At 41.7% G+C, this 72,089-nt stretch overlaps 1 protein-coding gene across 6 annotated transcripts; it reads right to left on the bottom strand.

Annotated features, from left to right (window-relative positions):
- Window positions 1–39,891: 39,891 nt before the first annotated feature.
- On the bottom strand, window positions 39,892–69,220 carry wu:fa11c10 (protein FAM110A). 6 transcript variants are annotated; one of them, XM_030734407.1, is made up of 5 exons: window positions 68,965–69,220; window positions 55,409–55,563; window positions 55,208–55,322; window positions 43,123–43,531; window positions 39,892–42,823 (listed from the first exon to the last, which is right to left on the bottom strand). In XM_030734407.1, exon 5 carries the CDS (start codon window positions 42,811–42,813, stop codon window positions 41,416–41,418), a length of 1,398 nt encoding a protein of 465 aa, XP_030590267.1. In that variant the 5' UTR covers window positions 42,814–42,823; window positions 43,123–43,531; window positions 55,208–55,322; window positions 55,409–55,563; window positions 68,965–69,220; the 3' UTR covers window positions 39,892–41,415. The 6 variants fall into 6 exon arrangements, with proteins under 6 accessions (XP_030590267.1, XP_030590269.1, XP_030590268.1 ...); XM_030734409.1 differs by lacking the exon at window positions 55,409–55,563; XM_030734408.1 differs by lacking the exons at window positions 55,208–55,322; window positions 55,409–55,563.
- Between the last annotated feature and the right edge of the window lie 2,869 nt (window positions 69,221–72,089).

Genomic DNA, 72,089 nt, shown 5'->3' with positions numbered 1-72,089 from the left:
AGACTAAACATGCAGAGAAACATAAGAAGTTGACTGATGTAGAGCAGGAGCAGATATCTGAACCTTTGCTAGCAAAGCTGCAAAACCAACAAGGACTTTTTACCAAGCTTTACACATCCAGGGGTGGAGCAGTGAAGACCAGCTTTGTGGTTTCCCACAAAATTGCAACAAAAAAAAAAACAGTAAGTTATTCAGTGATGAGAAGTTCATCAGAGTTTGGTAGACTCTACTATGCTTATAAACCCTGAGGGAAAACATAAACCATTTGAGAACGTGCCCCTCTCCAGGCAAAGCATGACAAGACTGATGGAGGACACTGTGGGAAATCTGAAGCTTCCATTGAAAAGAAAAAAAAAGGCCAATTTTGACTTTTCCTTGGCTCCGGAGAGAGCTGTGATGTCTGCCACACAGCCCAAGGATAACAAAAGAGTTTGAGATTGCAGAGGAGCTGGCAGCAATGTGCTGTATGAAAGGGAGTGATTTGTTGATGGAGGTAACTGCATGCTTGGATAGGCTCAGGCTGAAATGGGACAAACTGGCAGGTGTTACAACTGATGGTTGTTCAAATCTGACAAGCCAAAAATGTTAAACTTTTGGTGGATGCGAGATGAAGTGATGGAAATGAACCCAGAAGTGAAATAGGTATTTTTGCAGCAGCTGTTGTGTAAGTTAGCGCTAAAAATGAACCATGTGGTTGATGTTGTGACTAACTGGTTAACGCCATCAGGGCAAGAGCACTGATTCACAGTCAGTTTGTTGCACTTCTGATTGACTGCTGGCAGAGCTCCTGAAGTCACTATCAGTGCTTTCTACACAGAAGGAGACACACTCAGAAGATACTGATTCTCCTTGGCTCTGCCTTCATACGTGACCAAACATTCTCAGTGCTGAAGTTTAACAAATCCAGATTGTCTCTCAGTGACATCCTCCACGTTTCCACCTCAGACACTGAAACTGATTTTAATGCACTTGTTTTAGCCCAAAACAGACTGAACAAGAAAAATAACTGAAAACTGTAGATGAAATCATTAAAGTATAAGTAAAGTAACAATAGCGTTTTTATAGAGTTAAAAGTCTTTGAAATTGAGCTAAAACATGCACATTTTTTGATACAAGTTTGGCATTTTTACTATGGCAATTTTGTAAATTGTAACAGCTATTCTTACAATTGGCAATTAGTAAAGAGATAAAATAAATACTAAGCAGAATTGAGTTCAGCTTATTGGTGCAGCCCTCCGCTGCTTTACAGGGTGTGAGAGGCAGAGACACCACCAACCTGTCAAAGGGCTAAACAGACCTTTTTTTTTTTAACCTTTATTTTACCGGGTAAAATGTTTGAGAACCATTTCTCATTTGCAAACATGACCTGGCCGAGAGGCCCCAATAAAAATAGATACACATAAACATACCAAAAATACAAATCACAGATTAACATGGAGCAAACATGTAAATCATGAGAACTGAACAAGAAGCAGGAGTAAGAAGAAGAATAGGTGAGTTAGCATTGTCTTATAGACGAAGTGAAACCAGTGATGGAGCTGCCGGGTATAAAGGGAGGGCTGGCCCACCAGTTAATAGAGGTCACAGTGATGAGTGTGGACAGGCGCATTAGTGGCAAATCGGATGGCTGAGTGATGAAGAGTGTCTAGTTTTCTGAGAGCAGTGCTTTATGCCATTATGTAGATGATGTCACCATAGTCCAGAATTGGGAGTATTGTCATCTTGACGAGAGTGTGCTTGGCAGCATGAGTGAAGGAGGCTTTATTGCAGAAGAGGAAAGCTAGTCTGACTTTGACTTTCGTCTGAAGATTATTGATGTGTGTGTGTGGTGAAAGACGGGGATGAATCCAACCAGATGCCTAGGTATTTGTAAAATTTAACATATTCCAAAGCCCTGCCACTGGCAGAGCTGATGGGGGGGGGTCTTATTGGTTTTAAGGCAGAGATGGAGGTTGTGAACGGACTGCTACAGAGGTGAGGCTAAGTTGAAATGTAGATGCTGCAGAATGGAGTGAAGTGCCAGCTGAATATAGAAGGATTTGGGAACTGCCAGCAGCTTTGGCTACATCATTAATGTAGGTGGAGAACAATGTTGGTCCCAAGATGGAGCCCTGAGGCACACCTTCAGAGATGGTTATATGACAATGTTTCTGTTTTGGACACAATCAGCTAGATAGCTGGAAAACCAGTCACAGCAGATGGTGGACAGACCGATGCTGGAAGAGGATCCTATGATCAACTGAATCAAAGTCTTTGGCTGGGTCAGTGAAGGCAGCTATGCAGATCTTCTTGCTGTCTAATGCTGTAATAATGTCATCAAGACATCCATGTCCAGCACGAAAACCAGATTGAAGGTCAGACAGGATATTGTTTGAAACAAGGAAGTGGCTCAGCTGTTTATAAACCAGCCTCTCCAGGACTTTGGATAGGCATGGTAAAATGGAAACGGGTTGATAGCAGTTGGGGTCTGAGCCAGAGCCACCTTTGAAGAGGGGAAAGATCATGACCGATTTCCAGTCCGAAAGAAAGACAGAAAGCTGTAGAGAGGTTAAACATTCTCGTGATGGGAGCAGCAATGATGTGAGCAGATGCTTTAAAGAACATGTGATCAAGTCCGTCAAAGCCAGCAGATTTGCTTGGGTAGTGAGTTTATCCAGCACTTCTGAGATAGAGAGGGATTCGAAGGAGAAACCAGTATTGCTGGAAGGGGAAGGCTGAGAAGTAGACAAGGCAGTGACTGGGTCTGGAATAGTAAAAGCTTTGGTTGAATTAACAAATCAATCAGAAAAAATTAGTCACACTCACATCCACAGCTACAGCCAGTCATGCCTTTGTTTGGACTGTGGGAGGGAAAAAATGGACAGTGCAGCCAACATCAACCAGTGGTACAACCACTGTCTTTATTACTATTTACTAAAATGGAAACAATGGACTTAACTAAAGTAGTTCCTTTGCAGTGAATATCTGTTACTAACACCAGATAGCTCAGCATAATTAAAATTCATATTTGAAGTCTTTACAGTAAACATATAGCTAAACATAGCAAGTGTAGTGCTTTTGCATTGAAGTCAGTTTGAGAGTTGCAGCTGTAAAGCAGCCTGGAGCTGTCATAGGGTGAGAGACAGGCTAAACCCTGGACAGGCTGCCTGTCACTCATGTGGACTGGGAGGTCAGAGTACCCAGAGGGAACCCACGCAGCGGGGACTTTACTGTGTATTCTTTCATAATTTGATTTAGATATTTAAAGAAAGCAAATATGAAATTGGCCAGCGACTTTTGGAGGCAGCATCTTGTGGCTGTAATAGTTGTACTTTGTCACTTTGTTGTGGACAAATATCTCAAGACTGTATTTTTCAGTTGTCTTTTTCCAGCTGTCTACACAGCTGGTGTAACAGCCTGCATTTCACACAGTATCTATGCCTATATGCAGTGTATTTTTTTAACCCTTTAAGTTAATCTTCCTGCATTTTAGGTGTCTTAGTTCAGTGGTTTTGCACTGGGCTCTGAGTGTTCCCACAATGCTGATCACATACAACCCACTGCAGACAAAGATGGTGCACTGGTGTTAACAGTACGCTGGCCACTCTGGCAAGAAGTTGGTGCACCCCAACCCAGATACTCCAATGATATACTTGCAAAAACAGATTCAGACCTGCTCCCCTGCCAAGCAGCTCAATATGCTAAAAAAAAAAACAAACAAACCTATTTAGACCACAAACACACAGAAGAACTCAGAGCACCGATGGTGAGACCGAATGACCTGCGTGTTAATCAGAGTGAATGACATTTAAAAATAGAAGTAAAAGAGCAAACAGAGGGAAAAAAGCAGGGAGGAACATCTGTGTGAAAAAACAGGAAGTTTAAAGGGTTTTCAGAAGTTGCACAAGTGTTGTCTGTTGTGTGTTTTCTGTCTGGCAGTGGAGATGCTGAGTGATTTAGAGCTGATAAGACACTCTCAGGTACACTCCCTGTTAGCTGGAGGGTCTGTTTTTCTCTGTGGCTGCATATGTGAGTGTGTAGGCCGGAGCATGCGCACTCGTGTTCGGTGTGTGATGTGTGCACTCGGTTCCCACTCCCTTCAGCTGACGTCTAAGTGGTTGCAACAGGTGATTCAGACTCAAAGTCATTTGTGGGAATGTACGTGTGTGTAAGTGTGTTGGAGCGTAAAGTGTTTTTTGATAGAACCTTTTAGAGGGGGAGAGGTGGAAGAGAGAGGATTGAAAGTAGTTGACAGCACAGTTAGGATGAAAAGATGAAAAGCGAAAGCTTAGAGGAACATCTATAACAAGAGCCATTTAGCCTCATCTTCTGCATTACACTCTGAGCTTTTCTGGAGCCACTTTGACTTATTTTTATAGGTCAGATTGTGGACTCAAAGCCTGTGCTCACTACTCACTTGTTTAAAGAATATTCCTCCAGCGCACAATGCTGCCTTGAAGACGACACTTCACGTCTACGTCATCCCAGTTGTGTGATTAAAAATGACTTGCCCGTTCTTATCCCCGGCGTGTTAATTGATGTTGTTTTCTCGAACTGTTGGCGTGGCCATTTACACACAAAGCACCACAAAGTATCTGAGTTACATCATTAGTGAGACAGGTCAGTCACTCCCAGCTCGTCATTTTTAAATGATCTGGGTTACTGGTGTAACCCTAACCCCTAAACCCCCACCCCCACCCACCCCCCCAACATCACCCCCGCCACCCCCCAACTTCAACCTGCCCCTGAACATGACAGGGGCAGATCTTGTGCTTAAATCTTAAAAAGTACTTTTTAGTACTGGAATCTAAAATAATACTGCTTAGTGCCTAATCCTAACCAAGGATTATGCGGGAACCAAAGTACTGTGCAAAATACATGAGCCACCCATCATTTATTTATATTTTGCTTCCAAGGATATTATTATTATTGCTTCCTTATAAACTATTTCAATGTTTGTTTGCACGTTTCCTTAACCTGTTTCCTATTTTCCCTTCAAAATACAAAGAAATTCATGGCCTAAGACTTTTGCACAGTACTATGATTTTTGCTGCCTAAAAACAGCCAAGTAGTTTTCAGTGGCAACACCTAGCCTGCAAGTGAAAGTGGAAGTAAAGAGTAAGGGGAAAAAATCAAACAAATCTGCACATGGAACCAAAAAAGCCAAAACAAAAAGTCCCAACAGGACACAAATCGTAGTTTTTATGCCACTGCTTCCCCTCCACCTACCTCATGTAGATTACATAAGCCTTGAAAATGAGACCGTTATCTCTTAGCGGCTGATACAGCTAGTGTGTCAGAGTGTCAACACCAAAGGGTACTTTGTGCAGAATGGGGAGATGCAGGAGGCCTCTAACAAAACTGGGATGAAAAAATGTTGAGTTAAGAGTTTGTCTTGCAGTCCTGAGGCTGAACCAGACCTCTGACCTCAATGTGGAGGTCAGTTTTCTTATGACAATCCTCTGAGCAGCTTCAGAGACAACAGTGAGACAAAAAGACACAGCAGAAAACAGATGTTTAGCTCCAAAGCAGACAGCTGCTGGTCCTTCAAGGTTTCAGTGACATGGGAACACGACAGAGGGAGCAGAAAGAAGAAGGCCTCGCAGTGTGGAGATGATGACAACATGGCTGTAAAAACATGCATTTAGTCCTGAGCAGGAATAGAAAGCTGCATACTGTGATACCAGCTCTCCTTAGCCTGGAGGTGACCAGAAGAGAAGCCTGACTCCAGCTCAGACACACACACACACACACACACACACACACACACACACACACACACACACATATACACAGAGAGCTTCAGCAGTCAGCCAGTGAAATTCCACACTAGGCCCGTGTTCTGCCTCGGGTTACACTGCGGTGAACGAACAGCAGCTATTCCACTGATAAGGTGTCTTAGAAAAACAAGTGAATTGTATGAACGTTCCTGCTGGAATGTTTTGACAAGCAGAGAAAAGAAAAAAAATCATTTTAATACATTCAGTTTCAAACTAATGCTTCAGCTGTTTTCATCTCTGGATTCATGGTTTCAGTATCCACGTGGCTGTGAGGAAAATATTTCCACAACTACACGTGTGGGCACATGTGGACATCCAGCTGCTTTCACTTTAGTCCCCGTCATGTTTTGGTTCCATTTTTTTTTTTCTTTTTTGTGCTTTTCACATCATTCAGCCAAATATCACAAACAGGTTTTTTAAAAGATGGATTTTGCCACTGTGAGGTCACTCATTGATGCCAAAACTTAACATTTTGAGCACTGCCATCTTGGTGCTCTGGAGCCAGAAGTGACCATATTTGAATAAGAGTTTACTTAGTTATCAGTTAACACTAACAAACTTTTTAGCACGCCTTTTGGCACTTCTGCACCAGCTTCATTTTCCAGACCTGGAGGTTGCGTCCGCTCTTCCCTGGCTGTGAAATATCTTGAAGCGTGTCGTCTGTGGTTCACATGCAGTGGCGGTTTCTGATATGGGCGACATGGGCAGCCGCCCAGGGCGGCATTTCATCTAGGGCGGCATGACCGCCCCCTCCCCCCAACGCATTGCGATCGCCGCAGCAACGCCTACCGCATTACTCCACTTGTGGGGTAATGGGCGCCCTCTGCTTGCTGTGTATTGCATGTAGCTTTCTGCCATGGTCTGACAGGTTGTAACAGAAGGAAAGGGGCAGGCGGGGGATTCTCTCTCTGTCTCGCTGTCACTGCTTCACTCGATCGTCACACACACACAGCGCTGCCCCGCCCCCTTCTCCTCTCAGCCTGGGGTGCGAGTCAGTGAAGCAGTGATGGCGTGAGAGTGAGACAGTCAGCCGGGTTCATTCATTCATGCCTTTACAGTTTGGGCCTGGTTACAGCCAACATTAACCGCTGAATTATAAATAAAGGCGACTTTTGCTGGCAATCTCTCGCCAAACCTTTGATCCTCACTGACACTGCCATATCAAGATTAACACGAAGTGTATGTCCTAATATTGAAAAGTTTTGCGAGATCTCGCAAAAGTAACTCGGGATCTCGCAAAACTTTTGCGAGATATGCATATGCAGATATTTTTTTTTGTCCTCCCATGTTTTTTTTCCCCCATGTTCCACAGAATGAATCTGTGCATCTAATAAAATTAGATGCACACAAATGATAGAGCACAAAGTCCATTTCATTTATAATACTGTAAATATGGTCATTAATTCACAGTATTTGTGTGAACCCGAATCCTGATAAAAAATATAACACAAATACGAATCTAGACAAATGTTCGGACACACAGCAGTCGCTCATTACCCCCCAAGTGTAGTAGTGCCGCGATCGCTATTGTGGGGGGAAGGGGGGGGGGGGGGGGGCGCTGGCGGGGATGCTCGCCCAGGGCGCCAAACAGGCTAGGACCGCCACTGTTCACATGCAAAGTGGCAGCTGCCCATGAGTGCAATCAGGGCTTTAGTCTTCTAATGATATTTCAACTATTTTCATCTCTTACTGTTCATCATAATCTGGCTTACAAGTGTGTGACAAAAGAGGGAGATTACACAGAATTACCCTTCAGCTTCCACATGGAGTTACACAGTGTGTGGGAGCATGTTGGGACCTGTCACATCTTAAACTATGTTTTCATCTCCTTACAACTGAGATGTCAGCTGCTTTCATTTTAAAGTGGCATTTCAACTGTTATTATTTTTACAACTCCTTTTTTAAACGTTTACATGTCAAATAATCTGCTTTCAGTGGTTACATGTCAGCTGATGTTCCAGCCACATTCATTTTCATCTTTAGCTGATAGTTGCTTTCATTGCTTTATTCTGACAATTCAACTGCTTTTAGCTGTTATGTGTCAACTGAAACTTCAGCTATTTCAATCTAACGGTTTAACTGACATTTTTACTGCTTAATAAGTAGTAATAATGTCACCCCACCTGGTCTGCATGTTTCTGCCTCTGCTAAATTATTTTTTATCCTCTGTAGGGCTAAAAATTAATTCCCTGTTATAAATTTGATCCCTGCATCTTCCATCAACTTACGGTACAAATGACTGGGCCAAAATTCCTCCACAGTGATGCCGAAGACTCATTGCCAGTTATCGCAAACTCTGTGCAACAAAGGGTGGCGCAACCAGTTATCAGGGTTAGGGGGCAATTACTGGTATACTGGTATAAGAACCAGTCCTTTTAATATCTCTGCTGCTACCCAGGACCATACCCAGCACTGGCCAAGGATACCACAGTCTGTCCTGCACTTATTGTCCAGTACAAACCGTCAATAACACGGAATCTTTTTTTAAAAGAATCACTCAGAATTTGAAATATCCAGATAACTCAGGCCACACACCATACACAACATCTGATTAAAAAAAGTCAAATGAATTTGGACATTACAGCCTCAGCCGCAGGTCACTGATATCCTGGTTAGGATTTGGTTATGTTTTTAACCATAAGAACATTTTGAAAAACTATTTATGTTAACTATTTATTTATTTATGTATTACTTTTTAAAATAAATAAAATTCTATTCTCATGACCTTTACCCATTTAGGTGTGCCAAATAGTCCAAATAGCCTGCTGGATGTCATGCTCTAGTCATACTACCAGTGAAGAATGAAGTGGCTGCAAACTAACAAACCAGCTAAAACCTGCTATCTGTTGCTGCTGCTCAGACATCACATGCTAAATAACACAGCTGAGCTGGCCTCAGCGTTTTTCCCCAACCCAGTGACGCAGTGAAGCATAAAACCATCATATGCTTCCATGTTTTCAAACACAACCAAGCCCAACAAGGCGCGCTTGGGCAACCCTTCAGCAGCGACTCAGCAACAATGAGTCATGACTGGCTGCTTTGTAACTTTGACACAGTGAACGCAGCATTAGAGTTCCTTTCTGTCTTTCAGCCAGTGCTTACCAGTCTGATCTGACCTTTCACAAGCTTCCTGATTCAACAGCAGTATAATTGGACATATATGGGATAATATGTACCATATTAAATATATAATACAGCAACAATCACTCCACCAACACTTCTATGTCTTTTTGTGTTAGTTTTATATTTTTAAGCTTATGACAAAGCTGATAGCCAGGCAATGTCATGATGTGGATGTAGAGCTTGGTTGTATTTCATTCATTCCAACTTGCATTTATAATCCTGCACCTCGACTGAGTGCTTCAGAATGAAAATCCTGGCCTCTTTCAACCATGATTTACCTTTAAAAATCAATCAGGCCTCTTCATGCTTAGAACTTCTGGCAAATGTATTCATATGTCCAGGTGAGACTAGATGAAGACGCGCTGATGTAAAATTGTTTATAAAGAAACTGACGTCACACATCACGCCCTTTTCCTATTGGACTCTCTCAGTGAAGAATGTCAGGAAAGTACGACTGAGTCACAGGATTCCACATCCCACCTGTGTGGAAATGCTGCTGTGAATCAGTGGACGGTGGTAGAGGGTTTGCGTAAAGCCCTGTGAACACACACACAGCCCGGTGAAGGAGTTAATGGTTGAAAGCAGAGCTGATGAATGATGTGTGCTGAGTGGCGGACCTTCTGTGCTGCCTGGAGTTTCCACTCCAAATTACATTTTGTAAACCAGCTTCTGAACCACAGATGTTCACAAAGTGTCATCTAAGTCAAAGCAACTTGACTTGTTTTTCAAAACACCAGCAGTGAAATCTGAAATACAAATTGATCGTGCGGTTTATCGTTTTTATGTGGACTGTGAAATTTCTGACAGTTTTAGGCAGCTTTGCCTCATTGTTTTGGTTATGACCACTAGCAATTTTGAACTCACCCAATGTGATGCCAGCTGCTTAGTCTGATTATGAAGCTGCAGTTTACTGAGCATGTACTCAGACCCAACTCCAACAAAACACAGCAAGTCCAAAAAACTGTTGTAGTGAAGCGTAAAATTGGCAAACAGCAGTCTGCACACCACAGTTCAACAACCAACAAGACAACTCATCTAAAGACAGTAAACAAACTTGTCTGTTAGGATCATTTTCACTTAACAGGGCTGGCATAGTTCAACATGTAATTTTATAATAGTGGTTTTAACCCAGCCACAGGACATAAGCCAGGGTACTCCTAGTCCCAGTCCTAAGCCGGCATCCGGTGTAACATCTTTTGCCAAATCAAACGTGCAACGATTTCCATACTGGATCAGTCAGTGCCCGGGTTAACAACGACCTCCTCCACTGCTGCTGGCCAACAGGGTGCCAGTGGAAACTGTGCAACTGTTGGCCAAAGACAAAAGGAGAGGAGAGGGGAGGAGTGTTTGGAGGTAGTGAGAGAAAAAGAAAGGAAGGAATGTAGAGGTGAGATTAGGAACTTTAAATGTAAGGACTATGACTGATAAAGGGAGAGAGCTGACTGATATGATGGAGAGAAGGAAGGTAGAAGCACTGCCAGGAGCACTGGAGGTGGACTCAAACTGTTGTCCGACGGTGCAGATACACTCAAAAAGAAAGTTGTTTGAATTTTGAAGTTCTTCTTGTACTAACATGCAAATGCTACTACTTCTGTATCACATACTTGTTCTAAATGCTGACTTCCATCAGTGATAAATATATTTTGTACACTGCTACACTTTAACTAATTCTATGTACACTGCTCAAAAAAATAAAGGGAACACTCAAAGAACACATCCTAGATCTGAATGAATGAAATATTCTCCTTGGATACTTTGTTCTGTACAAAGTTGAATGTGCTGACAACAAAATCACACAAAAATCATCAATGGAAATCAAATGTATTAACCAATGGAGGCCTGGATTTGGAGTCACACACAAAATTAAAGTGGAAAAACACACTACAGGCTGATCCAACTTTGATGTAATGTCCTTAAAACAAGTAAAAATGAGGCTCAGTATTGTGTGTGGTCTCCACGTGCCTGTATGAACTCCCTACAACACCTGGGCATGCTCCTGATGAGGTGGCGGATGGTCTCCTGAGGGATCTCCTCCCAGACCTGGACTAAAGCATCCGCCAACTCCTGGACAGTCTGTGGTGCAATGTGACGTTGGTGGATGGAGCGAGACATGGTGTCCCAGATGTGCTCAATCGGATTCAGGTCTGGGGAACGGGCGGGCCAGTCCATAGCTTCAATGCCTTCAACTTGCAGGAACTGCTGACACACTCCAGCCACATGAGCTCTAGCATTGTCCTGCATTAGGAGGAACCCAGGGCCAACCGCACCAGCATATGGTCTCACAAGGGGTCTGAGGATCTCATCTCGGTACCTAATGGTAGTCATGTTACCTCTGGCGAGCACATAGAGGGCTGTGCGACCCTCCAAAGAAATGCCACCCCACTCCATTACTGACCCACTGCCAAACCGGTCATGCTGAAGGATGTTGCAGGCAACAGATCGATCTCCACGGCATCTCCAGACTCTGTCATGTCTGTCACATGTGCTCAGTGTGAACCTGCTTTCATCTGTGAAGAGCACAGGGCACCAGTGGTGAATTTGCCAATCCTGGTATTCTTTGGCAAATGCCAAACATCCTGCATGGTGTTGGGCTGTGAGCACAACCCCATCTGTGGACGTCGGGCCCTCATACCATCCTCATGGAGTCAGTTTCTAACCGTTTGTGCAGACACATGCACATTTGTGGCCTGCTGGAGGTCATTTTGCAGGGCTCTGGCAGTGCTCCTCCTGTTCCTCCTTGCACAAAGGCGGAGGTAGCAGTCCTGCTGCTGGGTTGTTGCCCTCCTACGGCCTCCTCCACGTCTCCTGGTGTACTGGCCTGTCTCCTGGTAGCGCCTCCAGCCTCTGGACACTACGCTGACAGACACAGCAAACCTTCTTGCCACAGCTCGCACTGATGTGCCATCCCGGATGAGCTGCACTACCTGAGCCACTTGTGTGGGTTGTAGAGTCCGTCTCATGCTACCACGAGTGTGAAAGCACCACCAACATTCAAAAGTGACCAAAACATCAGCCAGAAAGCATAGGTACTGAGAAGTGGTCTGTGGTCCCCACCTGCAGAACCACTCCTTTATTGAGTGTCTTGCTAATTGCCAATAATTTCCACATGCTGTCTATTCCATTTGCACAACAGCATGTGAAACTGATTGTCAATCGGTGTTGCTTCCTAAGTGGACAGTTTGATTTCACAGAAGTTTGATTTACTTGGAGTTATATTGTGTTGTTTAAGTGTTCCCTTTATTTTTTTGAGCAGTGTATATTAATTCTAGACATTTTAAAAGCAGCAAGGTGATAAACAAAGCATACTTCAGTAACAAAGCATCTGTATTTCTTGGTATTACACAATTACACTTGCTTGAAATGTAATATAACACAGCACTGAAAAACATACTGCTGGAATTCTAATAAAACATCACAATCTTAAATCTTAAAGATATATTTATGTTAAAATAAATCATCTTGTAAATTTTTGTAAAATGTGACATAGTAGTAATATAGTAAAGTCACCACACTCAGTCTTTAGTGCTTTCTTTGAATGTACGGTGCTTTCGAGCTCCAAGGCCAGCAGCCATGGTCCCTCAAATGTATCCTTACACTCTGTAAGTGTTCAGTACTTTGTTTGTCACAGGCATTTGTGTTTTGTGAGTGTACAGCATTCTTACTGTGGGCTCCTCAGGCTCCTGGATATGAAATAAGTACAATGTCTCAACTGTGAAGCTCTGTAGCAAATCAAAACTGACTGAATATGTAAGATGCGGGGCAAAAATGTCCTTAAGCTGGATCGGCTGAATGTCCGAGAGTGTAGTGAAGTTAGCAGGTCAGTACTGACACAGTCACTGAACAGGAGTATAGATTCATCAGGCATGAGGCAGCAGCTGAAGTGGAAGTGACCTTAGCACATTGATGCATCCCAAATAGGTGTCCCTTAGTCCTGTATCCATCCACGGAAGAGATGCTCCTTAGTTTTCAAAATGTGTATCCTGTCTTTGTACCTTACTGATAAGATCTGCAACAGATTCAGGATCAGATCTGTGTGGAGTCAACCTTTGACAGCTGATGTCTCCCAAGATCACTCTGCAGAAACAGACACATCTGTCAAAGGATTGTTTCATATACATCATAGTTTTCCAGTGGCAATTATTTTCCACTGTGTTTTCATCCACATTTACTTTATTTATTCATCATCAATATACAGAGAATTTTTGAAAACAACAAAAATGTGATGTAAACAGCAGAGAGAATGATGAGACTGAGGTGGAATATCAGAGATGCATAAAATATCAAAATTATTCTATTGTTTTAAAGCCATTTGATTTTCACCACAGAGACGTGCAGCATGCAGCACATTTCTTTCTTAAATGAAAATAAATGGACATCCAGCTGGTTGGTGAAGTATCAAAGAAATAAGCTGATTCTTTACATATGTTTATGTGACAAAGCTAATACATGTGCTTTCTACATCAAAACTCTTGCTAACATTCACACTCCAATGAATCTATCAGGAGCAACTCAGGATTCAGCATCTTACACAAGGATACTTTGGCACGCAGAATTTAGCAGCCAGGGATTGAGCCACCAACCTTCCAATTAATGATGACCTGCTCTGTCTCCTGAGCCACAGCCACACCTGTTATAAGCTAATCATATCCCCCTACATTAGCTTGTTTAACTGTTAAGCCACTGCTTGTACCACTTACTACTGACACTGATGCATGTTAGTTACTGTGAGGTAACATAAACAGAAAAAACTTGCAAAAATCATAACTCACAGGTAATGTTGGCTAACTGGAGCCCTACATTTTCCTTTAAAATAAACATGGATTAAAATATACTAATAAAAAACACTCCGTCAGTGAAGTAAATGTCCAAACTCCGCAACTACCTAATTTTTCTTTTTATCAGTGTAGGAAGAGAAATGGAGTAGGGGGAATCTTGAAGGAAGAACATATGAATAGAGTAGTGGAGGTGAAAGTGTCAGACAGGATCATGAATTTGACATGTAGGTGAGGGGAACAGAGGTGATGAAGAGGTGTGGGGTACATATGAAGTCGAGGAGAGACGTGCACAGAGGGTCAGACTAGTGGGTTTTGCAAAAAGGATGAAAATGGCTGTTTTGAACACATGTTTCAGGAAGTGGGAGGAACATAGAGTAATGTAAGAACAGAGGAAGGTGCACTCTGGTGGATTATATCTTATGCAGAAGGTGCAATCTAATAGAGATAGGAGACTGCAAGTTGGTGTCAGGGAGAATGTAGCTAGGCAGCATTGGATGGTAGTCTGCAGGACGACTTTGGAAGTCATGAAGAGGAACCAAGTGAAGGCAGATGCAAGGATTAAATGGGGGAAGTCAAATGAGAGGGAGAGAGGTAGTGAATACTTTAAACTTTAAATACCTGGTGTCAACTATCCAAAGCAACAAACAGTGCACAAGAGAAGAGTGCAGAGATGGTGGCACTAACACAGGAGGTGGAGGGGGCTGCGTAGACAATGCAAAGAATTTCATTGGGAGTGACCAGAATGGACAAGCTTAGAAATGAGTGCATCAGAGTTACAGCTCAGGTTTAATGTTTTGGAGACAAAGTTAGAGAGGCAAGACTGAGATGGTTTGCACATCTGCAGAGGAGGGATAGAGGCTATACTGGAAAAAGGACTTTGAATATGGAGCTGCCAGGCAGGAATAAAAGAGGAAGACCACAGAGAGGATTTATTGATGTAATGAAGAAGGACAGGCAGAGAGTTGGTGTGACAGAGGAGGGTGCTAGAGACAGAATAAGATGGAGGCAAATGATCCACTGCAGCGTCCCCTAAAGGGAGCAGCTAAAAGACAGAGGCTTTAAAATAGTGGGTGCATCCAGTGACACCTTCAGTGGTTCAAGTGTCTATCAGTAGCAGCAGCTTACACCCAGACCAAGACGGATGTGACACATCCTCTGGCATCACAATGAGTGCCAGTTATTACTAAAGACATTAAGACCTGTTTTACAAGGAGTCATTCCTCAGTACTTCTTGTATTGGTTTCTTCAGCTAAAATACTGCAATACTCTAATTATATGAATCTCACTCATCAGCCCCAAACCTGTTCTTGGTGTTTTAACATGCTGCAAAGGTTGGCTTCTTGTGTGTCTTTAAAGTTCATTTAGGCTAATACGGCTGGGAGGTAAAGTTCACTCAGTGCACTGTGGCCAGTTAATTTAATTGAGTGATACAATACCCATCTCCACCCTTCATCCCCCCCCCCCAAAAAAAACAGCTCCCTGTTTGTATGGTAGATACAATTTCAGGCAATCAGGACTTTCTTTTGTTGACTACAGCGCTAGAAGATAGCAGTCATGTGATGGAGAAACCAAAGAAAGCAATAAGGGCAGCACAGTGGTCAGGTGAATGACTGTAATGTATTTTTGTTGTATTACTGCTTTCAGCAGTAACAGGTAGAGAAAAATATTACAGTGGAGCGTCAATCAGTGATGCAGGGTGGAGAACTGATCCAGTGTTCCCTGACTGTGTGCTACTGAATAAGAGGGCATGGATTAGAAGGCTGCAGGTTGAGTACTTGTAAGAGGATTGGTCATGTGTCCTTTAGTCTGTGGGGGAAACAAACAGATGAACAATAAACCAGCTGTAAGCCAGGAGTCAACAACAGTTTATTATAATCTGCCTTCATCTCTTCCTTTTCCTCGACCAACAAATTCTACTTATTTTTTTCCCTTCTTTACCCTCGCTCTTAGATTACACTAAGAATTTTGCAAAAAATATTATCATTGTTTTATCATAACATATGTTTTATTGCTCTTCACTCACTGTAAACACTGTGGTTTTCATCTCCTGCCTCCTAAATCTTGCTCTTTGCACCCACCCATACTCCTTTTAACCCCTGTATACCCCACCCCCATCCAACTGTGCTCTCATGTACCCAGCAGACAATATGAAAGAGGTTTACTATAATCATTACCCTAATCACCCTTTCCCCTCCGAATACCCCATTTCTCCTCAGTATAATGAGGAAAATTGTAGGTCATCAGGCAGAAGCCTTTCTGAGCTGAACCGATCAAGACAGGCATTCACAAACAGAAGCCCTCGAGTTAAATCCATGACATAAAAAGCACCGCTGTGGAGGTTTTAAACAAGAGAGATGGCTTTGTTTGCATGGTGTAATGATAAGATGATAACATCTTGAAGGGTAGACTTATTTGTCCTATTTTCCATATTCTCATTAAAATGCTGAAAAGGAGAGAGAGAGAGAGAGAGTGAGGTTGATCTGCTTTCTTCAAACACACCAATAAATAACTCGTCAGAATCACAAGACACAAAGAAGAAGAAAGGAGAAAAAAGGTGAAAAGGGAGGAGAAAATAAGGATTTAGAACAGAAACTGTAGACAATTACAAAGACAGTTGGAATAATAACAGTGACATGCTGCTTGTCACTAAGCACTTAGGGTGGACACTATGACTAGAAAGGTGCTATATAAAAACAGATAAATGATATTACATATTGGAACCAAGCTACATTAGAAGAAAAAAGCAAGTCTTTCTGGGAGTTTTTTTTTTTAACTGTATGTATAGTTTTGTTTTTTTTTTAATCACTATCAGTGTTGATTATTTTTCATGCAAACAGTAAATTGGAAGCATCTCAACTCATACTAAAGACATCACTGCTGAGCCTGGATATGAATTCAATATTTCTTGTTAAAAGTTACAGAAGTCAGTTTAAAAATATAAAGCAACTACAAAGACATACAAATTTGCTTTTCACCTATAGACATCTTTCATACCATCTGTGGACCCCAAATGGCTCAATAAAACCCATTAATATTTACAGAGATACAAAAAATATAAAGATTCAAGCGATAGCCACAAAATGAGTATCTAAAGGGTCAAAAAGAACACACATATAGACACAAAACAACTACAAAGAGATATGAAAATGATGTTAAAGAACTAGACCTTTCAAAAAAGATGCAGGATAACCTGAAACATGCACAAAACAGTTACAAAAATAATCCAAAACATATCAAATGAACATAGAGGTACAAAGAGAACAAAGATTCATGAAAAATTATACGTGCATGATCACTTCTTTCAGTTTTGAGGATCTTGCTCTGTTAGCGTAAAGATGGAGGGGGGCTGTTCACTTGTCTGTGTTCAGGGACTCTCTTGCTTGTGTATGCCAATAAAGAAGGTGCTAGAGAAAAGAATCAACTGGCCTATCGTAAAGACTAGAAGGCGGGAGAAGCTGGCTCTGTCCAGACTTCAAAAATCTGCCTGCTTAGCATCTGTAAGCACTGCTGTCTCCTATTTGTTTAACACATGCACAGATTTAATGGTTGGTCAAATGTAAAAGCTAATACAGTTACACCTGCTTCCAGTCTTTGCTAAGCTAATCTAAGCTAAGCTCCTGGCTGTAACTCCATATTTAACGCAGGCATGTAGATGGAATCAGTGTTGTAATGTAATTTTCACATGTAAAAAATGGATTTCCAGTTTTAATATCAAACCACTGCTTTGCAGACAAAAAAAAAATGTAATAATGAGTAAAATTTTAATTTGTTGTTCCAATTCTATATACTTGTAAGCATTTGAAGTGACAGCCAGTAGATAAAAGTGGGTTTCATCTTATCAACAAATCAAGCTTGTCTACAAGTCTCAGAGAGAAAATGTTTCCATTTCAAAGCGGATATGTAGATGAGCGGGTGCGACGCTGCTCTCCCCGCAGACTGAAGCTCTATGTTGACGTTAAAAGCTGCAGATCTTTTCAGTCTGGACTCAGAATTTTCATCTCCTTGCTTCTTTCTTTCACTACTCACAAGTGCTACGCTTCCACACAGGCAATATTTTTTTTAATGTGTTTTAAACTTCTTTGTTGTTACTTGTGTGCAGCATTTTGGCCAATGGCAATGAACTGATAGATTTCTTTACACGTGTTCTTTCACATTCATAAAACCTCTTTTCATTTTCACAACCTTCAATTTATGGAAAAGTTTTTGAGCTAAACCCTTTTAGTGACATGATTACAGCTCTCCAAGGGCATGACTTCTATTTTCATGTAGCACAAAGAAATTAAAATTCTCATAAAATCTTTCCACATGGGACACGTCCTTTTCTTTTTCTCTGTGATCCCCTCTTGTTTGACCCTCTTTGCCTGAACCCCCCTCTCCTTTCCCATGCCCTCCTCACTACAGTTTTGGTTCCACCTTCTTTTTCCCACTTTTCAGCCTAGGCTGCAGAGCACTGCTGGAGTAGTGGTATCATGCAACAATGTTATTTTTGTGACCTGGGTTCAATTCCCAGGCAGTGCATGATTGTTTGTTATTCTTTGCTTCAACTTGGCTGTTGCTCAGTTAACCTCTAACTTACATTATAAAAGTGTTGTTTTATTTTGTGCTGTTCATTTATTGATAATCCATCCATTAATTTTTTTTACCATTTATCTGGATTGGAGGGACAGAAGTCTAAGCAGAGATGCCCTCTTCCCAGTCCATCCAGGGGTACACAGGGGTAATAGCGCTTTGAGTGCTCATACTGAGTAGAAAAGCGTTATATAAGAGCTAGTCCATTACCATTTACCTATGAGGTGTCCAGGAGTGAGAGGCCCAAAACATTTCAACTGGTTCCTTAGGATATAGAGGTTGGGGTTTTGTCTGGGTGCTTTGGATTCCTCCCACTGTCCAAACACATGCATATTATGGCAATCAGTGATTCCAAATTTGATGTGAGACAAAGCACCTAGCACATAGAAAACAACTTGTAGTGCAAAGTTATTTTAGAGGACAGTAAATATTAAAAGGTTCTCTCTAAATGTCAGTTAATTTCATTTCAATCACAGCAGTGGATATTACCCATGATGACTGAGAGCTGGCTTTACAGTCTGCACCACCCGCTGAGCTCAACGTCTTCAAAATCTGCTGTTATAATATGTAGGAAGGAAGATTTTAAAAGTGGAAACACAGAACTTTCCACACAAAGAAATTTTAATAGAATGGAGAAAAAGCATTATTACAGTATGTGTACACATTGTCAGGGTTTGGATTGTGTGAGGCATTTATTTTCTGTGTTGCACTTTCAGGTGGTGAGATGGGTGAAATTGGTGTTTCCCTGGGCAGTTGGAGTTGTACCTGTGAGACATTAGTTCATTTGTGGCTGGGTATTTAAGGACCAGTTGCGGCAGTTGTCCTCCACCAGTTCATTTGTCCTCCATGGTGCTCAGGCTCCTGCTATTTTCTGCTCTCTCCCTAGCTAAAGTGTGCCCGATGTCTCTTGTCTTTTTCACAGAAATCTCCTGAAGAAGCCCAGCTCACCTCCCCAAGGATCTGCCACCGTCCCTCTCTCACTGGTTTCGTGTTCCGTTGTCCTGTTGCCCAACACCAGCCTGCCCACTCTCCACCAACACCCAGCAGCCCATCTCAGACCCTGCTGGCCTCTTGGGGTCTCCCCCCAGGCTCTGCTTGCTTGCATCCCATAAGTAAGGACCTTCACCGACACCCACACCCTTCCAATCTCTGCCTTGCTCTGTTTAATAATTTTCTCCCTCTCTGAAGAAGCCGCTCCCGGTCCCCGTGTTTGGTCAGACCTGGGTCCCCATCCCAAGCTGTTCCTTTTTCTCACCTCACTGTAAATAAAAAACACTAAGCATTGTAAAGCACTGTTTTCATCTGTTCTTGGGTTTGCTAAATTGCTAAATCATGACATGTACTTCCACACAGCACAGCAAACATAGGAAAACATCCCAGCTAGATAAAGGTATGTGAATCCATAGCAATCCAGTATATAATGTGTCATTAAGAATGTGATTTTCTGAGTTCAGCAAGTCCTGTGAGCCATTCAGTTACAGTTACAGTCAAATTTCTGTTTATGTTGACATATGGCACTGGGTAAGCAGTGCTTGCCTTGCTTGCCCAGATGGAACACCACCGTTTTCCCATAATAATTTTTTGTGCATTAGTTGCTGCACCATTCGCTGCTTAAACTGTAGTACTCAATCACCCAATAACAACAATGCTGGATGGAAGACATGCCAAACTGGGTCCAAAACTGAGGCACATATCAAACTTTGAACTCTGTAACTCTTACAGCATTATCCGCTACCAAAATTTGATAATTGGTCAACTAATAAATATTTGAATATATTTTTAGTCTTCTTGGAGACAATCCATTGTTAACTTCCAGCTCCATATTTTGATTCTTGGACTCTACTAGGGTAGCTTTGCATCAGTCACAGTTCAAAATAATCCTTATTTATCTTATAGTGGGCTCGGTGCTGCGTCTCAGTTCATCTTTTGTCTGAAATAAGCTGTTTCAGCCCCTAATCCCTTCACAAACAGGTTTGAAATCCAACAGTAGAAAAAAAATAAAACTTTAATCTGAAGCTTGAGTTTTGGCTCACAGGGACACTGACCTCATTATTTGAAACTTTGGCCATCTTTACTTATTAGCATTCACCATTGTGCAGTATGTCTGGTAATATGACAGAAAATAAAAAGTATAGTTGGTGCCCTTTTAAATAAATAATCTGGTGCTTATTCTACTGCTACACCCACCTTTTTTTTCCCAAAATAAGCAGGTTGCCCCAGTGAATGAAGCAAACACTAAAGAATACAAAGAAATAATATGCCCATAACTAATTTCTTCTCATTCTCCCCATGAGTTTCATAGAAGCACATTCCCACCCCATTCTCTCTTCCAAGAGCCTTTAATGCTTTCATTTTCCTCCACTTTCATGCAGCAGCTAAACAGCTGAAATGTGAGCTGTGGTGTCTGCTCACTTCCAATCCTTTTTATTAACCAGTGCTATTTGAGGCATCTATTTTTCACATGAGAATTTTTGCATGAGCAACCGCCAAAATTTGACATTTTCTGCTCCTTTTGATGCCTACAGCCACATGCAAGGCCATGTGGGAAAATCACACTAATGGGATGCATACTTGTCCCTCTACCAGTAAATTCTGCATTGCATGAAAACCACGTGCATTTACTCCATTAATGAGCCAAATCTGAACAGATAGTTTCTGTTTTAAAGTCATGGGAGAACTAGATCTCACTAAGGGGATGTCATATATGCTAACAACTACATTAGTGTGTCACGGTGTCTCAGCTCATTGCGTGTACAGTCAGGTCAGAGAATGTAAAACGTGTTCATCAGCTGCTGCTACAGTTGCTACTCTTCTCTAAAAGCTGGTGCGTCCATAATTCATCCACACCCTTCCTACACATGCATCCATACACAGCCATGCATGTCTGAAGGAACACTTCCACGCCTATCAAGACACACACACTCACACAAAAGGCCAGGGTTACAACAAAACTCCTTACGACATCTCTGTCTTCATATTTTATGAGTTGACTGTGCAAGAGTGTGTCTTAAAGGAGAATTGCAGCTGAATTATGTTCCCCGAGGTGCCATGTTTCAGAGGTCACATGCTGAAAGAAGCTTAGGTGACACCAGCAACGAAATGGCCACACAGCCATGTCTTGTATTCTCTGATTGACAGTAAGATATTGAAAAGGCTCATGGGATCTCACCTCGTCAAATGTAAAAGCTTCTCAGGTCTGGCACGCAACAAGACTGTTATCCTCACGTGCAAGAACCCCCACTGTCTCACAGCATTAGACACACATGCACACTTTTACCCCCTCTTAAAAGCCACAGTTAGGGGGAGGAGGGAAAGAGACTGGACATTTTGACACCTTTTGTGGACGGGACAAATTTGATCAGATAAAAAGAGATGTCGGTTGGGGTGGGGTACCATTCAGTCATTATCTTCCACCTCTTACCCATAGGAGGCAGCTGTGTGATCGAATGCTCAGGCACAAGGCCTCTTAGGTTAAAGCATGCCCATATCTGACTGCCTATCATGATAAGGGTTGACTCAGTTTATTGGTTCTCACCATGATTTAACCCTCATTTTGCCTTCAAATCTGCCCAAACCTTTCTCAAACAAAATGGCAGGGGAAAAAAATCCCTTCACAGCATTTTTCAAGCAGCCACATTTCAAGGGTGTCTCCCAAATAAACCAGAAGCATGCACTCAGGCCACAGCCAAGACACCTTAATAATGCACTGTTTAAGCCCCCCTCCACATTCATGCACATACAACACACACAAACTTTCTTTCCTGTCTTGCAAAATTCCTTGGCTCATTCTGGCGACCTAGTTTACAGCCCTCGCCTCTGAGCCACAGAGACTTGGTTCCTTTTGAAGATGCATTGAGCAGCACAGCATGACAAGCCCATTATAGAGCCGGAGGAGGAGAAATCGCTCAATTACCAACTGGCAAATCTGGAGGGAAAAGCAATGCGCACTATTCACTTAGCCATATCAGGTTTTATGACTTAATGATAAATATTCTCAAGTGTTAGGTTACTCACAATGATCTACAGTGTTCTCTCTCAGTGCATGACAAACAGCCTCACACAATGTATTAATCAGTATCACTGGCTCAGGTAACTCATGAATGACATGGATGACCATGTTACACACACATCATCCATTGTGGAAGCTCTGGCTGATTTATCTGCTTCTGTATCAGATAAATGCCACTGTTATTATGTTATTACATTTATCACTATCAGCATTCATGTTGCTCATAAACACACCTACACACTACCTAACTGTCAATTTCCCTGGCACCTTATATGTTGCACAAATCAGCATTAGAAAGTAACAAATATGATCTAATGAGTGCCACAGTGGTTAGCTGCATGCTATTGTGTCTAATCTTAAACCCACCAGAGACCAGAGATTAATCTCTTGTCTCTGAAACCCACAAATATGCAATCTCTGCTACCACATATACAGTGGATTTAAGCACACTTTACTGCATAGTAGAACTAATTTGACAGAAGTATTCACAGTCTTTGTTTACTCCTTTGGAGAAGTGCTTTTGGTAGTAAAAAGAGGCTTCTAGTCTTGTTGGGTTAAGACTTGGTCACACCAAAACATGACACAGCAAAATTAGGCTGCACAGCACTGTGGAATATTTGGTCGCCAATTGCCATCACTGAAACTGGAAAGCTAAATGCTACCACACTGGGAAGCTGCAAGTTTTAGTATCAATATATAGTATCAATAAAATTTAGTATCAAGTATCAATAATGCACTCACAGTTGAAGTACACGTTTGTGTTTGACTCAAAGTTTCTTTTAAATGTTGGATGCTCTCCTCAGTGATGTAAATGGACTGGTTCTTATATAGCACTTTTCTATTCATTCACACCAGCATTCTCAACTACAGCTAAGTGCTTTCTGTCTAACATTCACACTCATTTATACAGGTGCTTTTGAGAGCAACTTGGGGTTCGGTATCTCGCCCAAGGACACTTTGGTAGGTAGACTGGAGTAGCCGGGAATCAAACCAACAACCTTCTGATTAGTAGGTGACCTGCTCCTCCTCCTGAGCTACAGCCATCACGCAATGTAAAGGCAGAGACTGTGTGCACCTTAGCCAGACTCTTAGACAAAGGCTCCCATTGGTAGGTCTGAGTCATCTCGGTCATCATCGGGCAGTGAGCGTGAGGGTCTGTGTGGATGTCCGCATGGCTGCCTGTTTCTTGTGACCGTGCGAATTCATCCACAGATAATTTACATTACAATGCATCAGGCGTCGACTTCAAGTGGCCTTCGAAGAAGTACAACATGCATGACTACTCGGTCGTCAGGTCTCCAGCTGTCCCTGTCTGTGTCTCTGTGTCTGCAACAGACTGTAATCAATACATCAGACATAACTGGTGACGCCGCCAACTCGAGCTCCTAACCGAAACATCACCCTATGTTTTGGAAACAAAAAAAAATAGTAGTTTTTTATGTGTGTCAGTTAGAATGATTATTTTCTTTGTCCACTGATTGCAGGACTTGGGAGACCAATTTTTTTTAAAGAACAAAAATGACATATTCTGACAGAATAGGGGTCATTAGGGTCATCACAATGATGACTTAGACGTTAGAGAGTTACCCAAAGTGTTATTCATGGCATGTTTATTATTGTAAAAGGATGAATTTTAACCCTAACCCTGACTTTTCCTAAACCAAACCAAGTAGGCCTGAGTGCCCAAACCTAACCAGTGTGAAAATCAAAAGTGAAAAGCATCTTGTTACACTTCACCTGGAGAGAAGCACATTCTCAAAGGCTTTGTCTCAGGGAATATTGGTGTGACACCAAACACTCCTTGATAAACGCCCCATCAGAGATGGCTTACTGTTTTTTTGTTTGGGGGTGAGGGGGGTGGGGTCATTTTTTTGTGGTTTTGTGGGAAACCACAAAGCTGGCCCTGACTGCTCCAGCCCTGGATGTGTAAAGCTTGGTTAAAAAGTCCTTGTTGCTTTTGCATCTTTGCTAGCGAAAGTTCAGATGTCTCTTCCTGCTCTGCATCAGTCAGCTTCTTGCATTTCTCTGCATGGGTAGTCTTGTCGTGGCTAGCAAACTCACATCTCTCTTAAAGGTCTGTTCCAACACATTTGCAGGTAAGCTGCATTCGCTTGCACAGGGGTATGTACATAGCTTTAAAAGCAGTCTCCTCCAAAATAAAAGCAGCAGAGCTGTATTGTGATTTCCCAATCACAATAAATTAGCTGATCATCAAAGAGTGTTTGGTGGCTGAAATGGGACAAACTACATGATGTACTGTACATTTATTTATGTTTGAATTCTAATTTCACATTGACCTCTGGGCCGGTCAGGGACTTACAATAGGCCAGATGTGGCCTGCGAGCCGTACGATGCACAGGTCTGCTCTAAAGTGTGCAAAAAGTGAAGGGGCATGAACTGCAGTGCTTATTATCACCAGAAAGTACATAACAATTACATTAGGCCTGGAAAACTGATAATGACAAAGATACATTGCAACCGCACTTGTGCAAAGAAGGAATTCAGTGAAGCACACAGTAACCACGCTGAACTGATGAAACTGCAAGCACACACGCACACATACAGTTAAGCCCCTACACATGCAGATTTAAATGCACGCATACACACATGAGATGAAGACTCATTCTCACAAATGCACGCACACACACAAATCCATTGTACAACAATAGTGAAATATTAATCTGGGCTCGCAGGCAGACTCCTCCTCGTGAGATGAGTGGATAGATGAGCCGACAAGACGAGAAACAACATTCAACAGTAACCTACATAGCACGCTGGTTCACCGGGTTACTTCACATTAAAACCGCTCCAGTTATTTTACTGTCTTCTGCGGCTCTGTGATAATTTAGCAGCAGTCTGTTGGCGGTGTAATGCTGACTTGGAAAATGAAACTAAGGGTTAAAATAGAATAAAACCAGTGTGACAAGCTGCTATGACAGCTCCTTTTAATCAGTTTGTAATGCTGAGGAATTGACATTTGACTAAACTGAATCCCGAAGAAAAATGGAGGCACTGTGATGTGTGTTACTGCAGCTCTGGGTCACCACGCACAGAGTGGATGTACGGGATGCTGCTGCTCTAACTGTGTTTGATTCACCACAAAATCCTTCACTCTGCGCTTCAAATGCTCCATCATCAAGGTGTTTTTGTGCGTTTCTGCACCATCAGAGATATTTTTATACATGTGTAATAAAAGGGTTTAGGGTCCAGGTGCATTGGGCATGTGTGTTTGATGTAAGACACCTGAAACGAGGCTGCAGGCAAAAAAGCCAATTTGTTTGTGTGACACGCTTAAGTGAAACAAAAGAGATTTAGCTTCATTGTGCAGCCGAGTATAAGCTGTGCAGCCTTATGGAGGCGCTTTTGCAGACATAAACTAACACACAGTCAAAAGTGGGCTACTCTGTGCACATGTAACGAGAGGAGGCTTTTTACTTTATCTTCTCAGAGGATGAAAACACAACTGAAAGAAAGAAATCAAAACCTGTCACTGTTTGTGTGAATTGTTGCATTTGCGCGCGCACGTGTGTGTGTGTGTGTGTGTGTGTGTGTGTGTGTGTGTGTGTGTGTGTGTGTCTGTGTGTGTGTGTGTGTGTGTGTGTGTGTGTGTGTGTGTGTGTGTGTGTGTGTGTGTGTGTGTGTTATTTACGCGGTTTGAATGCCCCAAGCGAGTTTATGTCGCTGTGTGTGTCTCATGCTCCAGGCTCTTCCTGTCTGGCTTTTGTTCCCAGCTGTTTTCAGATGAAGGGGGAGATTTGGACTCATTTTATTACAAATTCTGGTCAATTTGTGAATTCACAGTTTGTTCCCTGGGAGGTTTTCAGTCGCTTTACTGTCACAGCAGGGAAACAGCGCCTGGATCAACTTGAATATTTTTACCCTCTGGGAAAAGCTCCATTGGGATGGACATGCTGAAAGTAGAGATGAAGCCATCAAGCTGGTTTTATCAACAGGAATGCTCTTCGAGCCACATCATATACAAATTTTTGCATTTTAATACAGATGAAACATGTTTAAGTAGGATTTTCTAACCCACAACATCATAGCTGGCATAAACACACTTGGCAAAGAACACTTGGCTGGTTGTCCTCTCTATTAAATACTTTCCCATAGCTGAGTCCAAGTGACAGCTGCACATGGTCAATTTACTGTATTGCTGAATACCAGCTGTGGTCCAACGGTCAAAGACAGCCGGCACGCACATATACATTTCCTGTGCACATGAGACCCCCGTGATTAATCACCATAATGACTCTAGTGGCACACAAAGAGTCAATTGAGGCACACGTGTCAAACACTGGCATAGATATCCCAAAATCAACCCTGCTCAAGTAACACATTATCACTCCTAACCCGTCGCATGCTGACGTTTAGTCAGGAACACTTACTCGTCAGGGGGTACCCCTGTCGACATCATTTTCTGACTCACGAGGACATCCCTTCAGCATTGATGAGGAAGCCCCTGATTGCTAAGACTTTGGAAGACAAAAAAAAAATCAAAACTGAAACTACATATTCTCATAGAATAGGCTTGGGGTTAGGGTCATCACCTATGACAATACGGGGCTAACAAATCACTGAGATTAGGCCAGCAGTAACTAATATTAATATTCCACAACATTTTAGAGTCTGTCAAGACTCGTAGAGCACTTTGTTGCCTGCTGAAGGAAGCATTCACGGTTAGTCCTGTAGATATAACCACAATATTAAAACCACTGACCCGAGAAGTGAACAACATTGATCACCTTCTGCACAGTGTGCAATCCAGTAAAACCTTGGAACCTGGTGTTTGTGTAAGTGTTGCCTTATATTTAAGTGCATGTTAAATACAATAAAAATTAATTCAAAGCTATGTGGAAAATTTCTCATGACTGCCCACATACTATGAATATTATACCAGTCTAATGACAGAAGCTACAGCATCAGTGAGAAGCAAATGTTCATGTCTGACTTAATTTGACAGTATTGAACATTAATACAGAAAAACCTCACCTGTGTGCTTTCAAAAGTAAGTTTCACTTTCACTTCAGGAATTTCAGGAATCTTGATGTTTGATTTGTGTAACTTTTTTTTTATCTTTGGCTCTCACAATGGAAAATTGTGTCTATACATTAAAAAAAAAAAAGTCATGTGATCTGATCCAGCATACGACCTTATCTGCTAAAACCTATAGTTGCCTAGAGTGCACGTACACCCAGAGGTGATCACGCGCACACACGAGGGGAAGTTTAAGAGAGACAAACTGGAAACAAATCCAGGCGACAGGCTTGAAAGAGGAAGATGATCCTGAATGGATTGGGGCTGACGTGAGACAGAGAGAAGGCTGGTTCATTGTCTGTCTCAACATCAGATTCAGTTTTTGTGCACTGATTGGGCCGAGTGTATGTGTGTTTGTGTGCGTTCAGACATCACGACTAAGTGTTTGTGCCTGCCAGGAACAGTTACACAGAAAGCGGAACATGTCCTCATGGTATTTTATTTCAGATTAAGAAGCGTCCAAAACAAAAGGCTGCCTGTGGAAAGCTGCCCAATGAACGCAGAAGTTTGGTGACAGAATTCATTGAAATCCATTGAAACACTGATTCTGCTGTTTTTACAGCAGGTAGGAGAGTTGGAGAGGAAGTTAAGGGCTCATAAATTTATAGGTCATTATGCTGTACCAGCTGTTTAAAGCTGTAAAAATTCACATCGCTCTGCCCATCAGCTCCACTGATGGGTGAGGTCCAGCCTCCAGTGTTTGTAGCCCACTGTTGTCTAGGACTTTAGGTGAGTCAAAATTCAAAATATCCCTTGTTTGCCTTATGCTGAGCCTTGGTGCAGCCTCTCAGTTCATTCTGTGGCTGAAATGAGCCATTTTAGCTCCCTTCCCCCTCCCTGTAACTTCTAATTAGATATCCCCAGCAAACAAAAGGTTTGAACAGCAGAGTTAAAGCTGTGTGCCTGAAAGGACCATATTAAAGACATCCACTCTTTCTGACATCACAGAGAGCCAAGAACTTTAAAAAAAAAAAAAAAAGGAAAAAGTGAAAATGTTTAGAGCAGTGTGAAGTTTGAGGTTTTGGTTCACAGATATTACTTTTATGTGTACTGCTTTATTATTTGAAACCTTGGTCATGTTTTATAATGACACCAATATTTCTATCATAAAGAAAATCATAAAGTGTCCACTTAAATTCAGTTTTCATGACTGTCTACAAACATCTGAAAGTGTCAGCGCAGAATATTAGCTGTCATATATATATATATATCTATATCTATATATATATATATATATATATATATATATATATATATATATATATATATATATACACACACATACACACATTGGTGCCGTGTTTAGCACTGTCACATCACAACAAAAGGGCCCTGAGTTTGAATCCAGCAGTCAGCTGGGTCCTCTCTGGTTGGAATTTGTATGTCCATCCTTTGCTCCATGGGTTCTATCCAGGTGCTCTGGCTTCCTCCCACAGTCCAAACATGCTTTTCAGATTAACTGGTGATTCCAAATTGGCCGTAGGCGTCTGTCTCTCTGTGTTAGCCCTGCAGTGAACTGGTGACTTTTCCACAGTGCACCCTGCTTCTAGCCCTAGAGCAGCTGGGACAGGCTTCAGCCCTCCTTTGATCCTGAATTGGATAAGAGAAAGAAAATGGGAGAATGAATGGATATACAGTATACACCAGCAAACTTAGTTGTAATTTGGCATGCTTTTATACATCTTTTAAAATATGGTAGGAGACCTGAACAGCTGAAGTAACAGCAAGGTGGGAAATTAACTATAATGCAACTGTGTTTTCAGTTAGTCAGAAACTGGACTTTTTCATTCAGTCAGAGGTTAGGTAAACATTAAGCCTCTGGAAACCACCCTGCTTTCTCTTTGCCTCACACACACTTGCCAGGCACATCTTGTGTGCATTTGGCAGCTTTTCAGAGGCGGGTACCCTCCATGTATCCGCTGATTACTGCTGAGGAGAAAGGCAGACAGATTTTGTTTTGGCTGCAGGAAAAATTCTGTCCAATTATTATTTTCAAAAAATTGTCACGGAGCTTTTAAGCTTTGCAGTGACGTATATTCAAATCAAAATGTCCTTGTTTGTACACTGCCTTTCCCCCCTCTTTGAATGTTCTGTCATGAATGCAGTTATTTGGACTCGCTTTTCCACATTCTGTCTTCCCTCTGAGGCAGTGGCTGCTGTATGAAAGACAATTTGCATGAGAGCAAAAGGACTGCGGAGGATCCAAATGGATGTCTGTTTGGTGTTTGCATGTGCAGCTGTTGTCGTGTTAAAGTCGAGCAGATCTGCTCACAGATTACTTGGCTGAGTCTGAGACCTCGGGTCAGTCCAAAGTCTTGTCAGAAAGTCAACACACACAGTCCAAGACGTGAGTCATAAAAATGCCAGCAGGAAGGAATAACATTAACAGAAAGAGAAAGATTAAACCGATAATGGAGGAAAAGAGAAAAAATACTGGCTTCAAGAATTTTTTGAGACTGAAATAAAACAATCAGAGCATTTACTTGGGTATTTTTCATGTTCAGTACCCAAAATCTGACCTTTTCTATTTGGTTTATTTGCTACCTTTACAGCCCTATGGGAAAAATTAGGTTCTTTTCAGCTTGTGCTTTATTTCCTTTGACTCTGACCAGGTGTTTCCAACTGTTTTCAAACTTTCCACATCTGTCTCTGCCATGTCAGGCCAAGGCTTCTAAGTCACACTAATCCTTGTTTACTTATGATGATCTCAATCCAGACAGCCGTTCGAAACAGTCTCATTTCAATATGCCTGTAAATATATATCACATGGCTTTTACACTTGGCATGTATGGTGGTGAGAACTGGGAGTTGTCAAAAAGCCAATATAGCCTCATTAGCCATGGCCAGAAGAAGCAATGGCAGTCTGAAAGGGGTATATCTGACAATGTTGGTCAAATTTATGTTGTTCAAGAACCATCATTGCAACTGACTAACTCCTTCTTTTGTGATCCCGTAGCTTTGGTTGAAGAAAAATGCTCCAGTATGGCTCAGCATAAAGAGAAATACATGTAGAAACAAGGTCCACATAACCAAGAGGTTTTTGTGGAAGAAATAACCCACAGTTATTTTTTTTTATTTATTTATTTATTTTTTTAGATTTAGTGAACTTGTGATATTCTGTTTCAAAACAGATCTCTTCAGTTTTCAGTTGCAGTTTATTAGGTTCAGGAAAACATCATCATATGTGCTAAAAATAGATTCTTTCACAGTGTTAACCGTGCACTAAAAGACTGTGGCGATCTGAGCTGCGATCATAGACTGGACATTAAAAACTGGATGTACACTGTAAAAAAAAGTTCAACAGGATTTTCCTATAAATTTTGCAGAATTTTCCTGTTATTTTTAAATATGTGAAATATCAATAAAATTGCAAAAGAACAGACAGTGCACTGACATGTCTAATGTAAAATAATGTGAAAACCGTGACCTGTGAATAAACAAGATTTTTTAAATTGTATCACAGAAAATTTTTTCCACACAAAAGGTGTGTAAATATACAGTCACAAGTTTAACATGATTTCACAAATATGTCATGTTTATTTTAAAGATAAAACTGTTCAATTCTTATTTTTTGCCATAAATACATATCTAAAATTTAATGCATTGAGTGTAAAATTTAAAAAAAATGTAATTTGACATGGATTTATTCATAAAATAACAAATATGTTGTGTCATTATGGAAGTTTTCACCACAAAAATGTTGGGGAAAAAACTAGTATAATTTTTATTATTTCATCCATGCATCCGTCCATCCATTTTCTTCCATTTATCTGGGGCCGGCAGCAGCCCAAGCAGAGAAATCCATGCCTGGAACACCTCACCCAAGAGGCACTCAGGAAGCATCCTAGTCAGATGCCCAAACCACCTCAACTGGCTCCTTTTAATGTGGAGGAGCAGCAGCTCTACTCTGAGCCCCTCCCAAATGACTGCACTCCCTGTCTCTAAGAGAGAGGCCAGCCACCCTTCAGAAGCTCACTTCCGCCATTTGTATCCATGAGCTTGTTCTTTTGGTCACTACCCAAAGCTTGTGACCATAGGTGAGGGTAAGGAAACTGGCAGCTTCACTTTTCATGCTTATCACTGTCTTCACTGTCTGTCTTTGGACTGATGCAGCATCTGCATTGCTGTAATATATAGTATATAACATCTGCATGTATTATTAAACTGTCAAACCAGCTTACAGCCATACCACCCTGAGCATGCCCAATCTCATCTGATCTTGGAAGCTAAGCAGTGTTGGGCCTGTGGATTTATCTGAATGTTAAACTTGGCACAGATTTTATGTCAGATGCCCTTCCTGACACAACCCTCCCATTTATCCCAGACCTGGGACTTGCACTAGCTTGGGACCACCTGAGGCTATCGTGTGCATGTTAAGGAAAACTTGTTAACCACTACACCATGGAGCCACTGGGCACTGCTCATCAAATGCACTTGATTAACTGAATATCAGCAAGTGTGACCACCTCTATAAAAGAAAAAGAGTTGGCAGTTTGCTGGTCTGGAACCTTCAGGTATGAGCTAACGCAATGCCAAGGAGGAAATACATGAGTAGTAATCTTAAAGAAGCAATTGTTGCTGCCCATCAATCTGGGAAGGAAAACAACTTGAAGTCCATCAGTCTACAGTGAGAAAGATTATTCACAAGGGGAAAACGTTCAAAACAGTTGCCAATCTTCCCAGGAGCTCTACAAATTCACCTCACACCATTCAGTGCTCAGAGTAACAGCAAAACCCCCCAAGAACTGCATCTCAGACTCTGCAAGCATCGGTTAGCATGTTAAATGTGAAGGTTCACAACAGTACAATTGGAAAAAAACTGAACAAGTATGGCTTGTTTGGAAGGTTTTCCAGGAGAAAGCCTCTTCTCTCTAAAAACAACATGGCAGAACAGCTTAAGTTTGCAAAGTTTCACCTGAACAAACCACATCTGAAATAAAGTCCTTCGCACAGACAAAGTCAAAGTGGAGGATTTGGGCCATAATGCACAGCGCCACAAAACACAGCATATCATCATATGGACGAGTGATGATTTGGGCTTCTTTTGCACCCACATGACCTAACCCCTCCCCCCAATACCAAAGTCAAATGTGAGGCTATCTTTCCAACACCTAAAGCTTAGGTGATATTGGGTCATGTAACAGGTCATGTAATTCCAAGCACACCAGCTAATCTACAACAGAATGACTGAAAAAGAAAAGAATCAAGGTGTTGCAATGGCCCAGGCAAAAGTCCAGACCACAGCCTGACTGAAATGCTGTGGTGGGACCTTAAACTCAATGAACTGAAGCAATGTTGTAAAGAAGACTTGGCCAAAATTCCTCCACAATTATGTAAGAGACTGATAGAGTCATACAGAAAAGAGTTATGTCAAGTTACTGCTGCTACAGGTGAGTCTACAAGCTCTTCATCATGGGTGTAAAATTTTCACACACTGCTTCTGCGTTTTGGCTGTTTCTGTTCAATAAATAATGATAAGGTGTAATATGTCATGTGTTGTTGTTCATCTGAGGTTCTATTTAAAGAAATGTATAACTTGCTGATGACCAGATGATTTTTTTATTATGTCCTGATACCTAAAACCTTAGAATTGAATTGAGAGGGTGTACTTTCCTTTTCACAGCTGTATTTCTTGAATCTGTGTAACAGGATGAAGGGTAAATATCGCATATAGTTCAAAAAGCTGTAACTGTGAGACTGAGACGAAGGTTGAAGAATACAGGAACTGATTTAAGATGAATTATGTGGGCCATGAAATATAAACCAACACACATAAATATAGTAAGAATTCGTTTTTTGATGGTACACGTCTTCTGTAGTACCTCTTAGGCTTTTACACACCACTTTATAAGAAAGCTAAATTATTAACATGATCTTTTTGCACTCACTTTAATGTGGTTCTTGTACAGAGATGAGTGAGTGTTTCTCATGCAGCATTGCTACTCAGCAACTCTGTGCTACCCCAGCTGAGTGTGTTTCATGTGTGTTAAGAAGTGCTGTTCTTTGCTGTGGTCTGTGAGTACGTCACTGTTGTGAAATATCCGTAGTCCACCTCATTTAAACACACGCATCTGAATGTAACACTCTTAATCACACTGTGCTTTCAAGCTCACCCTCCCACGTCCTCTTTTACTTGTGGGAAAACACGGGGTAAAATTCTGCCTGTCAGCAGACGGTCAGTGCAGCAAACATGTGGAATCCCATCTTGAATGATGCAGACACACTATAACATCACTATTTATGACTCTTAGCTGGCCTTAGTAGTCAGGTGTATATTCTTTAACCCACTGCGTTATTATCCCTATTGAACATTTACGATAATTCTTCATGGTTAAAATGAGCTAAATTATGTGGGAATGTTGTTCATTTTAAACCGAATAGTGAAAAGATCGCAGTAGGATACCAATTCATCTCTATCGGATACATGAAAACTTTGGTCTGATGATTGCACTAGGTGAAGGGATGCCCAGAGGACTCATCTTCTGCAGAGCATTAATTAGGAAGATTAGGTAGTATTCACAGGTCATTTCAGCATGGCCAAAAACAACTGTTAACACAGACAAAAGTTTATTTGTGTCATACTGTTGACAGAAAAGTTTTACAGGAACAAAAAGCACTCTGCTCTTTGATGGAGCTCTTGAGAATCCACCAGAGATTCTGCTGGAAGAACTCATCCCATTAATAAATACATAAAAGAATATGACTAGTTAAACCAAAAATTGAAAACTGTAGCAGATAAGGAGGACAAAGGGGTATTGGAGGGAACATGGGCATGAGGGTATCATCAGAGTTACAGAGGAAGCTCAGTTTAGTCACAGTGGTCAAACAAATCCACTAACGGCCACACTGGGAAATTCAAATCACACCGAGGGCCAAAGAGAAGGAATTTACTGAAAGGCTTGAATTTAACCCTCTGCGGTCTAAGTCGTCAACAGTGGTGACCTCAGGCCCTACCCCAATCTTAAGCAATCAAAATATGTCATTTTTATTTGTATAAAATTGTTCTTCCAAGCAAGTCTACACGTGTGCCCAGCATAACAGATCTAATGGAAGGAAATCACAGCGCCAAAGAAGGATCGTTACCAAGACTTCAAGTCACATTAACCCACAGCCATCTTACATGGCACAGCTTCACCATCACCAAAGAGCCAGGTCTCTCTATAAGTATAACCCAAGGAAAGGCTAAACTGTATTACTACTGCAACAACTCACCACATTCCCTAACAAGTGTGCAACCTTTAGTCAACTCACTAAGGAGCAGAAGACCATGTGGGTGAGCTCTAACAACAAATGTTGGAGGTGTGGCCATGGTCATTGGGCAGCCCAGTGCTGTCTAAAGTCAACCTGTCCAATATGCAAAGGCCAACATGTTGTAATGATGCATGACATCAACAGAAAACCAGTGAGACAGGATGCTGGCGGTGCAGGTTCAGCTAGCAATGTTCTGGATCTGAATGGACAGACTAGATGTAATCTAGTACTATCAAAGATCACTAAAGTGCTTCTCCCAAATGGAAGTCAGATTTTGGAGACATTTGCAATATTGGATCATGAATCAGATAAAACCATTCTCCTCCGAGAGGCCGCCAAGTAGCTGGGTCTCAGAGGGAAACCAGAAGAACTAGCACTCAGAACAGTACAACAGGACTTCCAGGTTCTCCGTGGCACAACAGTATCATTTGCCATTTTCCTGGTTAGTCAGCCACACACCAAATTCAAAATTAGACCTACAGCTGGGTCTGGCAGAGCATACATAGTCTTCCACACTTCCCCAGAGGAAATACAAATATCCTAGAGGTTTGCCATGTCAGTCACTTGACCCCCATTTGATTATTCCAAGTGAGCCAGTGCCTTGTGGGACCACCTTGAGGACCAGGCAAAGTCAACTAAGCTGGGATGGACAATTCATGGTCTAATCAAGTCTGCTATAGGATATTTCTCCTCATCACAGTGCATACTGATACCCACCCTCTCTCCAGAGAGGAAGAATTATCAAGATGTGCAAAGGCACTAAGGGGTAGATCCACTGCCATATTGGAGTGAGAAGCTGATTACTAGATAGAAGCAAGATCAGGAGGCGATGAACCTACTGGAAGCAAAGACTGTCTAAGTGAACATCATTGGAGGTCATTGGAGGTTGGTATATACCACCCTGTCATATGCCATCAATGAAATCCTTTATTCTCACTGGTAGCTGAGTCTATCACTCACCTCAGAGTGGAAAAAACTTCAACTTGGCAAACACCCACTTTTCACCAGCAGTTATTTCATCTATTTGTTCTAGTTTGTTCAGAATAAAGAAGATTTGAACATTGGTTCCAGTGGCTATTCAAATGTTTTGGACTGTTTTTGCTGCACTTTTCCAGCATATTTCCAGTCAAATCACAGCGGCAACACAAGTGTCAGGAAAAGTTTGGTGCATGCAAATTAACTGACCCACACTGATATGCTTTCAAGAAACTGCACAGTCAACTAGAATCTAGAGGATTAAAAGGAAATTACAACTCTTTTGAAATGTCCTAGAAGAAAATCTTCACAAGAAACGAGATAACTATGCACTCTGTTTTGAGCCACTTCTGAGGTTGAGGGTATTTGCTATTTGATCCTGTCTGAGGCCAGCTGAATGACAGATTAAAGCTGCTTCATGTCCAGATGTATATGTATAGAGGAACGTAAACAAAACAGGATGCTCTGTGTGCTTAGGGAGCAGGCAGCATCCAGAGGCTGGTATGATTTAGATGAGCAGATAAAGGCTGAAAGTCTTTAGACAGAGAGTGGAAGATGGGTGTCGAGAGATAACGGAAGCAATGCAGTGCTCTGCAACAGCACGTTAAGCTAACACAGACAACCCAGTTTTGTTTTCCCACGGGATGTACAGTAGGTTCCATTGAAAGAGAGACACACACACACACGTGTGTGCGCACACGCACACAAATATAGTCAAAAACACAGAGATCCCATCTGCCCCAGCGTTTTAATCAGCTTATCACTCCCAGGGCCATTCAGAACAACTATATCAAGCTCTGACATACATTAGCGGTACTACAGGGATGAAGCGATAAACAATCCTCACGGCAGTGCCCCTGTGTCATACACGCACTCACACAAGTCCAGCACACTCATGTATTCATTTGGCCTTAAGTATGCATGCAATAAAAATAAGAGATCCCAAAAGGATTGGAAACATCATCTGTGTGTAAGCACCATGCAGATCATCAAACAGGAAAACACTCTCAGCGCAGAGGACTTTAACAACGAGAACAGAGCATGCACAGACAAATACAAACTGTGTGTGTGTGTGTGTGTGTGTGTGTGTGTGTGTGTGTGTGTGTGTGTGTGTGTGTGTGTGTGTGTGTGTGTGTGTATTCCGACAGCATGCCAAAGCCCAGCTGATCTCTCAGTAAATATGGACATATGGTCAGCCAGTGTGGGGAGAGAGGTAGCATGAGGATGACACAGAGATGGTTCTTGGTGTGTTTTCATTTGTCCATGGGGAGACCGCAGCAGGAGGAGACATCTTATCCTCTCGAGACATGTGTCGCTCTCCCAAAGCTGAAGCGCTTAGCCATTTTTGCCTTTTTACATTACTCCCATACCCCCTACCCCTACCTCACCCCAAAGAACAGGTCAGAGGTGTCTACTCTTGGTTATGTAACAATGACTCTATTATGGGATGAAAACAAGAGAATTGTTGTGCCAGACTGAGTGGTTCGTTATGTAAGGTCCACAGAGCACTTTGAAGATACGATGCAAGATGATCAGCTTGGAATAGAACCTGGCAGCTGAGGTCAACCTGAGATCTCTGTCTTTCTTTTCGTTTTTATGAAAGAAAATGACCCAGTGTAGTTAGCTTTTCAGACTCTCACCACTCTATCTTTTCTCATCACAGCATGTAAAATTCCACAATCCCTTGTACCATTGTGCTTTTAATGTCTCTCAAATAAAGGTCAAAAGATAACCCAAGTGATATCTGGCATTGAGTGTTACCAGTGATTCTTAGCCATATATTTCGTGGCACTTACTGTGTAAAATGATGTTCCCTTGTGCTTTTTAAATGCGTAACAAAAACAGAGTATATTTCTTTTGATCAGTGTAAACGATCAAAAGAAATCAGAATTTTCATCATTTTTTTTTTTACAGTGCTGTTTTGATGACCTGTTTGTGTTGATTAAAACTCACATCAGGTGTGTCTCCATCTTCAGATAAGAACACAAAGTGCAAACAGTGAAAACTAATTTTTTTTAAAATGGAATCAGACTCAAAGTCTGATTATGGCACTCACATGTGACCTAAAAGTCAATTTAATTGAAGAACAGATTAAAGGCACAGAAATCACTCTCAGTTCTTGTTTGATGATGTTATAATGGCACCAAATTGAGAATTAGCACCCCTAGCTTAATGCACCAACCAACTCCTAATGTCCTTCTAAATGTAGTGGGCACCAACAAACCTCACTGTATTTTACCAGCATTATTTCATTGCAGGTACTGTTAGCTAATATTATAAGTAGCAACAAAATAGCTGGAACAAACCACAACCCAGCTAATATAACTAACATTACTGGGTGTAACGATGTGGTGTTACTTTGTTGTGCTGTCAGCTATTTCAATTTAATTTTGCATGTTTACTTAACTGAAATAACTGCATTTTACCCCAACTAAACATGAAAATAAAGGTTTTATTTTTAACAGCTGTTTGTTCAAAACTAAGATTTTGATGACTAAACTGTCAGTTTTCTCTAATTTAGCACAAATGGGCACCTGGATTCAAGGATGAACTGATTAGACTTCAGTGAAAGGTCAAGGTCACTTTAACCTCAGACCTGTCCCATTCTTAAGGCTTTTTCAGAGACAATCATATACTTGGACTCAAGGATGAACTAATTGAACATCTGGCGATTCACTTTTGGCTATGAGTCATCAAAACATTCTCAAACTACAACAGAATTTCACACAAATATCAAATAGGATAAAATGATGAAGTGTTGACATCCTATATCCAATGATCAAGTTCCTTAAGTTCTACAAAAATAAAGGTAACTTGCTACTGCATTTCAAATTTGGTTGGTGCCCACCTTCCTTCTGCACTATGGAGACATACATGGATGTAAACTGTAACATAAGGTGGATAACTAGGCTTCAGGAATTTAATATCAAAGGTAAGATGAAGAACTGAAGTACATTCTAATGACATCTGTCAAGACTTAAACCTGTTAAGTGGCCGTTTGCAACGCAAATGTCAAACGTTGCTCGACTCTTCAGAAGGGAAATTTTCAATGCAAATTAACAGAGCTGCTGATTTCACTTATCAGACTTTAAAAGGCTGCCCAGCTGTTCAGACTGTTACCATATGCATAGAATTCCTCTCAGTTCTTGCATAAGTATTTTAAACGATTTTCCTTCTCATTATTTAGCTCCAGCCACCAGCTTTCTCTATGGTCCTCGTCCATCTCTGTGCCTTTGACGGTTGTGATCCATTGGCCTGTTAGATTTCTTCTCTCTTTCCAGCTCAGTGTTGCTGGCTGTTCATCAGAGCTGCCTGAGAAATTAAGCAGGCTGCTGTCATGATGCCCAGACCCAAGTTCCAGGCAGCAATATGTATCATTTGCAACAACATTCCCCACTCCACCATACTTCAATTCTCTAGCCACCCACATACTGAAAACCAGTCAAGGGAACGTCAATCAAAGCCTTGTTCAGAGGGAGATTGTTCATGCGATCATGCCAGGGTGTAAAAGGACAGTGGTTTCAGAAGAACTTCAGTCCAGCTGTTTAAAAATGCCATAACACACAAATCAGAAGTGATGATTGATCTGAGGAGCTGGAAGAGGAGTGGAGAAATTACAGCACTGTTTTAATGAATAGTCTGAATCCCAGACTACTCAGAAACCCTTAAAGTTGAAACTCAACATAAAAAGGCCACACTGACATTTTTTTGTTGTTATAAACACAATAAAGCAAGTTTATTCATCTGTATGACAAGTTATTCTTACACCTTAGGACTTAAGACACTGCATCTTTTTGCCTGAATTGTTGAGGATATTTCTGACACTGTTCTGGAAACTGTCTGCAGCTACAGTTTCAACAACTTTGTTAGAATTCATTAATTGTTTACAAGTACCTTAACAATCTGTAAGTCCACGATGATGTTCTTAGTTTGTCGTTAAAGCATTACATCACTGAAGAACTAGCATAAAGTTTGCACCATTTGCATGTTTATTTCACGGCAGCTGCAGTGGAATCAAATCGTAACAGAATCACTGAGAAGTCTTTGCCGGACTTCTCCAGCATGAGCCGCTTCTGTGCATGTTTCCTTTGTGCTGTAAAATACTAAACTTTTAAGTTACCTTCCAAACACCCAAATTTAGATTCTCTCCTAAATGCAAACACCTTTGGTGTGAACAGCTTCATTAGCACAACTCACCAAATCTACCCCTTTCACACTGCCTCCCCTCAAACAGTGGTTTAAAGAACTAGAAGGCACAGTCGAGAGCGCCATGTGTCAATTACTCAATTATCCACTGAACTGGACCCACACCATACCAATCAGAAGCTGTGGGGTAGCAGCGTTTCATAAAAACTGAAAGCAGAGGCTGAAAGAAAAACAATGAACAGTAAAATACTTGAACTTTCTTTTTAATTAACTGTTCAGAATACACCACGGTAAAGCATTTTAGATCTCTCATCTCTTGAAGACTCTTTGGGCATTGCGTGCCAGATTCAACAGCACACTTCGTTCACCGGCGCTGCGGTCGTGTTCTCCAGCCCTCTGATCTGAGGAGAACCTGACCGCTGCTCATACTGGACATCGTTCGAAGGCGGCAGATACAGAGGATAGGAGGACTCACACATGGTGGGGGGGGTGGGGCAGACCTCTTGTTCCCACACAAACAGGAAGTCGAATAAATACACAACAGTCTCACTTTCTGTGCTCCTGTGAGAAGCAGGTGCAACATTCACACTTTGGATGTGTCTGCTTCCTGTATTTAAACGTCATCCTACATAAACTGTAATTCTAGAAAATACCATCAGATTGCACTTAAGAACAGAGATTGAATTCTGTACACAAAGTCATCCAATATTAAAAAATACATTAAGTTACATTTTCCAAATAAATATTGGTCCATTTTGTTAGTATGCCATCTTCCTGAGACACTTTCAGAGCCGCAGACATATTCATACAACAAAGATAGCTTCTCTTTTTTATAAGATCCATGAGTATTCTCTTTTCAAGTCTTCTTTCATCCATCTTTTCTTTTTTTTTTCCCCCTCCAACCTTTTTTTTTTCTGGAGGCTAAATATCTTTGTCATGCTACACTTACTTCAACCGTCTACTTATGAGCTCATCCTTCATCATATGACTTGCTCTCATCCGTGCAGGGACATACACAGCAAACTAATTTCTCAGGCTGCACCAGCGCAGCGTGAGCCATAACGTGAAGTGTGTTCTGGATGCGCACAACTAGACAATGTTACAGTCTGATATACAGACAGCGCTAACTGTAACTGACCTGAATGTGCGTCAGTGCAGTGAATTTATGTGAAAGGAAGACATGTGCTTGATGACATACCCTAAAAGAATGTATACAAACGTTTCACTCGCATGCTGACACAAATGTATATAATAACAGTCTTACCGCCAAAAGGGTTGGTGTTTAAAAACATGACTATGCTCATAGAAGCTTTTTGTGTGAGAAAGTTTCACAGTATCAACGTGGTTTTCTTCCTGGCTTGCTCGTTGGCAGTTTTGGCAGTCTACCTTTGTGCTGCCACACACACACACACACACACACACACACACACACACACACACACACACACACACACACACGGTACCTTTACATAAGGAGACACTATTGCCTTCATCCTCACTATTACCAGTCTATTATTGCTTTCAATACCAATATTGTTGCACAAGATCTAGTGAGGGCAGGGGGAGGGGGGGGGGGGTGCATCGTCTGTGTGGTCTTGCAGTCCTGACTTGCAGCCCAGTTCAAAAAATGTATGATGTGAAATTCCAAGAAAAAAAAAGTGAGTTTATACAGGAAACACAAGAAACAACTAGAGGATTATCCATAACTGTAACATAAGGCAGCAAAAGATGAACAAACAGGAGTCCCGTCTTCTTTCACGTCCCTGTCAGTCTATACGTTAGAAACAGCGCTGTTAGAATCTCTTGCCTGTCGGATGCCATATAGCCACTTGATGACTCGAGCGTTCCTCTCGATAACAGAGATGCCATAGGGCACCCTTTCATTGGCCCTGGGGGGCCCGTCTTCTTCATCATCCTCATCCTCCCTGACCTGGTCGGCCTCGTCCCCGCACTCCGAGCTGGGGGTGCTGACACTGCGGAGCTTAGAGATGGACACAATGTCTGAGTTGGCCCTTGTGAAGCGCTCCACTCCACCCATTCCCTCCACCTCCTCCGGGTCCAGCCCGCAGTAGTTGAAGAAGCGCTCCAGGTCGGCCGTGGCGCGGGAGTAGCGGTCGCTCAGGTCCGACTTAGAGCGGTGCAGGGATGGGTGCTTACGAGCAGACCCCTTGGAGCTGGCGTTTGAGATTCGGGTGAAAGCGGGTGAGGCTGGCGGGATCATGCCCGCTCGGACTAGCATCGGACTGGGTGGCAGGTAGGCTGAAGAGGGGGGCAGGGCTTGGGATGACTGAGATAGGGGCTGGGGTTGATTCTGAGAGGGTGGAGGGGGTGGTGGGGGTGGGAGCTGGGGGTGTGCAACTTGGCCCTGGGGAGTCTGTCTGGGCCTTAGCTGTGGCTGCAACTGGGCCCTCTGTGGCTTCCTTATCTCAGCCTGAGGCCGAACGTCCACCCTGCGTACTGTCACTGAGTTAGGGGAACTGTAGGGAACTGGAACACCAAAGCGGGGTGCACGTGCTGGGACAGGGGGGGGGCGTCGGGTCAGTTCTGCTGCAGGTGTCTGGAGATTGTTAGTGAGTGGAGAGGAGGTGCAGGAGGAGGTGGATGATGAGTTGGTGATGGTGTGATTCAAAGGTTTGAGGTTGTTTGAGGGTCGGCTGCTCCTCTCCTGCTCCCCTGAAAGGCTGCTGCCGATGCTCTTAGCTCCTGATGAAGGAGACGATGAGGAAGGGGAGGTGGAAGAAGAGGACTGGGAACCCGGGGATGGTCCATCGCATACATCACTGATTAGGTTATTTAGAATATCCAAGTTTAAAGCAGGTCGTCTCCTCTCTCCTGGTCCCTGTCTGCCTCCAGTGCTCTCCACCTCAGCTGGGGATCGGTTAACTTTCCGGGCTGGAGGAGTGTTCATCATCATCCCTGAAGGGACGAGGGGCTTGCGGATGATTGGAGGTTGGATGGGGGCCTGGCGGGTGAGTGCCACCTGCTGGCTTTTAACGTACTTGGCCTTGTCAGCCTCCAGGCGCTCTACAGCGCTCAGTTTGCGGGCCCCGGGCTCAGCCTGTCGGCGGAAATAATCTGGACCCTTGTTGAGTATCCTGAAAGGCATGGCGGAGGTAAAGGGGACCCCGGCCAACCGGCCATCTGATGGCCGCAGGGTCTCCACTGGCATTCTGCAGGAGCTGACAGAGAGAAAAGAAAGAGTTTATTAGTCACAAGTTTTTGAAACAGAAAATGATTCCCATTATGTGAAAACAGTTTTAACATCAGACATGAGCTGCAGACTAAACGAGCTGACAGAAGGAGAGGTGGGCGAGCGTGGGGCTTCAGTGGTTAGTGAACATTGTTTTAGAGCTCCTACACAACCTCTCTAAGCTTAAGGGGGGAGGAAAAAAAAAAAAGAAGCTTTTTTGTATTCCATTTTCTCCCCCTGCTCCCCCTCTCACACCCTTGCTCTCAGAACCCCTTTTAACTTCCTTACCGGTCGCTGTGCTGCTGCTCTCCCTTTCTTCCTTGCTCCAAGTCACCTCTCTTGCTCTTTTATCCGTCCTTTTTTACCAGTCTGGGCTCAGTGAAAGGCTACTTGCTAGACAGGGTCAGTTGAGGTTAAATTCCACTTTAGCCTTGTCCAGACCACCTCTATTAGCTCAGCGGTGATCCAGAATGGGGTTAGACTGTGAATCAGGGGTCACCAGTCAGCCACAGGGCAGCTGATGGCGTTTGTTTTTTTATCCAAAAGGCAAGTTTGGTAGATCAGTCGTCAGTGATACAGACAACACTGCAGCCTCTCTGATCCTCTTTACAATCCTCTGTTTAGCTCCAGTCCGCCTGTCCAGTTGTGATCAGATACAAAAAGCCGGCCGGCAACTCAGCAGGAGAGCCCCACAGTCCTGGAGAGTCAGAAAAGAAGAAGTCCAAGTCAGATAAATCTCCGTTTGCGTTCCACCACTTATTAACAAAAAGCACCCACACATATACTCTCTCTTTCTCACACATGAATGCACACTTGTCTGGCTGACAGACGGGACTCTCTTCAACACTGAAGTGGAGCAGAAGGGGCAGGCTTTAATACAGAGTCTGGCTCCTCCCAGCCAGCCAATCGCGCGTCAGGCTGGGAGCCTCAGAGGGGGCACAAGGGGCGGGCTGGGAGGCAGGAGGCACGCTCGCATTGGTCCAGCTCAAAAGAGATCCTAACCAATTGAGCCCCTCCCCCCCCCTCTCTTTGGAGCACAACAAAACTGAGGCAGGGCTTTCATTCAAATGAAAATTCTTTGAAAGGGAGAAAGGGGGAGAGAAAGGGGTAGGGGTGGGGGAGCGAAGGGGCAACACAGATGCAATTTTTTACATTGACTTGCATCAAGCTCAGTGGGGTGCTATGAAAACATGTGAAAAACACTGAAAGCCTGCTTCACTGTTCCTGCTGTTGAGCTCTTTGTCTTCAATTCAGCCCAGTCTAACTTCTCATAATGACAGAAAAGAAGCAGCTGTATTATATTTTTTTCCACATGTTCTTCCTTATAAACTTAGTACCTACGCTCAATGCAACTTAGCACGGTTCAGCCCAGCAATATGACAACAGCGGGGCTCCACCTGGGGGAGCAAAGGGGCAACACAGATGCAATATTTTACATCGACTTGCATCAAGCTCAGTGGGGGCTATGAAAACATGAGAAAAGCACTAAAAGCCGGCATCACAGCTCCTGCTGTTGAGCTCTTTGTCTTCATTGTGCTAAAATGCAAACAAACAATCAGCTATCCAAAACCTTATTCTGCTTATAACAAAGAAAAAACAAAACACATGTAACACCCTTTTAATGCAACGGACTTAATTTTTACAGTGTGCAAAAACAAACCTAAGTTTAAACAAAGACCATGAAAGTTTTTTTGTTTTTTTTTCCCCCTGTCCGAGCTCAATTAACATCTGAATTATTTCTCTCAGTTTTAGGGCTTCAAAACACCTCAGACACTCATGATGTTCTTATATCCCCACCCCCCCACACCCAACACACACAGGGGGAAAAAAAAAAATCCCCCCTCTCGCACACCTCTTCACCGCTGGATCTTATCATTAGCGTTTACAGCATTACACTCCAGGGTTACATCACATCCAGTTAGATAGAGCGTCCCTCCCCCACCACCTCCACCTCTCCTCCAGCATATCTATCGACACATTTTTAATTAATCTTTTTATAGCCGTCTTCCTTCCCCGTCTCCCTCAACACGTGACCCTGTTTTCCCAACATCTCCCCCTGTTTGACTCCCTCTTCGTGCTCCCATCTCTGAACAGCAGACCAGCAGCAGGCAAGACAGCAAAACTGACAGTTTATACTTGCTTTCAGGTACTGCAAGGGCTGGAATGAACACACACACACACACACACACACACACACACACACCCACACACACACACACACACACACACACACACACACACACACACACACACACACACACACACACACACACACCCTTTTATCTCACAACAGACCAAAGAAGAGCTTAAAATAGTCTAAACACTTTTACAGCACCAAAAAAAAAAAAAAATCCTTAGAGAATAAATTAATTCAGGGGACAGAGAAAAAAAATCTTTTATGGAAACAATGAATACACAATAACAAGAAAGCTCTGAGTGACAGTAACACAGGAAAAGAAAGGTGAGGTGCTTTAGTTGGTAGACAGACTCACAAGATGACGTCACTACAGCTGGAACTCAAACCAGTCTTAATTCTCATATTGACAGAAAAGAAGCAGCTGTATTATATTTTTATATTTTTTTCCACACGTTCTACACTCAGTGCAACTTAACACAGTTCAGCAGTTTTCCCTTAAAAACACAGGTCCAGCAATCTGATATAACAGTGGCACTCCACCTGCTACTGTAAATGCCTGGGCCACAGAACATTAAATATACTGACGAGCACAATGCAGCATGGAGCCAGTCACTCACACTGACTGAAACTAATGACTAACTGACTGTTGGCTTATTAGCACTCACCACTTCTTTAACAAAGAAGTTCTTGTTTCTAACCTCCTAAAAGGCAGAATTATTGAATCATCCAGACCGAAAGGCACAAAACTGTCTACATTTGTACACGATTTCCTCAGGTACTCCCCACAAGACACGTGTACAGCATCACTGACATGGAGCCTGGCTGCTTTCAGTGACGAGTATACTACAATATGTGGCCCTCAGTTTTTTCGCATCTTATCTTTTTTCTTCTTATTTTCTTCGGGGGGGGAGTGTTGAGCCTCACCACAAACTAAAAACAACAGCTCAAAAGCTACAAAGTTACAGGCAGCTGAATTACTGTATCTGGATCCATTCACAGAAACTCATCCTGAAATAAAGGTTTGACCAGAAACAGTGAAGACAAATGTTCAGTTTCACCAACGTCAGCCACCTCAGTTTCAGTATGCTGTGGCCTTGTCATTACACCAACACAGCCCTCTGCCAAGAGGGGAGAAAAAAGAAGAAGAAAAGAACAACACATCCTTTGCTCCAGATTTAGAGTCTTTTCATGTCTTCAAAAAGACTCATTTCTATAAGAATTGCCAACCTTTCCTGGAGTATTTGGCAGGACATTTTGCGCCACAGATAAATGGAACAAACAGGTTGTGATCCAATGTGTAAACTGCACGCAGACCAACCTGAACCCCATTCTGTCGTTCTAAAATGTATTTTAAAGATCTCTGTCACTCCTCATGTCTAACATACACTTAAACACAATAACTGCTGTGGACAAATGCCGTGGACACAAAGGGGGCAGGAGATCCGTGTCACACCAGTGTAAACCCACCTCTGCTGATAACTTTAATCCCCTGATCCACTATTTATTCAGTCTTTGTTACCATACTGGACTCAACAGTTTGGGCATTGATATTGTTAGTTAAGAAGAACGAGTTCCAACAACTGGCAATAATTACCATCAAGCTGCTAAATGAATTCCCTCTTCATGGAGATTAGATGTGCTTTAAGTATGTAAATGTTAACCCAGTTACCCTCCTTCCTCTGAGCTTGCCAGTGAGAAGAGCCGTCCACATGCAAATACTGTGAGCCTGGATACTGACTACTTTTAAAAACAGTAGCTATTGTCATTCATTTTCCCAGTGAAAGGGATCAGACGGCTAAAAGCGGCTCCGCTAATGGGCCTAATGTGTGTGCAAACGACACCATTAAGCCTCTCGTCCCCACTGGTCCACAAGTTGACTGATGCAGCAATGTTCCATTTAGTTTCTCTAACTTTCCATTCATGTTCTGTAACTGCAGTTACACAAACAGCTGATGTCTCCAAAAAGGCAAAGACCGCAGCGTCAGACCGAGGACTGAAATTTCTATTCCTCAATGGAAACTCGCTCGATACTATTATCATCACAAAACTATGCAAACCGCTGGGTTGTTATGAATCTGAATGTTTTTACATTCAGTTTTCCAACCACCATATTAGTGAATAACAGTATGGTTTATGAGGTCTGCTCTGTGTGTGAGACTGCATTTCATGGCATGTTAGTGACTCTGGGGTTGTGTATAACAGAATGTTTAAAAGCAAAGAGAAGTTCAAAATGTCTGTGCAGAGATGTTGCAAAGCAGCTGAAAGGAAGCAGCTGACTGGCACTTTACCACAGCTGACTTGACCACACAGCCTCCTTAAGTCTAATTACAGAGCGAGCCCGTGAATGGGAACGATTTGCCTCGCCAATATTTTCTAGCGAGTTACTGAATAAGTAACAGCACGTGAGGAAATGGGTTTCAGTCAAAGAGGAAAGTTTGTTTTTACACTTGTCTTTCTAGAAAAATATCCTCAAACACACAAATAAAAGAATAAGAGGAAGATGCAGCAGCGTGAAGGTCCAAACACTGAAGGACAAGAAAAAAAGATTTGTGTGGTGCGTGTTGTGACGCCAGCTGGCATGTCATAACACAGTGGCCTTGATCTCAGTGGGTAATAGTACAGAAAACAAGAGAAAGCTCAACTAAAGAGCGATACAGTCACCCTCCCACACCCAGAGAGACACTCACAAAAAGAACTAATCATATCGAGTCTTAAACTGTCTTCCTGATGATGATGATGAAGATGATGACTCAAAGGCAAAGTGCAGCTACATGCAATAATATTAAAATCCTTCAGTTTTTGGGGACGATCAACATTGTTCTCAGTAAGAGTCACCTTTACCCCAGCAGGAAAGGAAAGAAGGTGAATTCATCAGCAGTGATTTCTCAGTTTCTTCACCCACCGGAGGGATGAGCAGTGATGCATTTCACAACAGAACACATGTGGGAAAGAGGAAAGAAAAAAAAAAACAAAACAAAAACAAACATCCTCGGCTGGAGCGTTGGCATGCTCAGCAGGTTGACCCTGTTTTGCGGTGAACTTAGCCCATCTATTTCTGGACACTTGGATTTCCCCAGTTTGCTAATCAAGCCTGTGCACAGCCCACTGGCAACTGCTGTAGCACTCCCACATGGAAACGTTCCACTACAATGTGAAGTGTTCAGCAAAAATAACAAAAAACAAACATGGAGGCATGTAAAGGGTACTTATGCTTCAGCTAGTCATGTAAATTTTTTTTTTCTTAAGCCAAAATGCAAAACCAAAAACTATCAACTTTGAGTCGAGGAAACTGATTGCGCAGCATGCTCACTCATTTCAGAGCAACAATGTCTTCAACATCTATTTAAATTTAAAAAAACAAACAAACAAAAAAAAAAAAACTAGACAGTAAGCAGGGGTCATACTAAGAAATCTCTCATCATCTTGTCATACACAGTTCAGGGTTCAGCTAGCATCCTTCCAGTGTGTAGATGAATGATAACCTGATGAGAATTAGACACAGCTTGGATAGAAGCTAATGCAACATAAGTCCTTGCTCATTATCCCACTGGGACACCTCAGCTTCACTTTTTAAGTCAATAAAAAGCTTAAAAGAAGGGTTCAAAAGGTTATCAGCCACTCCCTTTAGGAGCTCCCCAAGTCAGCCCTTAAGAATGATAAATGAAGACGGGCGATCGTGACAGCGCCAGACCTTACTGCTCTTGCCTGACCACACAGTGCTGAGCACTTATCAGCTTTGGCCACGTTGCTCAATTCCAACCAAAAAACAGCTCCTGGCTGGATGGTCTGACATGCATGACTGTCTGGACTACAAGGTTATGCAACTGTTGTTATACGCACACAAGTCTAGTCAACTACAAAAACAACCACTGAACCATGAGCAGACAGTTATTATAGCCAGCTCCATCTTTTTTTGAACCTCTCCATCCATCGGTCTCCCCTTAAACCCCCCTCCTCCACCTCTGCCCATCTCTGTCTGCGTCTGTGACCCAGGAAACACACACATCCATATACAATTACACCAGCGGGGGAATGGGGGTCAGACCAATGAACTCCTGTGTTGTGTGTATCTGGAGCTGTGTGTGTGTGTGTTTGTGTATGTTCATGTTAGGATGAGAGTTTTGACTGAGTAGGTAATCAGAGGAGAGCAGGTGGCTGAATCCTCCCTTGGGAAAACTAAACCAAGCTGTGAAGACAAATAGAGAACATCTGTGATGTGTCCACATTAGTAAAAAACAAGAACGAACAAACGATGCTGAAAAAGTCATATTTAGATACAGGGATCATTTTATTGGAGTAGTAAGAAAAGAATAATGGTAAGCAAAGTCTATAGCTGATGACATCATCTACTGTAACAGGTATGGGTTTTTTTTGTTTTTTGGCTAACTTACTGGATAATCAAAAATTAGAAAGCTGACATTAAGTTTAGCTGCAGACTCAGTTATTGTCGACCATATAAACAGTTAAACTATGCATGCAGATTATTAGTTAACCCAGTTGCAGCATCATAACTAAATGCGACAAATAATGACTTACATTAACATACATCACGGTCAACTCATGTTAGTGTTGTGTTACAGTTATAGAAAACAACAATAGCCTTATAGTGAGTCAGGTTAGTAACATAACCAAGTTAGCTAAACCGTGATACTGCCTTAGCTAGCTCAACTCTTCCATTTTAATCTTGCGACCGGGCGTTGCGTACATCAGCAATTACAATTACCGCCCGAGTTCAAGCAAGTTTCAAGTTTTTGCTAAAAGTCTTCTGATACCCATGAGGCTGTGATTGTTTTACAACTAATTATTCATGACCTAAGACGCAAAATTATAAGTAGGTATATAAATTTGACAATGTTATATTTCTATATCATTAGCTATTTTTTTGTCCTTTCAATCGTTGATATAAAGTCTGAAGATCTGCATTGTGAACATTTAAATTGTACTTGTTACGAGCACTATAGTCTGCCTGTAATCATCATTGAATACTATAAAGGCAGGAAAACAGTATGAGAATCACCCTAGATAGATGCATTTATGGGTGTGACCCTCCTGGAGTGAGGGATACTATACCTATAACCTCTCCTCAGGAGGGTCACATCAGGGTCACACCTTCAGGGCAGGAGGCCTAACAGTGGTATGTAAATGACTTGTGCTGTGCTTCTATTTTCACTTTAGAGCCCATTAGAGTTGCACAGCTAAACTCTAATCTTAGAGCCCCACCCTCCATTGTTGTGTATATAAGAGGTTTGTTTTCAAAATCAAATTGTGAGATTTATGAGCTGTAAGCAAGCTGCAACAGCTTAAGGCAGATCATCAGAATTTCTTATGATCAGCCTTGTGACTTTCTTGACACATGCAATGACTCAGCCTGTTCGAGTCTCACCACGGTCACTTCACACTTGTTTTAAACGCACAGCTAATGTCTCATTTAGACTTCTGCATTGAATATATGGAGAGCCCATGCCATAAACCAACATTTATGCCTGTGTGTGGTGTGCCTCCACTGGTCTACAATTTTGCTGCCAAAACACTAGTTGGTAGAATTTCTCTCTTCGAATGGATCCATTACGTTCCAGTTAGAAAAACGGCAGCAGAAGTAGGAGGAAATGCTCAGAAGGAATCGAGGGTACTGAACAGGCCAATCAAAGTTGTTGGGGGCTACATCAACACAACATGTAAGTACATTTCTAAGGAGGTGCACTTCTAGTTATGCTTCAAGTTACTGAGCAGGATTTCAGAAGGGTTTGCGGTTACGATGTAGATTTAACACAAAAGTAAAAATCCACCGTAAGGCTCGAAACTTTCTACTCTGGAACCCTGTGAAACTTGCATATCTGGTGCAAACAGGGGAAAAAAGTTTAACATGCACTGGAAGATTTCTCTTACAATTAGAATAATAAGGAGGAAGAAATACATTTACCAAGTAGTTAATGTCCCCATTGGATCAAAAATATCTTTTCCTCACTGTGTTGTTCTGAATTGTTTATGTGCACAAAACAAGGCTGTTTTTACGTTCCCTCTTTGGATGGAGGAAAGTCCAGCTTCAGTCAAACAAAATTCCTGGATGACTGATACTTGTGAATCAAGTTCTGGGAGAGGGGGGTTGGAAATAGACAAGCTAGTTTTTGCAGCATTATTTTATCCAACTTATTTCAAGCTAAAATGATACCAACAGATAACAGATGTTGTGGATTCCAGCAGCAGAACTACTGAAGATAGACTTCAGGATTTCAAAGAGGCGGCTTCACAGCCAGTGTGCTGACCAGACCCTGGGCTGGTGAAGCTGTGGTTGGATATACGTGCCATTATTAGGCCAAATATTGATATCTGTGCTCCACTCATCCATTTCATTGCTAGTTGAGCTGTAAGACTGTTTACCTGCATCTGCTGAGAAGGTTAAATTAATGTGTGACAGGAGAGGACCTTTAACAAAAAAAGATTCTGCCATTTATGATGCAGAAAATATTCAGCTATGTTTGTGGCATTTCTGAAAAAAAACAAAAACAAACTGAGAAGTTAGGCAATTCTTCTTCCTGTAATGGGGAGCATGCAGAGTTACCACTCAGAGAATTTACAGTGCCTGAAGACATTCTGCCATTGCTGTGCCTCCAGAGGATAAAATAACTCTGATCCAGCAAAGAATTTTTGCTGATTACAGAATCCACTAGGATAACAATCCCCCCGCCCCAAACCGATCCCAGTTTGCATCAGTGGTTAGAGGCAACTACTCCCCACCTCAGTCAGCTGGAGCTAATCTATTAGGTAACAAACACACACGGGTATGAAGCATTAAAAAAGGACATACATACTAATGCAATTACATAGCAGCTGCACACTAAAGGACACAACTGTTAAGCACACAGTCATGTGCAGCCACACACACACACCTTTTTGCCTGAAGGCAAAATATATTTATATAGAAGAAGAGGAATGAGAGAGAAAATATCCCCCTTCAACGTGGTGATGAACACATTCCAGGGACACAATCACATACCGTTGTCCTTAGTCAGATAAAGAGCCACGACACACATGCGCATGGAAATGAGAGTGGTCACCGGAGTCGCCTCAGTGGCTAGGCCTCAGAGTTGGCTTGGATACAAGGAGTGTTTTACTCACATGTACAGACAGACTCACACCAGTCATTCTTCTGCCGTTAACCCATTGTATTATCCCTGATTACCTCACACCGGTGCTGAAAGCCTGAAGTTTGCATTTGGTTAAGCCAACAGCTCTTTGTCGCTTCTTTAAAGAGAGGTATAAGAGTAGATATCACATGAGAGATAAACTGAAGCACTGCTGGTGTGATAACAACCAGAAACACTTTCCACTGTAACGAGAATTTAAATGTTCATCAACATACTTGTTTAGGTACGGTACTTATATGCCTCTGCCAGCATGCGTGCAGCCTGTCAGCCCCTTACAGCTGAGAGAATGAAAATAGTCCTGGAGCAGAGCTGCCAAATGTTATAATCAAGACCAGTATTTTTAGATTTGGAATCCATCTCAAGGACAACGAAGTACCGGCAGCGACAGAGAAAAAGATCATAGCTGCCTTTGTTATAATGAAGGATTTCAGCCAGAAGTAACTGTCATTTTAATAAAAGACAGGCAAAAGAAAACTCATCATTATACAAACTGACACAACTTTAAATTGTGAAATGCGCTGTGGATACCTGCCAGAGCTACAAGCTTGCCCTCCTTTTAACTACACAAACACAACCCCCACGTGTACACACACTGAAGGCACTCTGAACTGCAAACAGGACCAAAAGTAAAGTTTACTTACGTTCTGTTAGCCAGGCCCAGGAAAACTGAAAACAAACTTCTGAGCACCAGAGTGTCGTGTTGGGCTGAAAGGAGGAGGCAACAGCTCTGAGTGTGCAAAGCCGCTTTCAGCTGCTACGAGCTGCCAGCGTGCCAGTACTCATGTGTGAGCCAAATGAACACTAACCTGGAGGGACTCTCTACTATTCAAGCTATGAGACTCTCCTCCATCTCCTCCCACATCCAAGGGAAGAGTCCACCCCAGGAAAGGGGTGGAAAAAAAGAAAAACTATGAGAACAGGAAGCAGGAGCTCTTCCAAATGGTCACATGTCCTTCCCGACACTTTCTCGTCACTCTTTGTAATTGCCTTTGCCAAATACCTATGACAATAGCAAAGTTAATGCCAGAAAACAAAACAGTGAGCCATGTATTAAATCCTGATGCTGAGGCATCACTGGTGCTCTCCGTGAAGAAAGCAGTCACTAAGCTGAGAGAAATTTAGCTGTTTCTTTAGCTGAGCTAACAGGAGAAACAATTTACAGTGTACAACTATAACACCGTCATGAATTTAAAATGATGAGGAATTAATAACATTGACCAACCACTCAACTCCGTCTCGCAAAAATAAGAACTGTTCCGAATATCACTTTCGGTATTTGAAGCGTTGGTAGCAATCAAAAGCAAATACCTGAAGTGTTGCACAATTTTATGATTACAACTAAAAATCGCCATACACAACTCAGAGACAGTGGCTATGCTGTAATTTCAGCTACAATTACATGTAAAATGATTATTTAAAGGCACGGTTAGAAGCAACAGTAGGCCCAGTGCAGCAACAGAAGTGCCCAGACTGAGAAAAAAAAATTATTGTTGAGTTGTACAATCAATATGTGCAGTGGCAGCAGTGAAGTAAAGCTCATGATTTTCTACAAGTAAAATCTCCAAAGGCTGCATTACATATTCCAAGCAGATTACTTTGTAAATGAAACATTGCATTACTTTTTACCTCCATGAGTCTGTGTGATGACTTTCAATGGCCCCCCCCAAAAAAAAAAAAAAAAAAAAAAGACTGTCTGGATTGCATCTGATCATCTCACCAATAGCACTAAAGGGCTAAGCAGCCAACGCATCTGAAGCAGGGTTGCACAGATAGGATTGGAATGATGTTTGGTCCGCATATCCGGACTTAAAGCGCTGGATCAGAGATCAGTGACAACAGGACAGAACTACAGCTGATGGGACAACAGCAGCTAGCAGGAGAGTTAATGTACCACAGAGGAAGCAGAAAAAGTTTGGAGGCAATTTATTAATGCCTGCTACAGAGTCTACCAATTGTAAACTGTAGTCAAACAAACTACAGTTTACAGCTGGAGATGCTTTAGTCTCGCTCTCTTGTTTACTTTCACTTGTCATGTTCAGTTAGACACATTATATAAGGTAGAAACTAGAAGGCTGTTTGTTTGTGTAACCCTTGTTGGAAAGCTTTGAGTACACTTGTGGCAACACTACAGGTTCTCACATCAGTTCAATTATTGTTATTTCACTTCCTGTCTCTTGTCAGCTCATTTTTTTTAAAGGGTGGGGGTGGGGGGTTTGCAGGAAAAGACTAGTGCTACTTTAAATAACAGCTTTATGTAACAGAGTAAGGACTCATGCAGAGCTGAAATGAGATTCGTGGAAGTAAAAAATAATGCTCGTCTTGGGCCTAATGTCATTTATTATTTTACTTAAGAAATACAAATTATATTTGTTTGTTTTACTAACTGTGTGAAATAAAATCGAAGTCCATCCTGATGTTGACCAACACATAATAGAATGATTAACACTGGCATAAGATCAGTACTCAATGTCGGCAGATACCCAAAGCCAATGTATCTGAATCAGAAACACAAAAAGCTCCATCGGCACATCCCTCATCTCAATCTCAGAAACCTCCAACACATCTTAGTGTTAGAATTCTGGGGAATCCAATTTTCCAGGTGGGTTCTACTATTTTAAATCCTTGACAACATCCAGATAAAAACAAACACTCACCCCTTTCCTCTCCAACAGATTCAGAGATAGCCATGTATTCTAGTAAGTGAGAATGTCGGGAAGGGAAGTGGCATAACAGACAGCCGGCAAATGCAAGAAAGCAAATATCATTATGGAAGAGGTGTGGTCGAGGATATCCTGTCATTGAAGCCAGTAAAACAGCAGTTCAGGAGAAGCTTTACTACTGGAATACCACAACACGATTCCTGGGACTATATATAAAGCTTTGTGTACAAAAAACCCCAAAACAAAAGCACGCACTTGTCTTCATCCTTCAGTAGTTTGTTTTTTTATCTTAAAACACTGTGGCTGAGTTCCCCTTGCTCATTACAGTCCAAAAACATGATGGTGCTTATTTAAAGGAGTCATGAGGGCAGGGTGCACCAGACTAACATCACTGTGGTGCACACACATACACTAAACAAATGTACACAAACCTGGCACTCGTACCGCAGGTTCAAGTCTGACACACATGAACACAGCAGCCAGTCATTCTCCAGAGGGAGCAGCAGGAGGGGACTTCCTGCTGTAGAGGAAACACTGTTGGCAGTTCTGGAGACACACAACAGGAGTAGGTGAGATAAGACAATAAACAGTTCAGCTGGGTTGACACATTGCAACACCTTTTCTGCCTCCACCTCCAATCAGGCTCTCCTTCCTCTCCTCCCTTCCACTTCATCACAAAACGTCTCTATTCCCTCCACCTTATCTGCTCAGCCGTTTTCCTGTCTCCAGAATTCCTCGCCTTTAGTCTTTCAGTTTAGGTGTCTCAATGTGCCACCTTGTGAGCAACCTCCAGGTTGAAAAAAGAAGCCAACAAAGAAAAGCCAAAAACTGCAGTTACTCTATTGGCCACTTAAGGCTGGCTACAAAAGTTAGTCAATCCTCACAGACTAGGGCTGTAACTATCAATTATTTTAGTAATTGAGTATTCAAATCGATTAACCGGATAAGAAATACAATTATGTCACCGAACAGCCGCTAGTGCTAATGGTGGCGCCCGCTAGCAAACTGTGGCAACTGCGGTCCGTTCTGGCAGATAACAAATTCTCAGCACAGTGGCCACAACACACACACACACACACACACACACACACACACACACAGGTGTAGAGAGCAGCGGAGGGGTGGAAAAAAACGTGTCACCGATGATCCACTTGGTGTTAAAGGCTTGCTTTTTCCAAATGACAGAAATCTGTAGCAGCGGCGGAGAACTTTACTGCTACTCATGTGGAAGAAAGGCTCCGCTTACACCAGGGCTCTTCATCTCCAGGCCGCGAGAGCCGGTGTCCTGCAGATTTTAGATGTGTCCTTGATCCAACACACCTGAATCAAATGGCTGAATTACCTCCTCAGTATGCAGTCAAGTTCTCCAGAGTCCTGCTAATGACTTCTGTATTTGACTCAGGTGTGTTGAAGCAGAGACACATCTTAAACCTGCAGGACAGGGGCTCTCGAGGCCTGGAGTTGAAGAGCCCTGGCTTACACGGTGACACCTGAGCGCTGCAGAGTTTAAATGAAGCATCGAAGCAACAAATTTGTATCAAGGATTTTTTATAATCGAATTATTCGAGTTACTCAAGGAATCGTTGCAGCCCTGTCACAGCCTCCCATGTTTAAATGGCGTACGTAATAGCATTTAAGATTTTTTGCAGCCTGATACAAAAACAGTTCTGGACTTTGGACAGAATTTACCTGTTTATAACAAGTGAAAAATTGAAGTTTTTTAATTAAAAAAAATTAAAATCTCATCTGTCTCAATTAAGTTTAAATATTAGGGGTTTGGCTGTTTTGACTGACAGGTGTCCACAGCCGATCTCCGTCTGCTGGGCTCGACCCTGCTTATTTGAGTCACTGATCAGGCCTCACTTAATGTGTTTGTGCTGCTGAGACCTGTTTTAACTCCAAGCACTCATCCAAATACCATCACTTCTGACTAAAAATAAATAAACATGGCAGCAGACAAAACAACGTTGAGGTTTCAAGATCTGAACCCCAGAAACCAGTGGGTTACATCCATCTTTGATATATAATCAAACGCCTTCTTGAAGCCTTTCTAATCACTCAACTGCCATCTCAAAACGCCTCTGGGCAGTTTTTTTGGGAAGCTATTTTAAAGTATTACTTTTACATTGATTTTCATAATCGCCAGAACATATAAACATCACATTATCACATCACCAAATCATTTTGCCGACTCTGCCCCAAAACAGTTATCTGCTTCTTAAGTCTGATGTAGGCTTAAACCTAGAAAGAGGGCCTACACATCCTCACTTGACAAAAAGGACACTTCCACCACCATCTTTGCTGTTGTGGAATTTTCTCATACATTTTAAATTTAGGATTCTCAGTACCATACCTCTGTCTTATAAATACCTGACACATCCCTCTATATCTTCCATTAAAACACAGCTTTGCTCTGAGACACAGAGGAGGCAGGTGGATTAAATGTATTGATGTGAATGTGTGGTGCCTTCTCATTTGGCAAATACTTTGATCCATGATACACAGATGCACACACAAGCTCCTTTACTCATACAATGTTGAGTCAATATTGACAGCCACTGGAAGTTTACTAAACACACATACACACACACACACACACACACACACACACCTATTTTTTGATTCTGAGACCACCAAAAGAGCGTGAGGTGGATTAAGTTACCGCAGCTGCACCCACTTTCTCTCACACCACAATTATAAGCTCTGTCGCTTTATGCGCGCACGCACGCACTCACGGCTAACATGTCGCATTACTGCTCACATTACATACTGGCATGCCCAAGCAGGCCCAATCTGTGTCACTCTCCTGGAATTGGTGCAGAAATCAAGCTGAGTTAACAGAGTAGGAATGTAAACTAAAGAAAAAAGCACTGGTGTAAGAACTTAAGATAATAAGCACAAGAAGTTATGTGCCTGTGATATTAAAGGGACCTCTTAGCCTTGAACCACCTCTACAGGTGCTCCTGCAACCTCTACTTCACACAGAGGTAGATTCTGTGTCCACGATGTGGGCGGGTCCCAGGTTAAACTGAAGCAACTACTACATACACTGAATATACTTCCCACAATTAGCACTAAAGTTAATAGTTAAATTCAACACTGGTGAATCTTCTGATGACTAATTAATTTTGATTTATTTTTAAAATGGTATATCTAACAATTTCCCAGACATGAATAGTTATATTAGTGCCATATAAAAGGGAAAACAGCTAACAGCTCCTCAGTACAAAGTCTGTGTGATGTCAGAGTCAAGATATGATCCCAAATTTAATTCCTCATGCTTCAAAAGAGGGGGAAAAGATGCCGATGCAAAGATCTTTGCACACCAAGTAAGGATGTAATGAACTAGCTAAGAATTCATAAAAGCAACCACTCAAGCAGAGATGATCATGGGTTCTAATGCAGTTTTGAAAATTACCCTTAAACTGTTAATATTCATTATCCAACATGGCCAACTGCATACAAGTTATACTTCATGCTTGGCCTATTTTGCTATAGACTCTGAAATCCCAGCAATACACATGCCAACACTGTGCCTTAAAGCAAGGTTACTAACTATAACCCTGCACATAACTTCACACCTTGTTTGACAACAGTAACTGGAAGCTACAGGAACATTATAGCATTAGTGTGAAGAACACTAATGACTGTGTACCCGATACAATCTGTACTCATTAAGAACACCATTTACTTAAGCTTACATCCATCCACACATCGATACAGAGTGCTGGGAAAGACCGCTCACTTCTGGGAGCTGCATTTATCTGCTCTTAGACGGGTCCACACACACACACACACACACACACACACACACACACACACACACACACACACACACACACACACAACTTGGTACTTATTTTAAAGCATTAAATACAGTAACTTTAGATTTAACTTTACTTTAAAGACTTTTGGTGACTAGTAAATAAAACTGTATTCATAGACTCGCATTGAGGCGACTGTTGTTGTGATTTGGAGCTTTATAAATAAAACTGAATTGAATAACCAGTCAAATCTGACTTGAATATTGACTTCTATCAAATCAAATACTTTGAGTGTCACGTTTCTAATAAATCTAACAGATTATCTCATGTATGCATTTTCACACATGCACTACAGCCCTGAATGTTTCTAGACAACCTACAACTGCATGTGAGCCCACAAACGCTTTACTCTCATTTTACACTGAAATTTTAACTATTTTATTGTCAGCTATTTTATTGTAAGACAATGCAGACCATTTTATTTTTTAAAAAAAAGTTTCAGCTAAAAATTGCAACTAACTGTTTTTCTGCAGAAAGAAAAATGGATTACTTGGTTGAGTTGTTTCAACTGCCTCCTCAATATCCATTTCTTTCCAGCTCACACACTCAACTCATGATACAACAATCAATTTTTCTCCTGACTTTGTGCAACTCTGCAGACAATTTGCAGCTACATAAAGACAATATTGTAAAAGTGATACAAATGTGCTACAGCAGCAGGGATCTATAGCACACTGACATGTTATTTGGTTAGTAGGTCAGTGGCCCCTGTGTGGAGGGGCAAGGTAAATAATGGTTAACCAGAAGCCAGTTTCCAAATAATGACCTCAAAAACAGCCAGAGGCGCTGATGACAAGCAAGCAGCAGAGTGTCTCTCACATGCAGTGATGAAGCACAGACTTCTGGGAATGAAGAAAAGGATGGGTGGCATCCAGACATCAATTATTTGTGTCAGCAGGGTGGAGCACATGGAGGACAAGGAAGATCCTCCAAAAATACAAGATCAAACACACCCTGTCACACACGCGTGTAAACCCTTTCCAACAGATGCAGCTGCGTGTGTAGGGCTCCAAGAACTAATGAGCACACACTCAATGACATATCAAAGCTAAACACAAACTCACCAAACCACATATTTCTACTTGTCTTGTTACAATTGTCTCAGTGTTAACTGTCTGGATCCCAGACTGTAACACAATTATGATTAATGGCTCACTGTGGTGTGAGTGCATATAATAATAGTAGCCAACAGAAATTAACTGGTGGATACAGAGGAAAAAAAAAAATACCTCATTTAAGTAAATCCGTGCTAGAGCAAAGCACAAGAAGCTTTTACAGAACCGTTTTCTTCACATGGAGGCCAGTTCAGCTATCAACATCTGAAAATAAAGAGATCACGGGGCACTTTCCTCTCTGTGCTGCACAGCATCACTCAGTCACTACACTGACTGCTTCCATGTGAACACTGAGCTGCTGACCTCCAGAAATCAGGAGAAACAGAGGCACGGTTTGCCAGGGCGAGAACTCACACTGACCCCGTTATTCAGGAGGAGACTTGCCTAAACTGGACGTCCGCAGGGCCAACAACTGGGAACTCCATCCACATGACTCCCACTATCAAGGATATTTGGGCCAGAGAGAGCTAAACCTGACAGAGAAATCTAGAAGAATTCTCTGAAATGAGACTTTGTGGGAACATCAAAGTTAAACACAAATTATCCTGTTGTGACATCGTGTTTACAGATTAATCTAAGGTTAACTCAGATTTTAATACAAGAGCGTTTTCTTTGAGCTTATCAATTTTATTCTATTTTTCCCATATTCTCAAGAAAAAGAAAAAAAAAGCACTGGAAAATATAATATCTTTCTAGAGGCTTTGGTTCTAAATGACATTTCTCAGACACCGGTGGCAGAAAACATACTTTGCTCAGTTAGAAAAAAAAAAACTGGAGGAGGAAAAAGAACCAGCATTCGAAAGGAGGCACTTAAACCCTAAACATTACTGTATATAATTCACTCTGCAAATATTTTCGTACATAATGGGGCATTATAGTCAGCTGCCCCTCCACTGAGTGCAGCTGGTAGTCATTGGGCCTCACTTACCAACAGTGGCAGACACACAAATCTGTGTGTAAATCGTGCGTATGAACGTTTCACACACAAGTCTGTGATTTGTCAATATTTTGATACTTTCAGTGACAGCGTGGCTGCCACAGGAATTTAAAGTCTTTAAAATGAATAATACTACGACGATGATGAATAATTATTATTGCCTTTTGGTCATTATTTACAGCTTTCCAAAATATAAGCCATAAAATGCTCAAAATTACAATAAAATAAAATATAAAAAGGGTAAAATAAAAGGGTATGTAAAGAAAATAAAATACTATTCCATTATCCCTCATCTTTTATACTTGTATCTGACTTCTATCATGGCTGCATGTTGTCACTAACAGTATAATTTCTTGGCACTATCCCATGGATGCTAGAGAATCTCATGATCTCAAGAGTCTCTCATTTGGGGCTGTCAGGTCACGTGCTTCTCATCATCCACCTGTTTTCCTCTTTTCCATGGAAACATTTAGGAAAGCTGCACCTCTCCTGCCTTCCTCCTCAGACCTCAGAAATTATTATTCAGTTTTCTACAGTCAGACTTTCTCCTCAGGTCTTGCCTTAGAGGTGCAGGCTTCTCTCTTATATCATCACCACCACTTTCTGTGTTTCACCTGGAGGTAAACGTGTTTCCTTATATTGAGAAATGGGGGAAGGGCAGCATGCAGATTGTATGCACATTGTTTGGAGATTGCACAGGGCTGTTCTGATTTACTAACATACACATGGTGAGAACAAAACAGGCCATTATGCAGGTTTCATAAGTCTGACAGTAATTTTGCATCAGTCATTTTTGTGCAAAGTAAAAATATTTCCACAGAAATATTAGTAAATGAGGCCCATTGTTCTGCTCTGCAGCCTCAGTGAGACAATCATAGAGGCACATAAAGCAGCTCTCCACTTGCTTCAGGTTCAAATGTCCTTAATGCTCACAGCAGATGCTCAAGGCAGATATAATACCACAGCCAGCTGCAGCCCAAGATGCAGGAGCTGGAATATTTCCAACTGCGACCTGGCCAGTGAGCCAGCCAGTAGGGAAAATATAAGATGGATGTACTAAAATGAATATTAATACCCCTTATTAACACTTTTTTGGAATGTTGCTGAATAAGCTACTTTCAGTTCACACTTATTCACAAGGGGTGACCCCATGTGAATAAGTGTGAATACCCAGATGAACTGTTAATAAGACAAAAGTATTTCTTATCTGATTACTCGATTAATGATGGAATAATAGAGAGATCAATTACTATAATAATCAATAGCTGCAGCCTTAATCTAAAGCTCTGCTTCAACAGCCTGAGTTAAACAAATTTAGCTAAAAAACTACCTTAAAAGGGAGAGGAGCTTGTTTCAAACAGAAGATGAACTGAAGAGCTGTACTAAGACCTCGTATAAATTCAAGGTGGATTATTTTGAACTGTAAAGCCCAAAAAGCTATTTTAATAAAGTCCAGGAGTTGAAAATATGCAGAATACAGTGATCCGTCACCTATCGTGGGAGTTATATTCCAGAGACACCCACAATAGGTGAAAATCCGTGAAGTAGCGGCATTATGTTTATTTTATTATTTATATATATTTTAAGGCTTTATAATCCCTTCCCACATGCCTATAAACCTTTCCCAATATCTTACTGCAACTTGAATGATGGAGATGATGAATTGTGTAGCTGTGCAGTACTGATGGCGATGAAGGTGGAGCAGTATCTTCACCCTCAGCCGTTACTTCTATTTCCGCTAAAGGTGTAGGCGTAACTTATCTCTTCGTCCGGGTGATGAATATAGTTATTATGGGGTGTTACAGAAATACCTATATACCGCAAAATCCCACAATATAGTGAAAACTCAGCAAAACAGAATTAGTAATATTTTTTTTAAAAATCTGCGATACAGTGAAGTCGCAATAAGTGGACCGCGATATAGTGAGGGACGACTGCAGGGAACGAGTTCAGGAAACAAAACTCGTTTCAATGTTCAGTACTGTACTGAGCCACCCCTCATTTCCTTTAGTTTCCTTCCAAGAAGGACTTTCTTGTTTTTAACGTTTTCTTGAACAATAGCGCTCCAGGTCTGTCAAAGATTTTCTTTGGACACTGGCCATTTTTTCACTCATTTTCTGTCCAGTCCTGGTTCCTGACCAGTTTCAGAGGAATGTTTTCTTGTTTGTTAATCCACTTGACACTGACCAGTGAATCATTCAAATATTTAAAAAGAAAAACAGAAAGAAAGAAAAAATAAAAGCATCCATTCTTAAGGAAGGGAAACAGGGAGAAAAGACTGAAGTATGCCAAATTACACAAGAACCAGACTTACAGACTGATGAATCCAAGTTTGAAACTTTTGGTCACGTGTCTACAGCCACCGGCAAAACACGGCTGTGGCTGTGTCGGGGTTTGGGGCTGCATTTCAGCCAGTACAAACTCTGCTTTTGCCTTTTATAGAGTATTTTCATGCATGTTTTGATGTTTCAATAAACTGCTGCACTCCTCATTTTCCTGGCAAAATATAAAGAAATGAAGGGTGGATCAAGACTTCTGCACAGTACTGTACATGAGAGCACAAGAAAAGATGCTTGACCCCTGTTCATGAGTGCATAGGGACAGCTGCGGCTCAGGAGGTGAAGCGGGTCATCTACTAATTGGAAGGCTGGTGGTACTAATGCATCCACTGTAGTGGGAGTGTTAGCAAGATTGTTAACAACATAGAATAAAGTGCTGTATGAATACGGCTTGTAGTAAAAAGGCGCTCTGAGGACTCAACGTCAACAAGGACTTTACCAGTCCATTTATCATTTATATGCAATCAAATGAACATCATGTTTAGTGATGTGTGAGTAAATGCATTTGATACTAATCTGCTTCATCCAAAGTAAAGTAGTTCTTGGAACAGTGTTGCATAACGCCCAACTGTAGCTGTGGTTGTGCTGTATACTCTGGCCAAGTGGAGCAGATTACTTTCCCTGGTCTGAAAAACATCATGTCAACATAAGATGACCTCATCATCATGTAAGTGCAGATAAACTGCAGGACAGGCCAGAGATAAAATTCAAATCACAGGTAGCGCCATGGAACAGATGAGAGCTAAATACAAGTCAGGAAACTATAAAGAGAGAAAAAGACAACAAGAGAAACAGACAACAAGCAGGACGGCATCGTGTAAACGGGGCCTTAGTCAACAAAACCAGGCAACACTTCCAGGCAGCAAGTGTGAAAACTGAAGCCACTCAGCCTCTGAGTCAGTCCATGTGACATGATGAGTAATACCTACTGCTGCAAAACGTGCAGTGGGAGACTTTGTGACACCTACAAACTCACCACTGAACTCTCCCCTGGTTAATGTAGGCAAAACTCTGCTAAAACAGAGCTCTTTGTATTTCGCTCTGAAAAACATGAGTTTACATGTCAACACAAAAAAAGCCAACATGCACCCTGCAAAAAAAAAAACAGTTTCCCATGTTGTTGGCTATAATATTACAGTCTACAGCTAGTGGAGCATTACATAGCCCAAGCCACACTATTATTTTGGTGACTATTTGTTTTGATGGATGGCATGTAGGTTTCAATGGAAAAATAGGATATTTTGCAGCTAATCACAGGCTTGCTGCCACATAAACAGTCTGGATAAGCAGACAGAAAATGGAACATGACTAGACTCCAGTGGTGAGCCAACTATTATGAATCCCATCACAGCAGGCTGGGTAACTTTTCAGATTAAATGGTCCAGCATGTGAGTATGTGTGGCAGCTATGTTGGGTACAAACTGTAACATTACCACCATGAACTAAAAAGGATTCCCTCTTTATTCACCCCCCCCCCCCCCCCCTGCCCGAATGGCTAAATTTAAGATGAGGCACCATCAGAAGGACCAAAATACTGGAAAGTAAACAAGATGAGCAGAGAGGAAAAAAAAGTCTCTGAGACAACATTATAAAGCAGACTTCAAACATGGTGACTGGAGAAAACCCACAGAATCTGCAACACACTGAACATGGATTATGCACTTTGAGGGAGGGTTAATAAAACAGAACTCAGCTGACTGCAATCTACTGACATGTAATGGTGAGATTATATAACTTGTAACTTTAAAGTTCATGAGTCTGTTACTTGCTTGGACACAAATATGCATTGTTATATCTGCCAATTTGATGATCAAACTTTTCTATCTTGTTACGGGATGGCTGTAGCTCAGTAGGTAGAGCAGGTCACCTACTGATTGGAAGGTCAGTGGTTCAATTCCTGGCTACTGCAGGCTGCGTGCCAATGTATCCTTGGGCAAGATACTTAACCCCAAGTTGCTCTCCGACCGTTCCGTCGGAGTATGAATGTGAGTGAATGTTAGATGATTAAAGCACTTAGCTTAATTCATTAATCATGGAAGTGCTTGTATGAATGCGTGTGCATGGGGTAAATGTGAACGTGTTGTGTAAGCGCTTTGAGTGCTCATATCTGAGTAGAAAAGCGCTATATAAGAACTAGTCCATTTACCATTTGTTTGGGAAAATAAAACCTGCATGTAGAGATTTTCCTTTTGTTCTGGTAAAAAAAAAAAAAAAATAAAAAAAAAAAAAAAAAAAAAAAAATATATATATATATATATATAAAAAATAATCCTGCTCACCTAAAGCTAGTTTTATGGTCCTGTGATGTGATGTCACTGGCCACTTTGTTAGGTACACCTGTTCAATTGTTCGGTAACACAAATATCTAATCTGCAGCTCACGGAGTTTCTGCTCCAACATTTAGATGGGATGGCCAGAATTTGACGTAAACAACATGAAAGCATGGATCCATCCTGCCGTGGATCAGTGGTTCAGGCTGTTTGTGGTGGTGTAATGTGTGGAAGATATTTTCTTCTCACACTTTGAGCTCCATTAATACAATAATTAAGCCAAAAGGGGTCCAACCTGGTATTAGCATTGTGTACCTAATAAAGTGTCCAGTGCGTGCATACTTGTCCATGTTGGATTAACTACTGTGGTTTAAATGCACTACGGTAATGCTCAGAAGTCAGACATAGATTTCACAATGCAAAGTCAACAAGCTCGGCAATAAACATAACTTTCTTACAAAAACACAAGTTCTTGATTATTATAACTATTAAAAAAAAAAAAAAGGTTAAAATGCCCATTACAGTTGCCCAAATGACAAGTTGACCTATTTAAAAAAAGGACAAATCCACAGTGAAAAACCTGAAAATATCCATCCATCCATTTTAAGCTGGAGCCTATCCCAGCTTTCATAGGGCGAGAGGCAGGGTACACCCTGTACAGGTCGCCAACCTGTAGCAGGGCCAACACAGAGAGACAGACAACCATTCTCACTCACATTCACACCTATGGGCAATTTAGAATCACCAATTAACCTAACCCCAGTAACTGCATGTTTTTGGACTGTGGGGGAAAAACCGGAGTACCCGGAGAACATGCAAACTCCACACAAAGGCCCGGGCCAAGGTGGATTCAAATCCAGACCTTGTAGCTGTCGTTCTAGCTGTGAGGCACAGTGCTAACCACCACACCACCGTGCTGCCCAGTTATAGATTTCTAATTTGAAATCTATAAAATGCAGATACTTTCCATTTTTGCTTGAAGAATTATATTATTATCTCATTTGTTTTATTTATGTCAGTGATCTGGAAGTGCTTTATACTGTGAAGACCCTACAATATTAGAGAAACCCAACCCAACAATCCTCTATAAGCAACACCTGGTGACAGCAGGGAGGGGAAAAAAAAACTCCCTTTTAAGAGAAAGAGCCATTCAGCATGAGGCTCAGAGAGGGCTGCCATCTGCCACAACCAGCCAGAGGAAGGGGGAAGGAAAGAGAGAAAAGAAGAACACAGAAATGAAAAACAGGACAGCCTAATGGAGTTTCCCCATAGATTACAGTACACTCAACTTTTCGGTTCTACTTCAGCATGCACTAAATGACCTAAAAGACAAAGTTTACATGTCTTAAAAGGTGGGAACAACTTCATAAGACTGTCTGTGTAGATTCTCAGTCATCCAGGTCATAGTAGTCTCTGGAGCTTGGTTGAGAACTGAAGAAGCCTTTCGGATGAGAGGTGAAACGTCTTCAAGAAACAAAAAGAAGTCCAGTCGCCTTTTTCAAGCTCCAGAAACTTCATAAGACTGTTAGAAAACAGTGAATTGCTACTTCGAAGAATGCACCCCTATACACAAGCACCGCTTCCTCGAGTCCCATTTAGTGAAGAACTTTTCAATAAATTAAACAAATTAGCCCTTCATTATTGTTGGCTGTATTTACTCAAGACTTTTTGTTGTGATTTTGCACCATGCAAAGTTCCTGAACTAGACAAAAGGGTGCACTCCCAATGTTCAGTCAGCATCTTCCAATTGCATTAGGAGAGCAGGATTTCATCTCCTGCTTCAAAAACAGTGAAAGTACACCCTTGGGTTGTGGTGGGTCTCTGTCCTCAGTTAAAACCCCCATAAGCTTCTTTCCAGACACCACTAAGCCTTATTCTTCCGACTATTTGATGTTTCCCCTCTACTGAAACAAAGTCTTTGCAAATTTTTCAAAAGACAAATGTGATTAACAGTAGGCCAGAGCTTCATTACTGCTATATTACATGTCTGAAAAGTACTATTTTTTCCGTACAGAGACGTAAGAAGTAGTTCCACCTACATCAGCTGGACTGTTGTTCTTGTTTTTCCCCCAAAACGTGCTCACTTAGGGGCTTATTAATAACAACTCCATGTTGGCAAGTAAGTGACTTTTCTAGGCTGCAGGATGCACATTCCTGTCCTGGGAATGATTAAGAATGGAAATTACAAGGTGGTATGTTTGTGACTGTTGCCCCAAGTGAAAAGCGCTTGCAAGGCAGTTACAATCTTTAAATTCACTCCGTGCCAGTTACTGCAATGTCTGAGTAGTGTGCTTTCCTCTCTTGCTGAATTGTTTATTCAAGTCACATTGTGGTATCTAAAAGATAATTCAGTTGACATATCAGGCAGTGTTAATTTCATTTACAAACTATTTTTGTCTATGACCCTTTTTTTTTTACAAAAAAGGAGACGATAACTAAATAAAAACTACCTAAAAGGATAAAAACGATGACGAAATTAATTGACACTTTTGTCAACGAATGAAAACAAGACAAAAATGCTCGGCAGGGACGACATCCAATCAGAACTTATTTAATTTTGTGACAGCACGGGACAAGTTAGGAAAACATCCAATCAAATGCACAGTTGCCCAAATTTGATCCAAACATGGGATGGCCACACTAGCCTGTGAATTTTTCAGGCAGAGCAGGCCTACTCATATTGTTGGTTCAATATGTTTGTGTGTGTATTGGTCTTTCAAGCATTAATAATATTCCATAACTTTTAATAAATGTTTAATTTTGTGTAAGTGTGTATAATGACTAATTCAAGGGAACTGAAGAAAATTTCAAGTTCAAGTTACTTTATTTGTACCCAAGTGGTAAATTTCTTGTGCACTACAGTGAGTTGGCTCATAACAATACAGATATGATTAAAAGACTAAGACAAAAACATGTTAAAAACAAACCCCACGTATAAGAACAAATAAGGACAAATGGAATAAAAACATGATGAGACATAGAACACAGTAAAAAACACAACAAGAGGTTAAAATTTGTTAAAACTTATGGTCGTAGGAACAAAACTGCTTTTGAAACGCTTGGTTTTACACTTTACACCCTTTATATTTTAGTCGACTGAATCAACTGTAGATTGAGCCGACTATATATATGTATGCTAATTAGACTAAAACTATTCAGATGACTAAATTATGACTAAAACTAAATTACATTTTCGTCAAAAGACTATGACTAAAACTAAATCAAAATTTGCTGTCAAAATTAACACTGATATCAGGCTAAATTTCTGCAGCTAAAGCGGAGAGAGAATATACCGGCCCTCGAGGCCTGGAGCTTGAGACCCCTGAGCTAGGGTCAATACAGGAAGTGCATTTCAGGCCCAACTTCCTCCTCTGACAGAGAAAGGGGAACCACCACCCCCGGTAAAAACCGGAGTGTAAATACATCAACATTCCGAACAGAGTGAAGTTCTTCATGACCTTTAAACCAGACTCACATCCGTTGATACACAAGGCGACTTCCCCTTCCTATGAAAACGTCTTTTGTGCACGCTTCCAGTTAAAGAGCACATCAGCCAGAGTTGATTAAGGCCTGCTGCAAGTTCAGTGGGCCATTTCAGACTCTACCATTACTAACGTATAAATTCACAGTCAGAATCTTTAATAGTAAAAGTAACTCGTGAGCACAATGTTAAAAGTTATCAACATTTATTTTAGGCACCCACCTTCGGCACGACAGCCAGTCCTCATTCAGCTGAACCTGTATTACACTAACGGTGCGGCAAAGGTGTATTCCTCACGCAGGTGAGCCATACTAACCGCTACAAATGACCAGTTTTAAAAGACTTACTCACCAATAACCGCAACTCAGAGTGAAGCAAATAAAGTTTAACTTTCATATAGATGTGTCAAAGCATCGATACATAAGCTAACCAATAGCACGCTAACAGCATTTGGAGTCCACTTTCACGCAACTTTCAATGTTGGCGCGGACGATTCCATTACTTACCTAGGACTACACGGTGACATTATTTGGGCTTTTTAATACACGCTTATGAAAAGCTTAGCAATAGCAGTGTAGTCATTTGTTTCAACATCTATCGCTTCCTTGTAATGAAATTATAAATCCCTTTAATATTACTAAGTTTATTTAGGAAAACTTTTATTCGCACCCCTAAACTGGTCCCACTTTGGTACGGTCAGAGCTCCCCTCATTGGGTAGCCTGGGGCATTTACAATTTTTGGAGGACGCTGCGTGCCCAGTACCTTGGTAACCCCTTCTTCTCGCGAGAATAAAAGCCTGAAACACATTTTTGTCACGCGGTCCCAAACAGAAGCGGGCACAGCTTCCAGCTGCCGTGTTGTCCCATTTCACAATGATTATTCCCGATTGTTTGATTCCTGAAAACAACATGAAAAACGCAGTTATTTTTCCATGCTATTTTATTAAAAAAAAAATGAAAATACGGAAAATGTATACAAAATGTTAATGAGAGTAAAAAGGTTTTATAACTGTGTAATTACGCAGCTATGCAATCCCCAAATACTGGTATATCTTACTACTTTTATTTCTGGAGGGATCATGGGGTTAATCCTACACAATAAGAAATTAAAATCACTGTATGGCCTCCAATAATTGAATATATGCAGGAACAAAACATTTTGCAGCCTGTAATAAAGTAAATGTGAAACGAAGTTGAAAGATGGACATCGGTAAGGTTACAGCTAGCGGTTCTTTCCCACTGAAAACATGAACTGTCTCCTTCATGTTCTCCTCAAAAAGAGGGGACCAGTAGAGGGGCCTTAGTAGAGCTAATGACAAAACAAGCTGTGGGGATGATCTAATGTTTTGGCAACAACCTGCTTTAATTAACTAATTTAGGATGACCTCAGCTCCAAGAAGAGAGGAGTTCTTCTCTTGCCTTTCTCTACACAGACGTGCAGAGGAGGATGTATCACTTACCGCACCGGTTCCCATGAGGAGAATCTTTATTTCCTTTTCTTCAGTGTTATTCCTTCATGCATCGTGCTTTGAGTTAAAGAGATGAGGCTAAACGTCTGGATAAGTGTCGATAAGAATGAGAGTGATGCAACGATTATACTTGGCCCACATCAAAGAGCAGCCGAAAGCTAAATGTGAGGCGATCATAGCACAATCACATTATAACTGTGGGTCTTTGGTGGTGGATGTTTAGTTTCCATGGATTTACCAGAAATGTGGTAATGTGAAAAACAGGATTTTGTTCCCCTTATTTAAAAAGAAGAATAAAAACCTCTCAACCTGTAACCCTTGCTCCGCTAAAGCTCCCTTAACCACTTATGAGAAGAGAAGAATGTAGAGGAGTGGAAATAAATAGGGGTGGAGGAAGAGAGTAACACTTGATGGGCAGCATCATCAGAGCAGCATCGCCGTTTACTTTCCTGACCAAATGGTGCACACCTTGTAATCATATGTTTGTATTGTTGAGCTTAGCACACGTCGACCCACCTACTGCCCACCCACTTGTTTCAGAGTGTAAGTTTGTTGGTCTTCAAAGTAGGATCCCATCGTGCACCCAGACTGATATAATGTAACACATTGTAAAAATTTTACAAGGACCGTTGAATTAAAAAGGAAAAAATATGCATAAAATGTTAAGTGGCTGCAGGCATACCGCAAAATGTGGTCAAATTCAGCACCATGGAAACCTAGAGCATTCGGCTTTCTAATGTGTTTAATGTTATTAAATGATTTAATTTTATTTAAGTTAAACCACAATCTTTTTGTAACCCATAGTTCTTGTGCCTAACTCTGAGTGCTCCTAGACAAGTCCAATTTCACTTCCAGTTTCACGATGGAAGTTTTGGTGTGTTTGATGCTAGCAGAGCGCCACAGTCGCCTGAAGCTTGCGTGGAAGATCTCAACTTGTCTGCAAACTCTGTGCAAGCTAACCAACCAAAAAACGGTTTTAAATGAAGCACTATGTACCTCTTTGTGAACAATTTCACCTAGTGACAGGTAGCAACCATGTGCCAAGCTGTCAGGGAATACTCATATTTCTCTAGCGACCGGTGGTTACCAGGCAGACACCAATCAGGCTCTGGGCCTGTGTGACTCGGGTCTAAGTAATTTCAAGAACACTTGTATGGGTCATTTCAGATAGTAGATACAAACAACTAATATGGTTGTTTAACCGAAGGACTTGTTGGTTGTTTCCAAGTACTGGTGATATGAAGACAATGCAGGAAAGACTGGAGTAACAGTTCAGAATTTACATTCATTCAACTTTGACCAATGTAAATATGCTCAACTGGCCAACAGAAATCGAGCACAGCATCAGTTCTGCAAGCCCATCCACTAACCCAGCTACAGTCCCAGCACATGACTTTAAATGTGCATGGCTCAGCTGATGTCGACTTCTGTCAAATAGTTTTCGTGCGTCATATGTTTGTTTGGTTTTTAATGTTTTGCTTTTTGTTTTGTTTTCATATATATTTTAAACCTGTTTGCTCTTATTGTGTACAGCACTTTGACCAATGGCACTGATTTTAAAGTGCTTTATAAATAAAGTTGAGTTGAGTTGCCCACTGCTGCTGTGCCATTGCAACCCATCTCCAACCCGGCTCCTTCTTTCATGCTGTATCCGTCTTCCTCCGCTCTCTGCTCAGTCTCACTGCTTATCTCCTGCTCTAAGCATTCCATATAAGCACATGTACAGGCTAGAACAGAGCCAAGCTGCCAAAGATAAATTTCTGCAGATTAAAATATTATTATTTTGACTACAGTAGTCCTGGCTGAAATACTGATAGAAGTGTAAAAATACCTTGCAACCTTTAAATGATAGGGGTCTGAGCTTCAGTTGACCTTTGC

This window comes from Archocentrus centrarchus, chromosome 7 (genome assembly GCF_007364275.1).
Source record: "Archocentrus centrarchus isolate MPI-CPG fArcCen1 chromosome 7, fArcCen1, whole genome shotgun sequence".
Classification (NCBI taxonomy): domain Eukaryota; kingdom Metazoa; phylum Chordata; class Actinopteri; order Cichliformes; family Cichlidae; genus Archocentrus; species Archocentrus centrarchus.
Note: the sequence above shows the minus strand (reverse complement) of the source record. Positions and strands in the feature narration are given on the sequence as shown.

Bases quoted from the DNA above. Each gene is read 5' to 3' on its own strand.
- wu:fa11c10 (XM_030734407.1), bottom strand. From the start codon at position 42,813: ATGCCAGTGGAGACCCTGCGGCCATCAGATGGCCGGTTGGCCGGGGTC.